Below are 72,089 nucleotides of genomic sequence, written 5' to 3'. Positions count from 1 at the left end.
GAGGCAGAAATGATTGTAGAGTGCACAGTGTGACCATATTGGAACTCATCAAATATAAATGAAACATATTAATGTTCTGTTTGCAAAAGCATATTAATTTCTCATTAAGATTTGGTCACTGAGACACTTTGAAAGTATTAAAACCAGTGTCACATATTAATTATATAAGAATAGTATCAGGGGCTCCTGGGTGGCTCAGTCAGTTAAGCATCTGACTTTGGCTCAGGTCATGATCTTGCAGTTTGGGAATTTGAGCCCCACATCTAGCTCTGTGCTTACAGCTCAGAGCCTGGAGCCTGCTTCAGATTCTATGTTTTAGTCTCTCTCTGCCCCTTCCCATCTTGCACTCTGTCTCTCTTTCTCTCTCAAAAATGAATGAAAAATTTTAAAAAATTACAAATTGTATCATCACAGGACCATAAGAATATATCAAATCATTGATAAAGGTAAATATAGAGATAAAAATAATATGTTATTACTATAATGGCGGTGGGTAAATTCTAAGTCTACTATAAAAGTCCAAAAGAAAAGAATTAAAAATAACTATAAATAATGTTAATGGATACATAATATAAATAGATGTAAATTGTGAAAACCAAAGCAAGAAACAGCCAATGAGAATATTCTCTTACATTTTCATAGCATTTTGTTCTTTTTAATGTTTATTTCGAGAGAGTGTGTGTGAAAAGGGAAAGGACAGAGTAAGAGGGAGACAGAGGATCTGAAGTGGGCTCTGTGCTAACAGCGGACAGCCAGATGCGGGGCTCAAATCCATGAACCATGAGATCATGACCTAAGCCAAAGTCAGATGCTTAGCTGACTGAGCTACCCAGGCGCCCCATATTTTGTTCTTTTTGAAGTGGTTTTACATTCACTGCCTTATTTGATGTTTACGATAAACCATACAAAGCATTCAGAATGGAAACTATTATCTTTCTTTTAAAATAGGAAGATAGGGCACCTGGGTGGCTCGGTCGGTTAAGCATCCAACTCTTGATTTTGGCTCAGTCATGATCTCAGTTGTGAGATTGAACCCCATGTCCAGCTCTATACTGACAGTGTGGAGCCTGCTTGGGATTCTCTCTCTCTCTCTCTCTCTCTCTCTCTCTCTCTCTCTGCCCATCCCCTGCTTGCACTCACTCTCTCAAAATAAATAAGTTAACATTAAAAAAATAAAAATGAGAACCAAGAAGAAGTATGGTTAATCCCAAGATCATACACATGGTTTGTGAGAGAATAGAGAAAAAAGGAAAACATAGTTATTGATATCTCTTTACAAAATTTATCCTAATTTGATCCTATACGATGTTTGTTTATAGTATCAATTATCTACATATAAATCATTGCATTGATAAATTCATTTGATGAGCTTCTCAAGGAGTTCTACTCAGTTTTTATTTCCAGTACTTAGAATAGTATCTGGCATATAGCACTACTCAATCACTATTTTTTAGTGAATTAAGATTAACTTAAAAATGTTAGAGACTGGTAATGCATCCTAATTGCAGTCATGTCCTTAAATTTTATTACCTACAATCCTAAATGCTCTTAATGTAGTAGATTATGCATTTTGATTCTTGCATTGTTCTTGAGGCTTATCTATTCAAAGGACAGGACTACTCAATTTAGTGCTACTGGTGAAAGCTGAGGTTAGACAAGGCTAATTAAAGATTCTTATGCAATATGATGATATAAAGCCATTCAAATAAAAAAAAAAGTGTGTGAATATCCTCACGTGTTCCCTCACCATTACTTTGTGTGACCGTGTTTATTCTGAGTCAGAGACCCTGCATTAGAAATCCCATTATTGACCCTTCTAGGAGTATATAGTTCTTCGGGATGAAGGATTGCTCTTTGATATTAACCTTCCTTGCAACTTTCATGGTGGTGGCGTGTAAAGCGAGGTAGTGAATGAACTAATGACAAATTGCCGTGGGGGGGTTCTGGGTTTGGTCTGTACAGGGCAGGGAAGCAAGTGTTCTACTTGGTGCAGATATAAATGGCTCATTCCTGTTACCCTCGTCACATCTTCATGTGTTCTCTTCACCCCCTGTAGCCATTTGAGCTGGTGACCCTTGGTGTAAATAATATGATTTAGAGGAAGCATTCGTAGTTGTAATTCCATTGGCCAAAAGAACCACATGAATACTTAAAATATGTTTTGAAGTTATAATGTAGAGATTCAAAATCTTAAAGGCCCAAATAACTATGTGAAAACCTAACCTATTGTCCAAGAGTTATGTCATGAAGAGGATTTGCTTTGAAAAGTTTGACTTGATAGAAATACTGTAGATACTAGAATGATCTAATCTAAATTATTCTAAAATTAATTGCTACAGAATTTAAGTGTTCCAAGTAGAAATTTTAGAAATCTTGCTAAGGGCATCAGCTGCCTGCCGTGACCACATTGTCATTGCCTGCAATTCTGAGTGCCTTTTAGGTATGTCTGTTCACATTGGTTTAGTTGATTCTATCCAAAATCTACACTAATTCCTTTAATATTTCCTTTTGTTCTCATTCACAGCTTTCTCTTGCTTTCTGAGGCATTAGAATAACTTGTATCTTAAAAACTTTTAATTTTTTAAAATTGTGTGTGTGTGTGTGTGTGTGTGTGTGTGTGTGTTTTATTTTTTGTTTTGGGTTTTTTTGGGGGGAGGTTCTTTTTTGGGTTTGTTTTGCTTACTAGTTTAATGGTGGACTTATGATGATAAATGAATAGGTCACAAACTTGTAATTGATAAGGATTTTTTTCCAGAAGCTATCAGACTATTATAGAGAAGTAGAATATTTTTCCTGTGTCGTAAGCAGTAATCGGGAATATGATCTCCTTCATTTACAGGAGAATGAAATATAGTTCCATCTACATCCTACTTATTTTGTGACTACCAAATAAAATTTGCTCATAAAGTTTTATTTTTCCTACCAGCAAAAACAATCTTTACTTCCTAAGAGATTTAGTATATCCTGGCTTTTTTTTCCTTTTTTTTGGTCCTGACTCATTGTTAACATGAACTTAAAATTTCTGTTACAAGAAATATATGCCATTCTAATAGATATTTGCATAATGTAATTTTTCTCCTGCTCACTTCTAGGTCTCTTCAAATAATGCTCATGAATATAGTAATTTTAATTTAACTTCTAGGTAGCATAAATGTTCAGTTAAAGACATATCCAATATATCTTGTCATAACATAAAATTCAAACACTGTTCATAATACATTAAAACATTTCTTACAGGAAGCATCATATGGAGTGTTTTATTTATAAACTAAGTGATATCAGAGAAAAGTATTAACTTCGATGCCAATTATAATGGTACAAGCTTATTATTATTGTCCACCTTCCTGGACTATTTCTCAATCCTCAGGTTATGCCTCAAGAGCTATTAAACACACATTTATATTTCCACTTGTATTAATCATGTTTTCTGTTTTCCATATTCTGTGATATTTTGACATCTTGAAAGTCTTGCTGCTCATGGAGCCCTTTCAGAGCTAGCCAATTCTTAAAGCTAGCAAAGGCCTCAGCTGGGAGCACACCTCTCATCTACAAACCGGCCAATCCCCAAGAGCCTATACCCCAACCAACCCCTTATCCAGCTCTTAACACACCAGCCACGGTATGCTGTGCCCTAAATCAGCCCAGGTACCGGGCAACTAGAGACGACCTTTATAGCCCAAAGTAGCTAACTCTAACCTGTTTGCCCTACCCTGCCTTGCCTTTCCCATAGAATCCCAATAATGGCTCTGGCCTAAGCTTTCTCCCTTGCTCCTGCTTCTGCCTCCTGCCCCAAATCTGGTATTTTCCATGTGGTCCTGCATAGCGTGATATGTCTCCTTCTCTTGAGAAATGTAGTAAAAATCTTTCAATGACATTAGCCTGTCCATGTCATCACTCAGTCACCTCTAGAAGTTAAAATCCTATGGGCACAATATTGGGAACACTGTTTGCTAAATAGGCTCGTTTATATTTTCTTTAGTAAAGGAATAGCGTAGTTGATTATCTGGTAAAATTTCCAAACTGGATTTCAGAATGGATTTCAAGAAAGTATAGTGTTAACAATCTCTAATGCAGCCTCTTAATTTTCTGTGAAAACACTGATGAAAGAAGGCATAACACAAAACGGGAGTGATGACTGCACAGCAATTTCACTGGATACCAGTCAACAGTAAGCATTCTGCTTTTCTTAAAGATGTTGCCTTAGTCACAGAGCTAATGGGGGTTACAATGATAAATACAACCCATGGTTTGTGCCTGCTGCACGTCTAAGCCAGAAGATACAAACAGAAGCAATAGGAGGGGGGCTTAGCCCATTCTTCTATTTTTTCTTAGTTGTTAAGGAGTTAGCTAGGTCCCTGAGCATTTAGTTGTTTGATGTCTGTACCAACTGTCAGTTATAGAAATCTGTCCCCTCTGCTGCAATGTTACTATGTTTTCTAAAGGGGTGTTTTCCTTGGGAGAGTAAGGAACCCACATATTTTCTCTCCCAATACCAGCCCTAGAGAAGGGATTAGTCTCTCCTACCTCCCTCATCTCTGATTTGAAAGGTATTTGCCTCTATTTATTTCTTCTTTAAAATTGTTAGCTTAATCCTACAATTGGTCCAGACTGTCACAAAAGATAGGGGGAAAAATGCATTGTTTTCAGGAAGCTTCTGTTTTCAGCCCTGTAGTATAAACCATACCTAAGGCAAGAGAGCACAAGGTCCTAGCTAACATCTTAGAGGAGAAGAAGGGAGAGTTAGGGGGAAAAATAACAAATAGAAAAACCACCAATAATGTACTCTGCCCCAAATGTATAATTAAAATTTGCAAATACTGGGACTTACTTTTCAGAATAACAGGAACCAGAAACTCTGGCTACTGTAAAGTCACCTAAATAATTTGGATGGCTTGTGATGAAAAATTACTCTTGAACTGGATCAAGATCTTAGATCACAGTATCTCTATCCATATCTGTATCTATATTTATCTATATAGATATACACACATACGCATTTATGTAATGTTTGTATATTATGATATCATGTGTTTCATGTGTACATGTGATTAGACACAAACTCACATAAACGCCATCCAGGAACACAAGCTGTCTTGTCCTTGGAGTACAGTTGAAATCTCCGAGGAATCTCTGAAAGGAAGAAAGGATAGAATGGGTAACGGAATCCAGAGCTCAAAATGTGCCCATCAGTGTGCTGTCGCTAAAGGAGATGGTTTAGAAGTATCCCAAAGCTGGAGCTTGCAATGAGCATAAGAAGCATGGAGCTTCGCAGCAAGCGATAGAGCCAGTGACGGAGGAACCAAGCAAGGAGCATAGGGTAAGGGCACCACCCTCTTCCTATGGAGAATTGAGTACAGGTTCTTAGGAGAGGCCAGGGGTATTAACTTAGGGACTGGGAATACCAAGCAATGATGGAGAGATCTTAGGCTCAGAAGACCTGTTCTGGTGCAACCCATCTATTACATCCTACCCCAACCTGAGCCACTGGAGAAAGTCTTCAATAAAAAAGTAAAGCACTGGGTGTTAGATGTAAGTGATAAATCACTGGATTCTACTCCTGAGGCCAAGACTACATGTATGTTAACTAACCTGAGAATAAAAATAAAATAAAAAGATAAAGCACTCAGAAACAGTCTAAACTACAATCCTGATACAACAGAGATTTAAAAGAGAGGCATCAACCTCGACCATAGAAGGAATCAAACTTAAATAAAAACACATACATTACTTGCATGGTCCAGGACTCCCTCCTGGGCACTAGGACTCTTGAATGAGGTAAAACCAATCATCTTTGGACACATGGCTCTTAATTCAGGGCACAGAGGTACTGATGGAAAGAAAGAGGCTGTTAAAATGGCCTCACAAAATTATAAGAGAAGGAAATAAGCTACCAGGAGTGAAATTCAAAAAGAACAAGTCAACAGCCTCTCAAGAAATGGAAGAGTTAGACTAAGCAACAACAACAACAAAAATCACTCTAACTCAAAAAGAATAGTTATGCACAATGAAAAGAGAAATTTTGGAAAATACAAATAATGAATTCCAAAAATAAAAATTTACTGATTAAACTGAATTTAATAAAAATTTACTGACTAAACTGAATTTTTAAAAGACAGGAAAATAGAAATAAAATCAGTTGAAATCATAATTAGTTAGCTAGAACTTCTGCTTCTGATCATAACAGAATAATAGGAACCAGATCTATTCCTGTGAATTAAACAACTAGAAAACTAGATAAAATATATAAAGCAATGATTTACAGGTATTGGAAAACAGGGAGGGTTGGTTCTCTGGTTGCCACAGCTTGCCACTTCTAAAACAGCATAGGGAGAGGAACTCCAGTAGATCCCAGTGGTCTCAAGGAGCTCAGGAGTCAGAGATCAGAATCCAAGGAGTCAGAATCCCTAAGATCTATAAAGGGTCTTTCACTGAGTTCTGATCTGCACAGGCACAACCAGAAATTCCTCAAAGCTAGGAAGAGGGGCAGAGGGGATGTGGACTGAAAAGTGATAAGCCTAATAAGTGCCTGTGCTCACAAAGAGCTGAAAGTAAGCAGTGTTCCCACCTACCAAATGGAAAGAGTTTAATACACAGTCCGTTAGGTAGAATCTTCCAAAGGGTTATGCCTTAGTAGTAGTTCTAAATTAACTTTAGATTAAATTCTGAACTTTACCCACATCAACAATCCTTAAAAGCAAACATCAAAAAGATTGAATTGATTCCAAGTAATTTACTTATATGCCACATCATCCAGGATTATTAAAGAGTATAGCCAAATCTAGCACCCAGAAGGTTCAGCATCCAATAAAAAACTAACAGGCATTCAAAGAAGCAAGTGAAAAAAATCAGTCAATAAAAACAGACCAAACTAGCAGACATAATGCAATTGGCAGATCATGATCCTAAATACTTGTTACAGGGGCGCCTGGGTGGCTCATTTGGTTAAGTGTCCAACTTCAGCTCAGGTCATGATCTCACGGTTCTCGAATTTGAGTCCTGCATCGGGCTCTGTGCTGACAGCTCAGAGCCTTGAGCCTGCTTCAAATTCTGTCTCTCTCTCTCTCTCTCTCTCTCTCTGTCCCTCACATGCTCACTCTCTGTCTCTCTCTCTCAAAAATAAATAAACATCAAAAAAAATACTCGTTACATTTCTGCATAAATTCAAGAAGATAGAGGAAAACATGAATGTGACAAGAAGAGAAATGGAATATGTATCTTTCTGTCTAACTATCTGTCTGTCTTTCGACTTCCAGTAGCATGATAAATAGTTCTCCATCCCCTCACTTTCAATCTGAAGGTGTCCTCAGGTCTAAAATGAGTCTCTTGTAGACAGCATATAGATGGGTCTTGTTTTTTTTTTTTTTTTATCCATTCTGATACCCTATGTTTTTTGGTTGGGGCATTTAGTCCATTTACGTTCAGTGTTATTATAGAAAAATATGGGTTTAGAGTCATTGTGATATCTGTAGGTTTCATGCTTGTAGCGATGTCTCTGGTACTTAATCTGTCTGTCTTTCTATCTATCTCTCCAGATGAAACATCTGGATGAAAATGACAATATCTAAAATAAAAATCTTACTGGTTGTGGTTGACTGATTAGACACTGCAGAAAATGTAGCAAAATAAAGCACATAAAAAATGAATAAAACATCTGTGACCTATGGGAAAATATAAAATATATATAAGAAAGAGGGTGCTATCCAGAAGGTGATGGGTACAGAAATTTATTTGAAGAAATAATGGCTGAAAAGTGTCCTAAACATAATGAAAATTTTAAGTCCAGGAATCCAACAAGTTCAAAAACCCGAGTAGAAGAAATAAGGAAGAAAGAAACAAAAAGCAAGGTACAGAAAAATCAAAGAGCTGCAAACCACAAATAAAGAAAATCAATGTTAAAAGCAGTCAGAGGGAAAAAAAAGGGCACATTGTATGCATAGCAACACGGATAGGAAACCCAGTCCACTTTTTGTCACAAAGTTTGAGAGCCAGAACATGATGGAGTGGCATCTTGAACGTACTGGGAAAAAACCAAAAAACAAAAAACAAACCCTGTCCATTAAAATACTGTACCCAGAAAATTCTTTCAAAAATGAAAGTGAAATGGAGATTTTTTTCAGATAAACAGAAGCTGCGAGATTTCATGCCCAATAGTCCTGCATTCCAAGAAATACTAAAGGAAGTTCTCACAGCAGAAGTAAAATAATACCAGCTATCGGAATGAAGTTTGGATCTATACAGAGCAATGAAAAATGCCAGAAATGATGGGTAGGTGGGTCAATACATGACAGTTTGTCTAACGTTTAGATATTCTTTAAAAGCTATTTGTTCAAAGGAAAAACAATAAAAACTTGTTGTGGTGTTTGTAGCATATTCAGAAACAAAGTCCTTTAGGACAATGAGCGGTGGGTAGGGAACGGAAGCATAAGGCTCTTTCAGTATAAGTGAAAGGGATATTACTTGAAGGTAGACTGTGATAAATGAAAGAAGTATGTTGCAAAAGCTACAGCAGCCACTAAAACAAAAAATAAAGAATTATAGCCAATGAGCCAATCGTGGAGATTAAATGTAATTGTAAAAATTCAGTAAACAAAGAACAGATGTGATAAACGGAAAACAAATAATAAGGTGGTAGATCGAAGCCAAACTATTGAATGTAAATGTCCTAAACATATCAATAATCATGCAGAGATTAAGATAAGCCCCCGCTGAAAATATAATGGGAAAATTTGAGATTACTATATAGCAACCTGCTGAAAAGAATTCTAAAAGAATTCTAAAGGAATTGCTAAATGTATACGAGAGACTATAAAGCCCTAATATAAGGCTATTTAGCTCATGAATGTTGTTTAAGATTCTATTTGGGAGGAATTTACACAAATGTTAGAGAATGAGAAATCTGAAAATTTGGAAGGAATGCAGTTGTTGTTTTGTTTTATTGTGATTTCCAGCATCATAATGTGTTAAGGATTGGGTGGTGATCATTTTTATAATTTTAGATTTTGCCTGTAGCTAAGCGGGAGGAAAAAAGAAATAGTTCATCTGTTCCATTGTTGGGATACTTTCCAGATATGTTGAATTTCCAAGCAAGGCTCTTGACTTAGAATAGCTTCTAAAATTGAAAGTTTTTGGACTGTTGAGAATTTCTTGACCAGCTGCTTGGCAGCTAATGGATGATAGATTCAAAGATTTTTCGAAGGATTTTTTTTTTCTTTGTAGCGAAGTAAACAGATTTAAACATTTGGCTAAATAGTATAGTTTGGACTGAATATAAATGACACAGAATGAATCTTAATTGGTTTTATATTCTGGGAGCTATGGAAGTATGGTCTAGCAGTCTGAGATTAGGAACACAAGCCAAAATTATTAAAATTCTCTGGCTACAAAGATATTAGTTACTTTGCCTTCTAACACTTTCTTACTTGCATTTCCTGAATTTTTATCTTTCCTGAACATCATACAATTTTGTTTCTTAATAGTTCATCTGCCCTGATAAAATCCAATATGGATGTATATTGCAATTCCAAATGTTCTTTTCTCAAAATTTTAAGTTTCTCTCCATTTTGGAGTCTTAAAATGAATCACAATTTTCAGAGGAATGAGACTTACACTTCATGACTTGTTCACAGCGTTTAGAAAGCTGTTATTAAGACGTGTCCTATTTACCTTTTAACTACTTTTTATTTTTTTTCATTCTTTTTTTTTTAACGTTTATTTATTTTTGAGACAGAGAGAGACAGAGCATGAACAGGGGAGGGTCAGAGAGAGAGAGGGAGACAGAGACTCGGAAATAGGCTCCAGGCTCTGAGCTGTCGGCACAGAGCCCAACGTGGGGCTCGAACTCACGAGCTGTGAGATCATGACCTGAGCCGAAGTCGGATGCTTAATCGACTGAGCCACCCAGGCACCCCTTAACTACTTTTTAAATTCCCTGCTATTTGCCAGCTATTAACTAGGTACTGGTAGTTACACCTTGAAGAATTGTTACAGCCATCAAAGATGTTACACTCCTTGCAATGACCTCTTTAGGCCATTGTAAGACATGGGACACCACTGTCATAGGCAAAACGAGTTTTGAAAATGATTTTCAATCCTTTTTTTTTTTTTACACGTAAATTCTACAAGTGAGTAGGCTTTTAATTATGTTCTTAATTTTAAGAAAATCTGCCATGTTTTCACTCATGCTTGGGCTAATTGCGGCAAGATCATAATAAATCAAGTAGTTAAAGATTTAGGGGTAAATCAGCTTTTAGTAAAAAAAACCGAACAAACAAAAAAACCATGCAGGGCGCCTAGGTGGCTCAGTTGGTTGAGCATCTGACTTGACTCAGATCATGGTCTTGCAGTTTGTGAGTTCGAGCCCCGCGTCGGGCTCTGTGCTGACAGCTCAGAGCCTGGACCTGCTTCAGATTCTGTGTCTCCTTCTCTCTCTCTCTCTCTCTCTCTGCCCCTGCTTGTGCTCTCTCTCAGAAATAAATGAATAAACATCAAAAAAAACATGTTATTTAACTTTGGGTGAACAAACTACAGTTTTCTGCAACACACATTCTAGCAAATATGATTTCCTGTAACAAATATTTTTGGCGACAAGTTTCAAGTAGCAGTTCTTGGAATCCTCATTACAAACTATGTTACAGGAAATACTTTGGCTTTGGTGGTGAGCAGACATCGACATATGGACTCAAAATGTATATTTTTAGATGTATAGTATATATAGCCACACATATTACTTTGTTAAGGGAAAATTAAAAAATAATTCTGCAAGTCTCAGTCTTTATCGCCTTGATTAAAAGGAAAGTAAAAATGAAATAAATAGCTTTGGCAACTGGTCATCATCTATGAAGTAAAGTTACCGCAAAAATCAATTTAAGTACATGTTTCTTTAGTATTTCAACTGACCAGCTTCTCTTTCCGTGCTTCTCTTTTCTTTTCACCCAGTGCAAAGTGACAACAGTGTGATAAGATGACACTTACTAAAATGCTTTCACTAAAGAGACTGTTTTTAGGTACCTGGCATGTAACTTTTTAATGTCTAAATATAGCAAACGTTTTTGCAATCGTAAAGTATGAAAAAGTAAATAATCAGTTCATAAAGCACATGCATGATTATTTTCTCTCATATTATACATGATAATGTCGATGTTGTTCTCATTGCTTTTTTTATTCTTCAAGACATTATAAGAAAGTATAAAACTAAGTTTCTTAGATGGCTTCCATGATTTGTCATCTTTCTTTTTTATTTTTTTTTATTTAAAAAAAATTTTTTTTAAATGTTTTTATTTATTTTTGCGACAGAGAGAGACAGAGCATGAGCAGGGGAGGGACAGAGAGAGAGGGAGACACAGAATCGGAAGCAGGCTCCAGGCTCTGAGCTGTCAGCACTGAGCCCGATGCGGGGCTTGAACCCACAGACTGTGAGATCATGACCTGAGCCGAAGTCGGATGCTTAACCGACTGAGCCACCCAGGCGCCCCTCATCTTTCTTTTTTAGCAATTTAATTGAGGTGTTTCTGATCGATTCAGATTAAAGAAGAAAGAAAACAGAGTTGATTATTCTTCAACTGGCAGGACATCATTGTGGAAGACAAAAGACAAAATATAAGTAGATTTAAATGTATGCTAACTAATATGTAATTATTCACTAATCTTTTTCCTAATTGCTAACAAGCCATAATGGCTAAGTTAGTGATTATTTTCTGAAAAAAACCCTTTTAATACTTCTTAGAAAATAGGGAATCATGGCTTATAGCTTCTGGCTTCAGTTTAATGTCTATCTGTGACCAAATTAGAGAATATGAAGTTCATGAATTCCTTTTCCTCACTGCTGTGACTAAGATGACAGCTTCTGGAACTAGACAACTAGCTGCAAAGTCTTGTCTCTAGCATAGTGTTTTTCTAAACCCACTAGCACTCATGTGAAACCTATCTAAGAGTAATGTTTTTAAGCATGTAAAATAAAATTTATGGGATTACAAAAGGAATCAACTATAAAGACACAGAGATACAAAAGCTTTTTCAAAATGTATTCTATTACATTGCATGTGCTTCCTGAGTACATTATGTAACAACACAGTGCACTTAAACAAATGCGGGATAAAATTAATTTTATTTATTGATGCATAATTTGCATAGAAAACGCATAGATTTTAAGTGTACAGTTCAGTTAGTTTTGATAAATATATACATTTGCGAAACCAGAACCTCATGAAGATATTGAATAGCTTAGCCTTTGCTATTGTAAATTGGAATTATATAGTATGCTCTCTTTTGTTCCTGTCTTCTTTTGTTCGGTATAATGATTAATACTTGCGATCAGCATATTGCTGGGTAGTATTCCATTGCACAGATATACATGATTTGTCTACCTATTTTCACTGTTGTTTATGAGCAATTGGGTTGCTTCTAGTTTTTTGGCTATTACAAATAAGGCTTCTGGGTGCCCGGGCGGCTCAGTCAGTTAAGCGCCTGACCCTTGATTTCAGCTCAGGTCACGATCTCCAGATTGTGAGATTGATCCCCAGGTCAGTCTGAGTGCGAAGCCTATTTAAGATTCTCTCCTTTCCTCTCTCTCTGCCCCTCCCCTGTCTGTACACTCTCTGTCTTTCTCAAAAATAAATAAATAAAAAAGAAAGAAATATAAATAAATAAAACTTAAAGTTTAAAAAACCAATCAAACAAGGCTTCTATGAACATTTTTGTATGCATCACCTTGGTCACATGTATTTTACAGATCCTGAGTAAATTTCTAGTGGTAGAATTGCTGGGTAGATATAGGGAACTTAAAGGAAACTGCTTAAGAGATTTCCAAAGTGGTATTGCCATTTTACAATCCCATCAGCAAGTATGAACTGCAAATTATTTCTTCCCCCTGTGAACACTTGACATCATCATTAAAAAAAATTATCCATTGTAGTAGTTGTAGAGTGGTAATTTATGGTGGTTTTAATTTGCATTTCCAAGATATCTCGTATTTCATGTGCTTGTTGTCCAATTGCATATCCACTTTAGTGAAATGGCTATTCAAATCTTTTGCCTATTTCCTTATTGTGTTATTAAGGTCCAATTTTTTTTTCTTATGGTTTTTTAGCTGGTTTAAAAAACCTTTGCCTAATCCAAAGTCATGAACATGTTCTCCTGTATTTCCTCTTAGGAGCCTAATAGCTTTAGCTTTTGCATTTAGGCTCAAAGCAATTTTTGTGGGTGGTTTAAAGCTAAGGTTGAGGTTAATGCTTTTTCATAGAGGTATCAAAGTGTTCTAGAACACCTGCTGAAAACAAAACAAATTAAGGGGGAAACAATAACCACCCTCTTCCCCATTCTATTACCTTGGCGACATGGCTGAAGACCAATTGAATGTGTATGTGTAGGTCTACTTAGGGACTCTCTGTCCTGTGCTTCTGTGCTCTGTGTCTATCACTTTGTCAAGTGCCACACTGCCTTTATTACTGGAGCTTTAGACTAATTCCAAAATCAGATGGTGTAAGTACTCCAGCTTTTTAAATTATTTTTCAAGATTGTGTTGGCTGGTTCAGATGTTGTGGATGTCAGTGTAAATTTTTACATTAGCTTGGAAATTTCAACAAATATCTCACTGGAATCTTAACTGGGGTTGTATAGTCTTAACAGGAGTGTGGGGAGGAATGGCACCTTGTTAATATTGAATCTTCCAATCCATGAACACAGTGTCTCTCTCCACCTTTTAAAGTTTCTCCCAAAAATATTTTAAAGTTTTCTGTATAGAGATCTTTACATTTTTGCTGCATTTATTCTCAGATATTATTTTGAAATATTTATTTTATTATTTAAATTTTAAGTGCAGTTGTTTGTTGTCAGCAAATAAATATTCAGCTGGTCTTTGAATATTGATCCCATACACTGTGATTTAGCTAAATTTACTGATTAGATCTTGTAGGATGTATTTTTGTAAATTCCTTGGGAGTTTTTATAAACACCATGTTCTTTATAAATAAACCTAGTTTTACTTCTTCCTTTATGATTTGTATGCCTTTTTTTCTTTCTTTCATTCATTTTTTTCTTTTTTCTTGTATTTTTCTTTTTTTCTATTTTTTTTTTAACATTTCTTCATTTTTGACACAGAGCGTGAGAGGGGAGGGGCAGAGAGAGAGGGAGACACAGAATCCGAAGCAGGCTCCAGGCTCTGAGCTGTCAGCACAGAGCCCCATGCAGGACTCAAACCCAGCAACCGCGAGATCATGACCTGAACCGAAGTTGGTCGCTCAACCCACTGAGTCACCCAGGTGCCCCCTTTTAACAAATTTTTAAATTGTACTTGCCAGGGTATCCCATAACATGGTAAATAAAAGTGCTGATGCTGAACATTCTCACCTTGTTCCCAATTTTAGGGGAAAAACATTCAATATTTCACCATTGATTTTGATATCAGTTATACAGATTTTGCAAATACATTTCATTAGATTGAGATCATTCCCTTCTCTTCCTATTTAAAAATAATTATATTGCTGAAGTTTCCTTCTCTTTCTAGTTTGTGGAGATTTTTTTTTTCCCTGAATGAATATTGCGTTTTCTGCCTCCATTGAGACAATCATATGGTTTTTCTCTTTTATTTTATTGATGTGGTGAATTATGCTAATTTTCTAATGTTGAATCAGCCTCTCATTCCCGGGAAAACCTCTGCTTGGTCATGGGGCTTACATTTTGTGCAATTCAATTTTCTAACATTTTGTTGATGATATTTGAGTTCTTGTTCATAAAGTAAATTGGTTAGATATTTCTTTTCTTATAAAGTACTTGTGAGGTTTTGGTGTCAGGGTTATTCTTGCACCCGTAAAACAAGTTGAGAAGTTAATATGCACTTTAAACATTGAGGTAGTTTTGACAAAGCCACATGCATGTCGTATTGGACATTCAATTCATTTTTGTTTAGTGTTTACATGGTTACATGTGATGAAAATCCCAGTTTTGGGGGCATCTGGGTGGCTCGGTCGGTTAAGCATCTGACTTCAGTTCAGGTCATGATCTCATGGCCCATGGGTTCAAGCCCACATTGGGCTCTGCACTGACAGCTCGGAGCCTGGAGCCTGCTTCAGATTCTGTGTCTCCCTCCATCTCTGCCCCTCCCCCGCTTGTACTTTGTCTCTCGTTCTCTCAAAAATTAAAAAATTTAAAACAAAAGAAAATCCCAATTTTCAAAGGCATGTAAATAAATTCTTATTTGTTCAATATAATCCAAATACCTCTTCCTGTTGAGATATGATAACCTGTCTAAAAATATGTCTTGCACTCACTGCCTTTGAATATCTGAACCATAATCTGTGAGCTTTCTAAAAAGAATAATTCTAGATTGATAAGAGACTAGCCAGTGAGAGGATCTATAACCGAGCAAATTTGGGGACCCTGCTGCCACTGGACCCAGCGCACCTTCCATTCCAGCACCTGCCTTGTTCAAGTGGGCTGGGAGCTAGCATTTTAAGTGTTCTAACTGATATAGTCCCATAGTAAATATATATTTAGACTTCTCTCATCCAAAATGGAAGTTTGGGAGCCTGGGGATCAATACAGGATGTCGGTAATAAAGGATGGATATGGCAGATATTAAATAAATACAAATATATTACATAGTATAAGGGTAGACATTATCGTAGCTGGCCCATTTGAATTTTTAAACAGAGACAGTTAGCCTTTAGAGATTTATATTACTTGATGGAAAATGTACAGTTTTCACGAGTACCCTTTGTATCAACTGTGTAGGGTTTATGCAAAAACAAAAACAAAAACAAAAACAAAAACAAAAAACACCAGAAGTTAAAATTTTTAGAAAACAGGACTAAAAGAAGGAGGGAAATGATTGTGTGACTTAATCTTTCATATGCAATCACTTTATTCTTTCATTGATACAATACACCCTCTTTGAAAACCTGCTATGTTCAGTTTCTGTGCTGGTATTATTAAAACACCCACCCCTACCTCCTCTATGCTCAAACACAAATAGAAACAAAAACAAGAATCTCTTTATTTTAGGTTCTTGTCAAAAAAAGCACTTGAGCAATCTCACTACCTCACTTCCTATACATCCAGAATAAGAGCTATGAAAGTTTTATAAAAGTTTTCTACATTACGTCAAATGTAGAAATTCTACTAACTTTTGATTTGTTAATATAACTGTATTTGATAGAGCATATATACTGATTGAAAATATTTACAGTTCTACTCTTTCAGATCCCTAAAAAATCAGGACTCTAAAAATCATGTGAAAATTAGGGGTTCCTGGGTGGCTCAGTCGCTTAGGCGTCAATCTCGGCTCAGGTCACGTTCTCATGGTTTGTGGTTCGAACCCACGTCGGGCTCTGTGCTGACAGCTCAGAGCCTGGAGCCTGCTTCCAATCTGTGTCTCCCTCTCTCTGGCCCTCCCCCGCTCATGCTCTGTCTCACTCTCTCTCTCTCAAAAATGAGTAAACATTAAAAAAAATTTAAAAACAGTATGTGAAAATTATATATTGAACATGTGTTTGCAACATTTTTCTAGAATGAAAACCATGACGTATTAGATAATATTCTTGGGCTTAAAAATTACTATTAGTTAGAGATTCAAAATATACACACTGCTTTTTAAATGATGGACTAGTTATCCTAGTCTGACATTACAAAGATTCTCTTTGTCCCTTCTTCCTGGATTGCCTCCTTCTTTTCTGCTCACATTTACTTGTGAAATTATTTCCATCAGTCAGATTGAGAAAATGACTGTCACTCCAAACAGCATTCTGGCATGTTCTATCAGAAGTTGCTGCCTCCAAAAAAGCATTTTGAGACAATATGAACATTAAGTGCTCCGTCTGCCTTTTTTTTGTGTGTACACCTTCAATCTCACTTTTTTCCAGTCCCTGATCCCAGCCCGTAAATGTTCTCAGCGCCCTTTTGTTCTTAAAAAAAAAAAACAATTATCCTTAAAATTTTCCCAGGGCATGCTGTTTTCTCCTTCTCCTCCTCTCCCACTTACTCTACAAAGTCTTTAAGGTGGGTGCCAGATACTTCTTGCTTTCATTCCCTCTACCCTCATTCATTCTTGGAAAAGTGTATGAATTTTGTTCTAGCTTTTCTGTTGGAACCCTTCTCTTGAAGTGCAACAATGATCTATGTTATTTGTGACTTCTCAGTCACACAGGCCGGAAGCTCTATTCACCTTAGAAACTATATTCACTTTATAGGTGACAGAAGCTCTATGCACCTTTCTTAAAAAATATGCTTGCAAACGTGAAGGGTCCATCAGGGTTAAAATGTGGTCCCTGTCAGGAAATCTTTCTTTATTCTGTGGCAGGGTGACCCTTGGCATATCACAATTTACAACATCTTTGCAACTTTCAAATCCCAGAGAAGGAAAAAGTCACATTCCTGACGGCAATATTTCAAACTTCTTCATTATTATATTTTTAAGGTGATCTGTGACCATTGATCTTTGACGTTACAGTTGTAATTGTTTGGGGCACCACAAACCACCCCTACATAAGACAGTGAACCTGCTCGATCAATCTATGTGTTCTGACTGCTCCACCAACCATTCCCTTATCTCTTTCCCTCTCCTCAGGCCTCTCTATTCCCTGAGACACAACAGTATTGACATTAGGCTGATGAATAACCCTACAATGACTTCAAAGTGTTCGTGTGAAAGGAAGAGTCACGTATTTCTCACTTTAACTCAAAAGCTAGACATGATTGAGCTTAGTGAGGAAGGCACGTCAAAAGCTAAGATAGGCCAAAAGCTAGGTCTCTTGTTCCAGACAGGTAGCTGAGTTGTGAATGCAGAGGCAAAGCTCTTGAAGAAAATTCCAGTCTTTTAGGGGGCCTGCGTCTCCGGTCCCTACTTCTTTCCCTGGCTCTAATGCTCCTAATCTGTTTGAACCCTGAATTTTGTTGACTTTATCATCATCCCACTCACTTGGGTGAGACAGAAAGGCTAGAGGGAGCTGAAGTGTCAAGAATTCTCTTCTGTCAACAAGAATAAGGCTGTGGCAAAGTGTTTTCCCCTAAAGAGTAGATGTTTGTTATGGAGAAGTGTCTAGGAGTATATCTCACAATGGTTTCCTTCTTCTCCCTCAGAGATAGGCAGCGACCTCTGGAGGGTAGATCTTCACCATGAATATCTGGTGAGATTTCTAAACATAAACCCCATACAAATGTAGGGGATCCCTAGGACTGTGTCCTCCAGAAGTTTCTTGCTGCCAAGCTAGTCTATACCTAGTTTCCAGCAATTCATCAAAATTACCAGTTAAGTGTATCCACCATCATTGTGTGGCTCCAGCAGCTTTTGAATTAGTAGATCTCATGTATGACTCTTGACAGACTCTTGGGATGTCTATCCCTCTAGAACTTTCTTGGGGGGGGGGGGAATTTGTCTTGCAACCTGAGTTCTCAGATGGGTCCAAAAAAATAGGTGACTTTCAGTTTGCTTAGCTTTATTTATTTATTTTTTTTATTGCAAAGATGGGAGTGAAGGTGTTTAAGTTCTTCACATGTCAGAGCAGAAACTGGAAGGCTGCAATTTACTTATGGACTTTTTCATAATCAAAGCAGGAAAAAGAAACTCAAATTCTTTTGTAGATTGTATATGTTTATGATATATCATTAATGGAGGCCTTGTCTTACATTGTTTGTATCTCCAATACCTGGAGTAGTAATTGACCCATATTTTGATGATACGTATATTAGAGTTGACTATATAATCTAGATAATGAGTTGCTTAGTTCCTGTTGACCCCTCACAGTAAGCGTTTTCTTTTATTAAGAGAGACAAACTGCTTTCCTAGAAATGAAACTAGGGAAAAGGTTGCTCATCAAAAGATAATTGAGTAACATAATGGATGGCAAGTTGAATTACCACTTTGTACCTATTTTTGAAATACACATTTAGGAGACATTTCTTAAATCCATAGAGTTTGCAAAGTAAAGCTGCATGATAAATTTTTATTCAGTCGATACTATTTCTATAGAACTGATGTAATCTGTATGTATTGCTTTCTGTAACTGCTAACATGTGTAAAAAGAAAATGCTGGAAAACTTCAAGTGGATGAACAGGTATCAGCATCACCTGGAGGTTCTTGTTCAGGAACACATTCTCAAACCTAATTTTCAGACTAGGATTCAGTGAAATTAGGAGGAGCGAGACAACCTGCTTTTTTATTTAAGAAGCACTCCATAAGGAGCTGATACAGGTCACCTACTCTTTTAATATGGTGCCCCGGAGAAAGGCATTGTTCCACGGTCGCACGTATTGCCTCATGTGGTTTTTAGACAGAAGCTGGAGTCAATTAATAATTGAATTTTGTGTGGGGCGCCTGGGTGACTCAGGTGGTTAAGCGTCCAACTTGGGCTCAGGTCATGATCTCCAGGTTTGTGAGTTCGAGCCCTGCCTTAGGCTGTGTGCTGACAGCTCCGAGCCTGGATCCTGCTTCAGATGCTGTGTCTCCCTCTCTCTCTGTGCCTCCCCTGCTCGCTCTCTCCCTCTATCTCTCAAAAATAAAAATTAAAAAAAATTGAATTTTGTGGCAGTAGTCTGAATTTCCAGTATTTTATACTGTTGATTATGTTATCATGATTCTAAGACAAGCTGCATGGGAGGCAGAACAATCATCTTATGATGAGCACAGAAGGGGCCCCATGTGTGTGGAGTTGGAATACCTTCCCTTTCTGGAGGGAGGTGGGTTACAAAGGTGCTTGACATAGTCAAGACACTTGTTTCCCTTTAAAATTTACCTTACATTTGTGCTTAAACACAAGTAAGAATTCATTTAGCATATTTAATATCTGTACTATATTATGTATTTCCTGAGAGAAATGACTTTGTCCTGAAACAACATAAGGGTAAATGTTACTCTTGCCTTTACCGGAAATTACTTTGCTTATGGGCTGAATGAAGTAAGAAAGAATGGAAATGCAGGCATATGAGGGAATTCATTACCATAAATTCAAGTCTCATAGAGAATTGATGTTATAAAGCTTGAGTGAAATAAGGAAAATTTCTTTTGTAGGGAACAGGTTTCTGGGAACTGGTGTGTTTTAGTCGGAAAGAAACCTGGGATTTAGAACCACTTGGTCACACATTTAAATCTTGGCTCCGATAATTAGGACATTAGCTGTTTACCCTCTTGTGTCTTAATATCTTTGCGTTTCATCTTTTCATTGTTAAATAGATAATAATAACATAGCTTACAGGGTCAATGTGAGGATCAATATTTTTGTTAACAAAGAAGAAAGAGGAGAAAGGGAATGGAGGGATTTATTTTCTTCTCCATCATTTATTTCTCTGCTTCTTTTCTTGTATACTAATCTTTTCTGTTTTTTATTTGAAAACAAAATTATAATTGTATAAAAAATTTAATTATTGTGTCAACTGTCTACTAATCAACTTCTACAACTGAAGTTAGAATGCTGGTTTTCTTTTCAGAAGAGAAATTCCAAATTTCAAAATCTAAGATTTTTTGGGGGGTCACCCTCCCTCTTCTCCCCAATAACCAATTATCCCCTTGGAAACAATATGGTCACCACTGAGAATGCATGGACTGGAGGGACTAGAACAGGACATTTAAAAGTCCTAAGGAACAGAACAAAGGAGTCTCTTCCTGTCTCTCTACCTGGTCTCTCATTCCTACTTTTTTTCAGCAGAAGGATTTTTCTTCCTGTCTCTGAACATGAACCTTCTCTTTTACACTGGTTCCTTGGCCCCAGTCTCAGATATACATCACTTCATAGTCCAGGTTTTTAAGAGACAGGTCCAGGTCCAAATTTCTAGGAAATAAAATTCAGAGGCCCAGGATTTGTCCAGTGTTTTTCTCTGATTCCATCAATTGTGGACACAAATGTGGATATGTTCATGTCATTCTCAGCCCAAGTGGTTAGGGGAGTGAAATCTCTCTAAAGGAGGCTTGAGTAAGTTCTGTAGGGACAAAAAAGTTTTCCCTTCTTTTCTTCTAGGTTCTTTGGCTTGTTTAATAATGAAGTTGATATAAGACATGTTAACAGGAGAAAAACAAACACAATTTAATAACATGTATACCTTTTGTATGTGGGGTGACCTGATAAGATGGGGGCTGGTGGCTTGGGCAGTGAAAGAATTCACCTAAGACAGAACAAAGGAGACAGACATTTATTGATTACACCGTAAGGGAGCAGCAGACAGGACAACAAAGGAAAGACTGTCTCTGGTAGGGGGACTGTAGTTAAGGGGGAGGGAGAGAAGGAATGAGAATGTCTGGAACTTTCCTTTTGGGTACCTTGTGCCTGGGTGTAAGTAATCCTTTGCTCAGGTACGGCTTATGGGTATTTCAAAGTGGGTTGCCTAATAGGTTTGTTTCTATTCAGCCAGGGGGTCACTGTGGGCCCTTGTACCTTACACAGGTTTCCACTGCTCAAGCTGGTTGCCTAAAAGCAGCCTCTACACTGTATACATGGGAGAGACTTAAGAAAATTGAGCATCTTCCCCAGTGTCTGAAGCTATCATCTTAATTACCATCTTCAGTGAAAGACATATTAAGACGTTAAGGGGGAGAAGTCAGTTATGGGAGGTTAACAACAAAAAAAGCATGGTTAAAAGGGTAAGGTTGTTGTGCAGATTGAAGTTGCCTTCTCCGTTGATAAGAGTTTCTGGAAATGTGTGGTCATCCCCCTCTTTCTGGTACAGCCAGGAACACACACTTGCAAATGGAGATTTCCCTTACACGTGTAAATGTCTCCTTCAAGAAGGCAACTTTGACTTGGTTTTCAGAGCTTGTTTTGTGTTTGCAGTTACTTAAAAATAATCAGCCAAAAATATTCCTTATACCAGAGAGGCATGCTTTGGGGTGGCAAATTCTGCTCCCCTATAGTTATTTAAGAAGTGAATTATGGGGGCAGAGAGGGAATGTTTTTCATTTCCAGCAAGTAGTCAAAGCATAGTACCTGAGTTCAGACTGTGGAAAGTTCGGATATGGGAGTTTTTATTTTATCTTTTGGGATTTGGACATCCATTTCAGTGTTTCAGCCCAGTGTAGGGGCAGGAAAATTTTCCTTTCTTCCCTTTTCGGTTCTTTGGTGGGTCTAATAACTAAATTGACCTAAGAGAGATTAACGGGAGAAAAACAACTTGAATTACCTATGTGCGGGCGACCTGTAAAATGTTAAGAGCATCCAAGTAACTGAAGCTTGCATGACCTTCTGAGCTAAGGAAAAGGTTGGGGATCTGGAGATACAAAGGGGAGGGGTGTTATTTGCAAGAAGGTAAGAGGAGATATTTGGAAAACAGAATTTGCCCCGTTATGCAGAAATGTTCCTTAGGTAAAAAGGAATCTCTGGTAATAACAGTCTTCCTGGTACAGGCCCCCTTTCTGATGTAAATTTAGGCAGTTGAGGGGGAGTTCAAGAGATTTTCTTGAACAAGCCGATTTTGATTACTTTTAGCTTAAAATAATCTTTATGCCAAAGTGGTGTATTTTGGGGAGACTTGCTTTGGACCCCTTCACTAGACATGATGAAAGCAGGATTTTAGTAAAATAAATCTAGTCATGACATAAACAATTAAGTGGAGATAGGAATTCTGGATAAATGTAGATGAGTAAGGAAGCTATTGGACTCGTTAGGAAGAAAGTAATCACTTTAATTAGGAAGGTGGCAAGTTATAGTAGAAATAGCTCAAGGTTTGGTGTCAGCTCTAACAATTCAACTTACTCATCTGTAAAATGAATACAATCATACCTAATTTGCAGGATTATTTTTGGAAGATTAATCATAATGTAGGAAAAATACCTGGGCTATGTGGAGAACAGACTAGGAATTCATTCTATACATAGAATATTTCTCTTGCCCTCTCCCTCATGCTCACTCTGTCTTACTTTGTCACTATCTCTGTTTCTAAAAAAAATTTTTAACATTTATTTATTTTTGAGAGATGGGGAGAGACAGAGCATGAATGGGGGAGAAGCAGAAAGAAAGGGAGACACCGAATCGGAAGTAGGCTCCTGGCTCTGAGCTGTCAGCACACAGCCTATCACTATCTCTGTTTCTAAGCATCGTTTTCTCTTTCCTTAGCATACAATTTGGGCTGAACATAATAACTCTTTATAATTTGAGAAAGGTCTGTATTTCTCTAAGACAAACTGACATGTCCTTCCCAGCTGTCACTTTTCCCTTTTCATTGCATGCATTCATGTTTAGGTGCAGGAAGAAAAGTCCTTGATTAGTCCTACTGCTTTAGAAGACCAGGCACCATGGTTTCCATCAATAATAAGGAGAGAGATCATCACTTGGCTTCATTGCTGTCTCTAAAACTCAAATGAATACACCTGGGAAGATTCGGGAAGTCGCTGATTGGATAGTTACACCAAAATCAAAGATCCAAGTCTATATGTGCTACAGGTACACATGTCACTGTCTATAGGACTGCCCTATTCAGGTCTCAGCTTGCATTTGGGAAAAATGTGTCAAACTTCATGAAGATGTTTGTTTGGTCCTCCGCTTAATCCCCAGAGGCCACATCCTGGCACTTTCAAAAAATCTCTAGCCTTATAACCACATTAACACATTAAAAGTGTTTTGTTTTAATGTTGCAGGAGAGGATACTGCTAGCTCAAACAATGATTTGTGGGAGATTCATAACTAAGCAGCTGGCTAGTCATAAAAAAAGTAGCACCAGTCCCAAGGAATAATAATAATATAATACAATGGCCTTAATAAGTAATATCGTTATCATAATATGGCCTTTATAAAGAGGCCTGTCATGTATGCCATGCACTTTTGAATGAACAACTGTGCAAAGTTGTATACTTTCATCCTGAGGAGAACATTTCATTATAAACAGGCCACAAATGTTGCTGCCTGATGGGCTCAGATTCTAACTGCAAGTGAAATACTAGAATAGCTGTAGATTTTTTTTCATGAATCATTTTTCAAGATGTCACATGCGGAGTATGCCTGCTACAGACTGAATGTCTGTGTCCCCTTCCAAATGTATATGTTGAAACCTAATATGCGTGACGGTATTTGAAGGTGGGGCCTTTGGGAGATGGTGAGGTCATGAGCGTGAAGCCCTCACGAACAGGATTCGTGTCCTCGTAAAAGAGACCTCGGAGAGTTCTCTAGCACCTTCTGCCATGTGAGGACACGCTGAGAAGTTGACCACCTATGGCCGGGAAGCGGCCTCTCTACAGACACTGAATCTGTCAGGGCCGTGATCTTCGACTTCCCAGACTCCAAAACTGTGGACTAACATAATGCCATTCTGAAATGCCACCCCCTACCAATCAATGACTGTCAGGAACAATTCCAGTGTGATGGTTTGAGCAGTTGGCAGGACACGTAAATGACTGCAGCAACACTATTTGCTCTCTACACTTGAAACGCAAGCTTTGAGGGCATTTTTGAGAAAAAAAAAATCACACTGGAGGTTCATTCTGCCAACGTTCTTATGTACTAGCTCCCAGGAAACATACTGAAATATGGTAATGACTGCCAGTGTTTTAAGTGAATAAGTAGACTTTTAACTTCTGGGTTAGATTTTTAAAGAATGACCACAAAGTATTTACTACTTCTCCTATTCAACGAGTGGAATCTGTTTCCTCAACTCTTAGATCGAGAATGACCCCATAGTTTCTTTTTATATTCTTATAACTTTTATTTTCATTTTTCCTGTTGTTTGGGTTGCTGCATCTTTCCCTAAAAAAGTAAACAAAACAACTAGATGTTATCCTTTTTATGATTTTTTTTTGAATTTTGTGGAAGAGAAGAGTAAGGCCTGTTTCCTTTCTATTTCTAAAATCTTCCCCATCACTTATGAGATGCTTGTAGAATTTTCCCATCACCTTTGATGTTAAAAATCTGCTTCCACCGTGAGTTTTAATTCATCTATTCCATTCTTAATTTTTATTGATATTTCTTTTACTCATCAAGCACATTTTCTTTTTTTCCAGCTGTTATCCAATTCCCTTTTGATTCTGTTCTTGTCTTCCTATTTCATCCATAAGTTGTCTCATAGATTTAGTTTTCTTCCATTTAAAACAAATAATAATTAGAGACTTTGAAAAATATCATGTATTTTCCGCACTGAATTTGGACATTTTATTTGCAAAGTTCCAACCTCTTATGTAACAAAATATTTTTTAAGTCTCATAGTATGCTTTATTCTTTCAACAATTAGTTCAAAAGTTCAGTAGTTATTTTGTAACACTGTGCTAATTGGTTGTGATAAATTGGTGAAAGCAACATAATCTATTTACTAAAACTTGTATAGGGAGTGGACTCTCCAACACACTCTTTACCAGTAGATAAAGTGAATATTTTTACTGTGATTGTCATAGGTAATAGAGATTGTCTCTCTCTCATAGAGAGAGAGAGAGTATTACTTGATTTCTGTTTGAATATTTTTCTTAGATCTGAAATCAGAAGGATTATTATGTGCCCATCCTTTAAAAAACATTGTGGTGTCCAGTATTACTCTATTTAGCTAGCACTGTTCACCAAGTCTGTTTCTAAGAAAGAACCACATCTATATCTGGTCAGGTATTCCAGGCGTCAGACACCAGGACAGAGTTGCAAGTTCAAGAGATTTATTAGGGTTAATCACTGTGTAAGACAATGGGAAGAGGAAGCAGAAGTTGGCAATGAAAGCCTTCGGAAGGCAATGCAAGTTGAACACCTGTGAAAATAAGGGAGCAGGAGGAAGGACAGGGTAAAGAGGACCTCGCACTGCAGTGTAGCTCTGAGAAAGTCTCAACTAATCCAGTGGGAACCCAGATGAAAAGACTCTCTTCCTGCCTGAGGCAGAAAGGCTAAATCTAGAACCTCCTCTGCTGTATCATTGTCTAAGAGCTTCCCAGGAAGACCATAGCCCCTGCTCAAATGCTATGATGGATCTCAAAGTCACTGCAGCTGAAGATGGTTAGTTAAATGCACTCCTTCTGGTAGGTTCCCTCTTGAATAAAGATCTGAGGTGTGCATTTACATGGCTGCATTTACAGTTTACTCCTTGCACTATGCAGATCTACTTCTCCATATGTGGAAACAACTCTTCCATGGTTTCTGTCAGCTTCTCTTTCTGAAGAAATACTTGAAAGAGGGAAGTTTGTGGGATTAACAGTAGTCCCTACTGCTTTGGTTAGTCTGGTAGCTTACAACTGGTACTTACTATCTCCTTCCTCCTCTATCCTTTTGTTATCTTAAACCATGTCCTTTATAGGCCTTGATGGCTTATCCAGTGGTATGACCCAAGCTTTCTTTCTCAAGAGGCTAATATACTGGTAACCACACCACTCTCAGGTCAGTATAGTTGCATTTGTCCATTGAAAGTCACATGTAGGCACGGGATTACCAAAGAACCACGTTGCTCCCTTCTGTTTTGTGACAGTAGTCTTGCTGATCAGCATCAATTATCCCTGCCAGATGGTGACTGTTATTCTAGTCTACTGTTTCCTAGACCCAAGAAGATCAAAATGACCAGGGCCTACAGTATAGTCTCAGCTGAGTACTTCCTACCACTTTTGGGGAGCAAGACCTCTAACCCTGCAAAGTCCAGTGTTGGAAAAATAGAAAACTCAATGTCTCTTGGGTCATGACGAGAAGTGGATAAAGGGCCACTATTACATTCATCGTTGGTTCCTACATTCATGTGTTCTTCTTAATGGGGGCATAGTGCCTTACAGAGGTTACTGATTCATGATTATACTGCAGCCTGGAGTATAACACCTAAATTTTTTCCATATGGTCTCTCCAAGCTGTAACTTCATCTATATTTTAGCAAACCATTCTTATGCTAACAGTCTGGAATCTTCTTAACGTGCTGGTGTTGTATATAATATCATTCTTATACCCTCTTCACAGTGAAGTAGGTCCTCTGGTTAGATGCTCTATTGAGTCAGCTTTTATGCCAATGTATCAGGCACTGAATAAGACTCTGGGTAGTTATGTTTGCTTTCTATAATCATACTTGGAATATATTTTCCCTTCTTGTTTGAATGAACCAAGGGCCCTTCCAGTCTGGAAGGGATGTAATGTATTTAGCTTGTCATTAAGTAACTGGTTGGTCTCTTGAGGACCAGTGGTCTATCACTGGTATATTGCACATTCAGAGGCAAGAATAACTAGAATGGGCTTAGGAAATCTATTCTGCTTGGCCTATGTATAGCCTCCAACTCTCATCAAGACCACTTCAATCATGTGTCCTTTATACCCATTGTAGTGTGGCTGATGATGAAGGCCGAGTGATGTCAACTTACAAAAGCACTTTGTCTATTTGGTGGTTTAGTGCCTCTATAATGGTAGATACTTTGTGGTAGACATTAACATGTGATAGAAAAATATTCACAGTTGATGCCCACCTCCGTTAATCTGAACGGATGCCTCTACTTCAGATCTTCTTGTCTCTCATTCTCCAGTCATTTTCCTTTTAGGTCTCTGACCAGCTGTCACTGTCCATGAGTCTGTATAGATTATCACCTCAGGCCACTTCTCTCTCCACCCAATGTGATCAAAACAAAATGGACTAGATGCCTTACTTGAAGTCCCATCCACTGGGAAGATTTTCCCTCACTACTCTCGTTCAAAGCCACCCCTACATGTAATTGTAGTGCAGTCACTATCCATTTTCAGCTGTGTCTACATACCAAGCTCATTCATTGTAAAGCAAGATTGGCATGATTATTTATCTTCAAGGAAAAATTAGGGTGAGCTTGTCTAACTATGGTCGGTGATATGTGGGTCTGGGCTACCTACTCATATATCTTAGTCATGTACTCTGATGCGGCTTGGATTCGATCACATATGTGCCATTTCCATCTTATGATGGACTACTGCCAGGTGTGCCCAACTTTATGACTTATTGGTCTGATAGAACTCAGTCCAAAATGTGATACATTGTCACCTGCTGCCTCTTAGTTAAGGGTCACACCCATACTAGAGCCTAATAGCATGTCAGGATCTGTTTCTTGAATAGTGCATACATTTCTGCTATAGAAGGTATGTCCTTGCTTCAGAACATCAAGGATCTTGTGATGATTCTTCTACTAGGGCTTGAAATGACTCCATACTGCGTGTTTTCTCCAATATAACCTTTATAATGTTAGAGGGACTATGGTTTGTATGGTCAGAGATAGAGACAGACAGCTTGTATCACAGCTTGGACCTGCTTCTGGGCCATTTCTTGCTCTAGGTCCCACTCAAAGCCAATAGTCTTTCATGCTCCTGGTATATGGGCTGGAATAAGCCCATATTCATATCACAGAATGTGTAACTTCCAAAACCCATGAAACCCAAACAGATTTAGCAGTATTGGTCTTGCTTCTCTTTTTCTTTCTTTTTTTTTGGGGGGGGGCGGGGGTGGGTAGGGTGGGATATTCAATAAAAGATACGAGGTGCAACAATATGTCTTTCACTTTGTGATTAACATAATCCCAGAACATATTTTCTGGGATTGCCCCTGACCACTGGACACCCAAAAGCTTTACCAAATGGCAGGTTCTGGAATCTTCATGGAGTTTATTTCTCACTCTTTGGAGTACATGTGTCTTATTAAGGCCTCCAATTATGCCTTTGCTTCTCTATCAAGATGTCATTGATGCAGTGCATCAAGCCCAATGTTCTTTGGGCTTGTCCAGACCACCAAGTTCCCTTTAGACTGTGTTATGACAGAGGACAACACAGTTAACATATATAAAGCAAATAAATATTGCTATCAGTTTCATAAAGCAAAGTATTTGTCTTTCCTGATGGGGATAGAAAAGGACACATTTACCAAATCAGGAGCTACATGCCATGTGTCTGCTATTCTAAGTAATCTGTTGTAGTATACTCTTCATATCAGAATATTATATCAGATCTCTTATTAGGATAGTCTCATGACCTACCTGAGACCATACAATTTGGCAGCTTTAATCAAGGCTGCTACTTGGTTGAGCTTGTGTTAATCTTACAACCACTCTCAGGGACCCCCTTGGTTTCTTTAGGGGCCAGGCTGGCAGATTAAATGAAGATATGCAAGGGATCTTCCTCCTCGCAAACTTTAGATCTCTAAGGGTAACCCTAATCTCCACTAACTTTCCTTGAATGTGTTATTGGGAGAGGTCACTGAGAGAACTTGACCACTAGTTGACCAACAAGTTGGACCTGGCAACTGGAGGTTCCTCACCACCTTTCCTGTCCTTGGAAGGTGCATTCTGCTTGACTTACTTATTCCCAAAAGCTGCACCAAAGACAGCCTTGAGATAGTGATGTGGTGTTGAAACCATCTGGCTAGTGTAGAGATCTACTTATCTTGCAGCTGCCTAAGACAATCCTCACAGGTAAATTCCCTTGCTTATTAAAACTGCTACTTACCAGTCTGGAATGACTGGTGTCTTTCTTGAGTCTCTTCCTGCCCTCTGCATGGGAACTGGTTTCAAATAACACCCAGGATCTTCATGAGATTACAAACTAATAGTGATATCTTGGCTAAGGTGGAGGGAATAGTGATTTATTTTCAGAAGTTTTAGTTTGGCCTTCCCCAAAGTGATAGTTCTTTTTATTTTATTTTATTTTTTAAATTTTTTTAATGTTTATTTCTGAGACAGAGAGAGACAGAGCGTGAGTGGGGGAGGGACAGAGAGAGGGGGAGACACAGAATCAGAAGCAGGCTCCAGGCTCTGAGCTGTCAGCACAGAGCCCGACGTGGGGCTTGAACTCACAAACTGTGAGATCATGACCTGAGCCGAAGTCGGTCGCTCAACCGACGGAGCCACCCAGGTGCCCCTTATTTTATTGTTTTTAAGTTTACTTATTTATTTTGAGAAAGATAAAGACAGTGCAAGTAGGGGGAGGGGCAGAGAGAGAGGGAGAGAGAGAGAATCCTAAGAAGGCTCCACACTGCCATTGGAGACCCTGACGCAGGGCTCGATCCCATGAAACCGTGAGATCATGACCTGAGCCAAAACCAAGAGTTGGATGCTTCACCGCCTGAGCCGCTCAGGCACCCCCTCCACCCCAAGTGTGATTGTTCTTAAAACACAGGCCAAAGCCCTAATGAAGGTGTTACTCTAGGTAGAGTGGCTTCTCCGACTGAGTAGGCTCAGGATTCCACTTATTTTTTTATTTTTTAAAAAGAATTTTTTTTATTTTAAGTAATCCCTACAGCCAACATAGGGCTCAAGCTTTCAACCCTGAGATCAAGAGTTGCGTGCTCTACTGCCTGAGCCAGCCAGGTGTCCCAGGACGCCGTTTATTATCTGCCCCTCAAATGCTTCCACTTAACAGGGGTGTCATCATGATATTTGATATCTTTCATTATCAACTTAAATAACGTGTCCAACAACAGTGGAAATATCTGGGTTAGTAATTTTCCAAGTGTATTCCGCAGTTTGTGAAAACCTTATGCTCCTAGTAATATAAAAATGTTACTTGCCTAGACGATGGTTGGGTTTCTGAATGCTGGCTTCTTTTAGAATGGAATGCAAGAGTAATGGACACTGAGTAAGTAAACAAGAACATATGCTTTGCTTTCTGTCCTTTATGTACATGTACAGGGATGATATTGGCAATTTCTGGGGAGTAATATTTAAATTTTTTCTATGTATGTTGCAAAAATTTTTAAGCTTCTGTTGATATACTCACACATAAAAAACGGTGTTGTATCTGAAGATTTTGTTAAGAAGAACACTGATTTTTGTGTACCTGAAATTCCAGAAAGCATTAGAGCTGTATGATGAGAGTACCAGTCAAAAACAATCTCTTCTTCCCCTTACCAGTAGATCATTTCAACCTCTAAACCCAAAGGACCCAGAAGGCAGCCTGGGATGGGAGACAGAAGACCTATGTGTAAAGGGAAAAGAGAAAAGCTTACCATATGCTTCTTCCCAATGCAGCTTCCAGCTTCCAATTGAAATAAAATCTGACGAGAAGGAAGGGGAAATTTAATCTCGATAAAATATCTAGTTTGACTATTTCATTAGACTCGATGTACAGTTGCTAAAGTGAGACTTTTATGAGATTAAGTGATTAGGAGAGATTTATTAAGCAAAAGTGGCCTAAATAGCCATGTGATCCACCTGAGAAGTCAACCAAAGGGTGTGGAAGAAATGCCAGATTTAATCAGGCACCAGAGAGAAAAGAGTAGAGTTTAGTTTTTTGCTGCCACACTATGAAGTCACACTCTTTTAGCACAATAGATTTGTGGAAGTGTAAGAATCACAAATGAACCTAGATAGTGAAGCAATTTACAAAGAATAAAGAAAAAGCTTACTTCTAAATATGTCAAGTTTGAGATACACGTAAGTCATTTAAATGAAGGTATAACACAGTGAATTAATTACGTGGGGTTAGAGCTCCGAAAAGAGGTCACTGTTGGAGATCTTAATTTGAAAGTCAGCACGAGTAGTATTAAAGTCATGGAGGTGGATAAGTGCAGTTAGGCCAAGAGTGAAGACCTGAGACAAGCGGACTTGGAACAAGGCAATGAAACTTCTTACATTTGGAGATCAGAGAGAAGAAAGGAAGCTAACTTGAGTTACTGAGCGGAGGTATTCAGAGAAGTAATGGGAGAATGACCAAAGAAGTCAAGAGAAGGCAGGAAAATATTGACAAACATGTCAAATGTTGCTAAGAAGTTGAGAAGGGAGGGGCACCTGGGTGGCTCAGTCAGTTAAGTGTCCAACTCTTGATTTGGGCTCAGGTTATGATCTCAAGATTTGTGAGTTTGAGCCCTGAGTCAGGCTTTGCACTGGCCATGCGGAGACTGGCCGGTGTCCCTCTGTCTTTGTCCCTCTCCTACTCACGCACCCACAGGCACGTTCTCTCTCTCTCTCTCTCACACACACAATAAATAAATAAACATTAAAAAAAAAAAAGAGGTCAGGAAAGGATTTGTAAGTGACTTGCTGAAGAGCATGATGAAGGTCATCGGTGAAGCTAATCAGGGATGTTTAAGTAGAATGGCGGGATCAGGATTTGTATCACAGACCATCAAAAAACAAGCGCTATGTGGGAAAAGGAAGAGAAAAGAACACAGTGTGCAGCCGATTCAAAAAGTTCTCCTGTGAAGAGGGGTGGAGAGATTTGGAAATAACTACAAAGGTATATGGGCTTGTGAAATTTGCTTAAGGAAGGGATATCTTGTAGCGTGTTTGAATGATGATGCAAGGGACCAAGTAAAGAGGGACGGTTTAAAGAAGCAAGACAAGAAGGTTCAGCTCTCAGTAGATCTGGAGAGGGCATGTGTTTATGGGATCAAGGATACATGCGGGGAGAATTCCTTTTGATAGAAGGAATACAAAGGCAAATATAATTAATGAAACGAAAGTGATCCCGGTTTGCAGGATCCAGCATATAGACAAATAATTTGTTCAAAAAATAGTTTTAGTGTTATATTCCTTCGGTTGGATGGGGACTCAATTGTTGTAAAGACACCAATAACATAACAGTCACATAAAAAAGTTGAGATGGATGTGCTCATGAACTAGAAATGAAGAAATCGAAAAATCTATCATTACACTGTGACTTCAATGTTTTATGTCTCTACTTCTTCATCTAAACAGCAGGTGTCCTTCAGTATTTTCTGAGCATCTGCTGTAAGCCCAGTCCTGGGTTATAGCTAGATATTTATTTTGGTTAACCTACAACTGACAGAATTCATAAAGCAGAGCTATTAATCTATTTTATAGATGAAAAAAATGAAGTAAAGAGACAATAAGTTACCTGAGGTTCTGGGGCTAAAAAGAAGGCCAACAGGGACTAAAAATTTATGTTTTCATGATTGTAATTCCCCTTATACATTACAGGAATGTTGAAAAATATAAATATATCGTAATCAGTAAAATACCTTGTACTATTCTCAGTATAAAGTCCCAGTATGTGTTTAGAATGGTTTTTTAAAATATGCCAATAGCAGAGCTATCGTGTATGTCTTGAAAATTTATGTAATGAGTCGGGAGTAAAAAAAAAATCATCTGCAAATATTCGGTATTTTTCACAGAATTTGCATTGATTTTTCCTTATTTTCCAGAGCCATCCCTCGCCCTAGTCACAGCCATCTGGTTTCCTTCTACATCTTGCTATCTCAGTAAAGCTAAAGGAACAAGCTGATCTGCTGGGAGCAAATCAATTTCTCATTATCCTTAATGTGTGAAGATGAGACTACTGACAGTGATCACAGTCTTTGTCTACGGATAGGGTTGAAAACTTGTGTTTACATAACAGAAAATGTTTTCATATAGAAGAGCCGGAATAGGCATACATGGCTGTGGGATGCTGTGTCTTAACGTGGAAGCTAATTCCTCTCAACAAATAAACTTAGCATTTCTCAACGTCGAGGGCTAAGAGGCCTCTTTCTGAGAATGTGGAAGAATTTGAAAGAGGTGTGCATCTATCAAGTACTTCAGAGTGCTTGAAAGAATCTGTCTGGCAGAATTTAGAGGTAAGAAGATCAAAGCGAGGAGGGCCAGTGAAAACATGAGATAAGGTTCCTATTCTCATGAAATACACATTCTAGTAGAGGAATACATAATGCAAACAAATAAAAACATGAAAAGACTCCAGTGGTAAGTCCCATGTGAAGAGTTAACATAGGGTACTGTGTTGAATATGACTGGTGACTACCTTATTTCGGTGGTTGAGAAAGGCTTCTCTGAGGAGGTAACATTTAGGAAAGAACGCACTTGCAGGGATACCCCACATGCATACAAAATAGGTAGAAGGATGCTTCTGGAAGAGGAAAGAACCAATACAAAATCCTATTTTTTTCTTTTTTAAAAAAATTTTTTTAATGTTTTTGTTTATTTTTGAGACAGGGAGAGACAGAGCATGAACAGGGGAGGGTCAGAGAGAGGGAGACACAGAATCTGAAACAGACTCCAGGCTCTGAGCTGTCAGCAGAGAGCTCCATGCGGGGCTCGAACTCACGGACCGTGAGATCATGACCTGAGCCGAAGTCAGCCGCTTAACCGACTGAGCCACCCAGGCGCCCCAAACCAATACAAAATCCTGAACGCATTTTGGAACTGGCAGTGATAGCAGAGCTAAGTGAAAGTGCCCATAGCTTGCAGATCCTGGGTAGCTGCCGTGAGATGAAGTTAGAAAGGTTGGCAGAGACCAGATCTCATGGGGCTCTGAAGGCCAGAGTAAGTCGTCCAGTTTTTACTCTCATGTGTATAACAAGCCTATTGGACAGTTCTGAGTAGGGGAAGAAAGTAATCCGATTTAATCTGGGAGATACACGGAGGACGGGTTACTGCGAAGTTGAAATATAAGCAAAAAAGAATCTATAGTAGCCTTGTACGCTCACCCGTCATATAGCGGAGCTTTATGTAAATATGTACATAATTTTTTAAGGTTATACTGCTAAGGAAAAAACATGGTTGAAAAATCATAATTTTGTTCTATATCACCATCATAAAAATAATTGCAAAAATATTTCTTACTCCACCCAAATACATCCTGCTATGTAGTCTCATCAGTTTCTAAGTGGTTCCCCTGCATCAGATACGTGAATATTTGCTGAGTTGGTCTGTGGTACTCATACTTTTATTATTATTACTCTTAATGTCTCCAATTCACTCTATTTCTTAGATGCATTATAAATTTCCATGTGTCCCTTTGCCGGAGGCTGTTAATGTTTTTAGTGATATAATTTTAAGAATGTTGGCTTTATTTCTATTCGTCTCTGTGCAGTGCATACTCCATAGCCTCAGGAACTTGTGCCCAGCTGTAAAAAGGTGTAGGTTATTACATTTTTGTAATTCACAGTGAGACACTTCTATTTTATAAGCATGTCTACCAGAAATGTCTTTGTTTAAGACACATGGACACCTGGAGACTTGAAAACCATAACAAATCTGGAAACAGGAGCCAGAAAAAATTATGCTGGGGATATTGTCTGAGTTACATAATAATGGTAAGAAATGAAAGATATTCTAAGACTGTTCTTTTCTGTTTGTCCTTGGCAATCAGCACACTATTATTGTCGATCATAATAACAAGCTAATATTTCCTGCGTGCTCATTCCTATATACTGGCTGAATATACTGGATACTGGTTTTACAATCATCTTATTTAATTTTTCCAATGATGAGCTTCTAACCACTACTCTAATCCCTATGCGCCAAACATGTGCTGCGTACGTTAGGATATTGAGTTAATACAGGAAGTCGTTAGTCTTCATCAGCTCATACTCCGTGAAGCAGGTAATTCCATTGCAGTATGCAAATATTCTAACAGCTCTCCATAGCAGGAACCTGGGTTTGAATTTAGCGTGTTGCCGCTGTAGAGTGAGGTGGTCTAGTGTGTGTTCGCCATCCAGCCTCGTGAGTTAGATGTGAGCCTTATAGAGAGATAGTTGTAGGAAGAAGGAAAAACCTCTGCATTAACAAGGGACTTAATGAGACACGGGAAACAAGAAGAGAGGCTTTTGAGGTCAAAGGAGAAGGATCACTGAATACACAAAAGCCCTTGGCAGCCACCAAGCTACAGGCTGCTACTGAGAATTGGAGGAGATATCTCTCGAAAGGCTTAGTATGAGGCAGCAGAACTGTCCTTGTGACACCTTTTCCCCATTTTTCAATAGCAAATTGGGGAAGAGAGGGAGCACAGTGAGTCATCCATTGATTTTATGGGGAAGGCAGTGTTTGTGGTTAGAATGGTCAGAAACTTTCTCTTTGCTTTGCTCCCTTTGGAAAGGCGAAAGGAGGGCAAAAAGAAAAGGGATGTTTAGCATCCTCACAGTAATTCCCCTCCCCCTCCCAAGCCAAGTGAACACAGGAAGATTCCAGTTAATCATTTATAGATCTGGGAGGTCTCTCTGAAAATCTGCAGGTTAACTCTGGAACAGAGGTCCTTATAGGAGTGACAACAAATCCAGGAAGATGATGGAGGTGAAAGCAGAAAATCCAGTAAGATTTAATTGGAGAATGTGATGTCTAAGGTGTCTTTAACATGGAAAGGTTGGGGCGCCTGGGTGGCTCAGTCGGTTGGGCGGCCGACTTCGGCTCAGGTCATGATCTCACGGTCCGTGAGTTCGAGCCCCGCGTCAGGCTCTGTGCTGACAGCTCAGAGCCTGGAGCCTGTTTCGGATTCTGTGCCTCCCTCTCTCTGACCCTCCCCCATTCATGCTCTGTCTCTATCTCAAAAATAAATAAACGTTAAAAAAAAAAAATAATAACATGGAAAGGTGTCCAGGTGATAAAAGTAGAGGTCATTTCTGGCAGCAAGAACAACTTAACTTCACGTAGTCCAGAATAGGAAAGAGGATACGCAGCAAGTTAGAGGTGAGGTATGGAAAGTGTTAACATTATGACAAGACTTACATGCCATGCCCCAAATTTTGAATTTTATCATGTAGAATAGTGTCACTACAGATTTACTTCTTTGTGATCCTTCTGGCAGAAGTTTATAGTAGAAACTATTAACCTGGGTGTGAGAACTGCTAGGAGGATGAAGGATGGAATTCATGGATATATGATTATTTAAAGTTGTATGTGAAATGTCCTGCGTACATGTCTATCTTCATACTGTAGACAAAATGTTCTTTATTCTCATTGGAGAAAAAGCTCTGGGTTTCCAATAAATGTCAAGACCCAATGGATTAAGGGAAATACATTAGGAGTCAAGGAGAGCACTTAGGTGGTTGTCACTGTAATGCAAGAAACAAATGATCAGGATCTAAACCAAACAAATGACAACATGATAACACTTTTTTGGGGGCAGGGAGACAGACTTGGGAAGGAAGCAGGTAAAGGATATCAATGTTGACATGCTGAATTTGAGATTACTGTGAGCCTTGCAATCAGATTTGCAGTAAGCACTTGGATATATCCCTTGGGAGTCTTTTAGAGGGAACTGGGTTGGAAAAAATATATTTTGGATTCATGGGAATACAGTTGCATTTGAATTGAAGTTGAATCCATGAAATTGGTGTGCAAAAGCTAAGTGGTATAAGTTATCTGGTATTATATCCTGAGGTGTTTTGTTTCCCCAAGTCCATTTGTCCTTCTACTTCCCCCTTAACTGTGGGTCATACTCCAGGGCCGCATTCTTTCTCTTCTTTTCCTTCTCTGTCCCGAAGATTCTTGTTTTTGTTTTAGGTGTCAACGTAAGACTTATTTCCTTTATTAATGTTCCATTCTCTCAAAGTAGCCTGAAGAAAGCGAGTTGTATTTTTTAGAGTGCCTTGGGATTTATTTCTCAACTTCTTACTTTGACAATGGCTTTAAGATTTTTACTTGCTTTTACGGTTGGCATGTGAAATTGAGCATGAATTTCTCTAAATACCCATCCTTCAGAGATGTGGGAGATGGTTTAGTTACCTCAGAGAGCTAATCTGCAGGAAATTGTTTGCCACAGTTTTGAACATCCATGAATAAGTTCTGTTAGCACACATAGTACAGATTTCTTATTTCTTGTTTATTATTGCACACTGAGAACATCAAACTCCTACCGAGGATGGATTTAAACAAAGGACGTGAAGGAAAAGCATATGCATGTTTCCTTAGACTATTGAAACGAGAAGTTCCAAGACAAAATAAATACGGATAACATTGAAATTTGACAGTAATGACTTGGGAAAATATTTTGAACATTTAAAAGGATATATAAACTTGATTTTTACCACTCTTTCATCCTTTGGCAGCAAAATTGGGTGGTCTATAAAATGTTTGCTTGGGGCAATAGCTTGAAACATCAATTTCTAGATCCCACTTTTCCTCCCTTGGGACCATTTCCCACCCAGATCACATAGGACAAAGACACAAGTATTACCAGTGAGGAGTCTGATTGGGGATCTTCCTAAGAGTGATGAAATTCGAGTTGGTAGATCTAGGATGTCTCTTTCTACCCTCAAGCTATTAGCAAAAGTCCTTTTCTTCTTTCTTAATTGTCCTTCTTTGTATCTCTTTCTTTTTTTAATGTTTATTTCTGAGAGAGAAAGAGAGAGAGAGAGACAGAGCAGGAGCAGGAGCAGGAGCAGGAGCAGGAGCAGGAGCAGGCGAGGGGCAGAGAGAGAGGGAGACACAGAATCTGAAGCAGGTTCCAGGCTCTGAGCTGTCAGCACAGAGCCCGATGCAGGGCTTGAACTCATGAACAGTGAGATCATGACCTGCGCCCAAGTCGGATGCTTAACCAACTGAACCACCCAGGTGCCCCCTTTTCTTTGTATTTCTTATATTTATGTAAATGAGGGACGTTTTCCAATGAAGGGAAGCCCCCAGTATAATCCATAATAAAAGTAGGTGGTATATTCCCTTCTCATCTCTATTGTGCTAACTGGCAGAACTGAGAAATACATTTGGAATTCTTAAGTCTTGGCAATATAGTGGGAAAAATATGGCAACGTAGCATTGAGAATCAGGAAAAGATATAGATTATTTTCATTTTTAATTGTTATTTGGGAATTTCGGTTTCTTCTGACCTTAGGAAAAATACCGAAAGTTACATGAAGCATGGATGGGCTCATCAGCTCCCCAAAGGCTACACAGTAAAACCATAAAGGCTTCCCATAGAGACTGTAAGTGGATTTCTGGCTAAGGGTAGGAAGGAGGAATGTGTTATTTCCAACTTCAGGAAGCATTGGAGAATGTGTCCAATTTAGTGCTTGTAGACTATTCAATATGTACAACTATAGAGCCAGGGGTTACAGAATTTCAGAAGCAAACTTTAGATGGGGTAAGAACATAAGCTACAGTAGAAAGGAACCAGTGGAGGGGCGCCTGGGTGGCGCAGTCGGTTAAGCGTCCGACTTCAGCCAGGTCACGATCTCGCGGTCCGTGAGTTCGAGCCCCGCGTCAGGCTCTGGGCTGATGGCTCGGAGCCTGGAGCCTGTTTCCGATTCTGTGTCTCCCTCTCTCTCTGCCCCTCCCCCGTTCATGCTCTGTCTCTCTCTGTCCCAAAAATAAATAAAAAACGTTGAAAAAAAAAATTAAAAAAAAAATAAATAAAAAAAAAGAAAGGAACCAGTGGAAAAATGAACACAAACCAGCATTCAACCTCGTGCTTCTCACCTGCTACCTATTTAAGTAGATTTTTCTTCCTTCTCAGTTGCTGTCACTGGAAGGAAAAAACAAATGTTAAGCCTCTTCTGTGATCCCCTGGGTTTACATAGTAATCACAAGGAAGGGGAACTCAGAAATATTTTTTTTTGATTGAGGTATATTTTATCTAGCATATTAGTTTCAGATGTATGATTTGATATTGTATCTATTATGAAATGATTACCCCAATAAGACCAGATAGCATGTTACATACATAGTTACAAAATTTTTTTCTTGAAATGAGGACTTTTAAGATCTACTCTCTTAGCAAGTTTCAAATATGCAATACAGTGTCATTAACTATAGTCACAATGTCGTACACTATATCCTCATGACTGATTGATTTCATACTCCCCTTTATCTATTTCAACCTCACCCCACCCCCACCTCTGAAAACCACCAATCTGTTCTCTGTATCTATAAGCTTTTTTTTTTTTAGGTTCTACATGTAAGAGAGATCATATGGTATTTGTTTTTGTCTGACTTACTTCACTTAGTATGATGCCCTCAAGGTTTGTTGGCCAAATCGTCCATTTGTTTGCCAAATGGCAAGATTTCATTATTTTTAATGGCTAAATAATATTCCACTATAGATATATAGATTTAGATGTAGATATAGATATAGATATAGGTAGATATATAGATGATATAGATATATTTGCCTTTGCAAAAGCAGTCTGTTCCTCAGGTTGGATAATCTCAATTGACCTGTCTTCAAGTTCACGGATTCTTTTACCAGCTCAAATCTGCAGTTGAACCAGTCTGAATTTTTTCTTGCAGTTGCTGCCTCTTTCGAGTCTAGAATTTCTATTTGTTTCTTTCTCTCTTTTGATATTTTCTATTTGCTGAGCCATCTTTCTAATACTTGCCTTTAGTTCTTTAGATACCTTTTTAAATTAATTGAACACATTTAAAATAAATTATTTCAAGTCTTTGTTTAAAGCTTTTTTTCAAAATTTAATGTCTGGCCATTTTCAGGGACCATTTCTATTAGCTATTTTTTTTTCTGGTGCCCAGGCTGTATTTCCATGTTTCTTTTAATATCTCATAAATTTTGGTTGAAACCTGGACATTTTGAATAATAAATTTGGCATCACTGGAAGCCAGATTTCTATTTTTCCCATGGTTTGTTGTTGCTGTTTGTTGTGGTGGTTATTATGCTTGTTCTTGCTGTGTGTGTTTAGTGACTCTTCTAGATTCATTCCATATAGTTTATTTTCTTTGTCATTTTGTGACCACTGAAATCTCGGTTTATGTAGGTTATTGGTCAGCCAATGATCTGATAGAGATTTCCTTAAATGGCCGTAACCGTTAAGTCTCTCAGTTTCTGCGGAGGGGCTTGTGTGTGTTTAAAACCTGCCTTGTTCTTTAATTTCTGCTTGTGTGGAGGCTTGAGGTCAGTCAAGGGTGAGCCTTTAGTGAATTCTCGGGTCTTCCCCAGAGCCAGGAACATGTACACAACCTTTCATGTGTGTGGCATTCTAGATTTTCCAGGAATGTGTCAGAGCTTCTCAGACTATCCTACGGACATCTCATTACCTCAACTATGTTAGTAAGCTTGTCATTTGTTCTCACTGTTGCTGCTGCCCCAGGAAGCTGCAGTGTTAAACAATCGTCACTGATTTTTTGCAACAAATTCCCCATGGAAGGACCTGCCATGGGGCGCCTGGGTGGCTCAGTTGGTTAAGCGTCCAACTTTGGCTCAGATCATGATCTCATGGCTTTTGAGTTTGAGCCCCGCGTCGGGCTCTGTGCTGACAGCTCGGAGCCTGGAGCCTGCTTTGGATTCCGTGTCTCCCTCTTTCTCTGTCCTTCTCCCGCTCATGCTCTAAGTCTCTCTCTCAAAAATAAATAAACATTAGAAAAAGTTAAAAGAAAAAAAGAGAAACTGCCACACTGAACAAACTCCAAATCAGGTAAAAAACAAAACAAAACAAAAATCAAGCCTGTGAGTGGGATTTTCCAGACAGAGAAAACAGACAGTTATTTAAGATTGGGGCTTTGGAAGAGCTCCAACCCCAGTCATCCTCCAGTGGCTTCTAGGTTACTGGTTTAAATGTAATTATAAAGCTGTTGGTTTTGAAGGATACCACAGAGCTGGGAAGGATGTATGGGAGTTGGACGAATTAAAATGCCATAATACTATTCTTACCAAGGTTCAGCCTTTTTTTTTCTTGGACAAATGTTTTCTTGATTGTTGTATGCTTCAAGTTAATTTCCAGAGTTCTACAAAGGTTTATTTGGAAAGATTTTACCAATGGTTTCATAGATTTTATGGTGGAGAGAATTTTTTAGGTTTTTTGCTCTGCCATTCTTGCTGATGTCATTACTGGGAACTGTCATTTTTTACTGGGATATTAAGAAGTCCAGCTACTAATAAGTCCAGACCATGGAAAAAGGGGAAAACGCCTATTGGAGAACAAATGGCCACCTATGTGATAGCAATCCTTCAACAAAATGCCTGCCTGTTTTACCCAAGAGAACAAATACTAAATTAGGAGCAGCCTAAGCTGACTCTATCAGATCGAGATAAAACATGTTGCATGTTCTAGGCAGATTAGAATTTGTAAATCAAGAGGAGTTCCAAATGCAAGTTTTAGGTTTGCATGTATATAATTTGTAACCATGTAATCATATTCACTTGAATCTACTTAGAGATAAAACGTGCAAAATATAGGTTGTGTCTTAGTGTGACTAACCAGGCAATAATTAGACAGGATAGGATTTTAAAACACAGAGGGCTTGGAGGTAAGCCTCAGTATAGGGATATTTAATACATCAGTGTTCTTCTTTTCTCTGTCTTGTAGGAAAAAAGAAACATATGTTGAAAAATAAAGCAGGAAAAGACTGAGGTGAAGTTATATGTTATTCCTATAGAGATTTTCTAGAAAATCTTTTCTATCTGAAACTATAAGGACAAAATACGAAGCCCTTTCACAGACCAGAGGGGTTACTTGGAAACAAAGTTGAAGAGCTATCAGAGAAATCATTGAAATCTGAGGATCAGTGAAGAGAGGAACAAGAGTCTATAAGGACTGACCAAGAAGTCAGGCTTGTCAATGTATCAGTGGATTGGTTAAAGAAGGGAACGCGATGTGAACAAAATGATCAGGCCTATAGCCAGAGGTCAGGTGTGAATTTCCTAACAGCAATCGTCTTCAAATATTCATGTACCCGCTACGATAATTTTGATCAAATAGGTATTCCCTACAGATTTTCAAGTTAATATCAAAACAATTTTTAATAGGCTTTTAAGTTTAAATAGTTGCAAAAGATATAGTTTCCATCCAATTGGAAATATTATTACTTAAAAAATAACCCATTTGCATAACTTTTTTTCAATGTATGCAATGAAATCTAAACACCGTGGTGTTTTGAAGTAAACCATTACCTATTTTTAAAGTACTTGACCAAGTTCTTCTTCAGCCATTGGAAAATAAAAAAATTTTTTTTTTCCTGTTGGCGATCTTGCTTTCACTTCACTTATGTTAAAGAATGTTATCCAGTGTAATAAAAGTTTGTGCTGGAAAGTCTTTTATTGATCATTTTTTCGTATTTCTATACAACACAAACATACATCTATATTCCTAAATTTCTCTGCAGTCATAATGCTCTCCATTAATTTTTTTCTTCTGAATTGGTACAAGTAATAAACCATGAATGGGAATGATAAAAATATATATCAAAAACTTTAATAAATACAAATTAAGTAAAAGTTTTACTGGATATTTGCTTTTTAATGAGATGCATGAAGCTTGCTTTTCCATTTGTTCACATATTCATGGGTAAACATTATGACTCCATCACAAATAAACATGTTCAAACAATTTCAGTAAATATTATAGAAACACTGAAAATTAAATTATGGTAAGTATCTTGTTAGAGAGACAACTGAAAGCCGTTGGGATTAAAATCTTTACATTTAATGTGATCTATTACCAGTTGTGTAAGTCATACAAATGTAAGTTCATATTTTTTCATTATTTAATTTTTTTTAACGTTTATTTATTTTTGACAGAGAGAGAGACAGAGCATGAGCAGGGGAGGGGCAGAGAGAGAGGGAGACACAGAATCCAAAGCAGGCTCCAGGCTCTGAACTGACAGCACAAAGCCCGATGCGGGGCTTGAACTCACAGACCGTGAGATCATGACCTGAGCTGAAGTCAGATGCTCAACCAACTGAGCCACCCAGATGCCCCTCATTACTTAATTTTTAATAACACCATATGTGTGTCTAAACATTATTAGTTATGATAAAGCAAATGGCATGATAAAAGGCCTCTTTCAGTAAGTGTGTATGAGCATTGCGTGTGTTTATTGAATTATGTTGTTCTTCATTTGGGAATAATGGGAAGAAAGTATTATGTATTAAAATTAGGAGTAGCTATAATATTTTTATTAAACATCATAATAAAATTTTCCTATGTGTTCAATGAGAGGTATGTATGTCTCTCTCTATATATATGCATATGGATATATTGCTGCTAAAACCAATCGATCCAGAAACTACAATGTAACTTTATCTTTATTTTAAATTTGTAGAAAACATTAAACATTTATAAGAAATGAGATTAGGCTTGGCTGCAATTGGAATGAATACTTCATAGTATGATTTTTTAAAGTAGGTTTTAACTACTCATTGAATAATGCATATCAAATATGAAGAGCAATCAGAAGAGCTGAAGCCAATTGCTTATATTTAAAAGTATTTTTGAAAAAATCAGTTTAGTGTTCAATAATTTTACCCATGCTCCCTTTGTTTTGCCCTCATGGGACTTTCCTTTCCTTGCGTGTTGATACACACACTCTGATCGGGCAGCTGAACAGTCTATGTCACTAAATCAGTAGTGCCCGTTGACATTCCTTCCATCTTCCCACTCCCTACTCTGTCTGAATTTATAACAGCCCAACCATAGTCAAAATATACTCTTTCCTGTGATATGCTTTCATCTTTAACAGAATAGGTATAAAAGCGATTTCTTTTTTTTAATGGCTCACCATCTCAACATGATTTATCTTAATTTCCAATGACCTCAATAAATATATGGAGGGTGAATTAGAGACAAAAATGCTATAAATCAATTCCTTGAACTCCTCCCTTCCGATTACTGTGCCCTCTTCCACCCTGCCTCAACCGTTCACTCCCATTCCCTGAATTCTTGCATAGACCTTGTCATTACCAGTAACCGCAACTGCTTTAGAATCTCAGTTCCACTCATATCATTCTCTGAACAGCTCCTCTCCCCCCCCCCCTTTTTTTTTCTGGCATATTTCTCCCCAGTCTCTCAAGTGCTACAGTCCTTTAACCCAAAGGGGCCATTCATCGATCTCATTACCTTTCACTCTTTTTCACTTCTTCGGTACCTACTTTGTCTTCCTGTCTGACTTAAGTCCTCATTAAGTCGATCATTAGAGTCATTCCGTTGCATTTATGCTTTATATCCTTGTCCTTCTCTCCTTTCATTAGACTTGCTCATCAAAACCACAACCGTCGTTAAAAGCAAATGTCTGTCCATCATGCATTTGCATCCGTGCGACTGAATGTGACTGGAGACAATGACGCGAACACCATGCACATTCTCATTTTAAATTCATCACTATAGACCTCGAATGGTTTAAGTCCCAGGCAATTGCTCCATATTCTCTAGGTCATAGACTCCTTTTCCTAGAAGACTATATTACAACCACCTCTCCCATGTCATTTACAACACCTCCTCCCCAGTCCGCACACCCAGCCGATGATCTTGTTTTCTACTTTACTCAGAACATACAAGCACTCAGAAGAGAACACCTACCTATTAGCATTTGCACAAACCTTCCTGCCTACCGTACCATAAGTGAAAATATTCATGAGCTGGTTTCAAATCAATCCTCACATTGTGCACTGAGCCCCCCTCCCCTATTGCATCCAAGGATAGCAGCCCAGCATTTCTCCTTCCTCCCAGTGTTAGATCTGCAGTGAGACTTAAGTCCCATTAGTGTAAGCGGATGCTGTTATCTCCCCAAGTTAAAAAGAACCGCCTTACGACTTTACTCCCATGCCCACTATTGCCTCATAAGCACGAGTTTTCTGCCCCTCAAATATAACAAGCCAATCTTTAACTTAGGGCCTTTATACTGTTTTCTCTGCCTTGAATTCCCTTCCCCTACACTTTAGAATGTTCGGCTCTTTATAAATTTAGATACAACTCATTTTAAAGTTTCTGTCATCAGAGAGGCCAATCTTAACCTTCCAATTTAAAGCAACCTCTCTGTTCATCTATCTCAAAACCCTGTTTATTCACCCTGATTTAATTAGGGCATTGTTCACCATCTCACATATTGCTTCCATACTCGTCTCTTGGTCTGTATTTTCTTTCTACAACATGACCTCCACTGGAGTAGGCATATTACCTGTCTGTTCTCTACTATGTCCTTAGGAAAATATTTCTCAACCTTTAAAAAAATTGCACTCCATATACAGTCTTTTAAGGTATTTTTTCATTATCATTTCCAGCCTGTGAAATTTTTAATACCATAGTGTGTTCTGGCCCTTTGGAGGCTTAAAAATTATATAATATTTAAGTTTTTTGTTTGTTTGTTTGTTTCCCAACTCCCTCCAGACCAAAGTTTGCCTCCTTGGGGGGCAGTATTGCCTTCCTTTAGCTTGTATGGTCTGAAAGAATGTCTGATATGTGCCTAGTGTATATTATAAATATAACCCATTTTAGCAATCTTTAAAAACATTCCCTTGAGAGGAAAACCCTTATTTCCCAGGCTAACCTATAGAGGTTTGTTCATTACAAAATTATTGAACAATCATAATGTATAAGGTAGCAGAGGGGGTGACAGTGTTTCATAGAGTAATGCCAAAATCTCATGAGAAAGACTAGAGTGTAAGCAACTGAGTACAATGTAGGATAGAATAAAGCAAGCGCATAATAGAGGTTTAAACATAGTTTTCAGGGACTGAAGGGGAAGAAGAGATTAACTCACGCAAAGAAAGAAATAGCTAATGGAGGGAAAGGCAGAGGAGAGAAATTTCACTAGACAAGAAAATTGACTTCTCTTGGACAAGAACAAGAGTCTTGAGGTCCTTAGACTCTGAGTTGAGAAACTGCACCAGCAAATGATCGTGGTAAAGAGGATGAAGGACTTGATGTTGGCAATGATCTTCTTTTGAATGTTATTCTGTTGGCACTAGTGAGTCTTTGAAAGTTAAACTACACAGAGATTCAAAAAATATAAGAAGAAATTATCACTCTAGTTTTTGTAGCCTCTTTTAGAATGAGAAAATCTGTTGCTATTTAGCATTTCATATTTAGGCTTCCACATTGCCACCAGATTAATTTACCTAAAGTGCACATCCAACCATGGGTGTTCTCTGTTGAAAAGGATTCAGTGATGGGGCGCCTGGGTGGCTCTGTCAGCTAAGTGTCCGACTCTTGATTTCAGCTCAGGTCATGATCCCGCCGACAGCGCGGGGCTTGCCTGGAATTCTCTCTCTCCCTTTCTCTCTGCCCCTCCCCAATCACGCTCTCTCTGTCTCTCTCTGTCTCTCTCTCAAAATAAATACATTTTTTTAAAAGGATTCAGTGATTTCCCAGCACACGGCGGATAAAGTATTAGTTCCTGAGATGGGACAAGGTTCTTGTTCTCCATAATCAATCTTTTCTTTACTTGTTGAATTTCATCTCTTACCATTCTATGCCTCAAACTCTGTTAACCAGGAAATTGTAAGTTCTTATAGTTTGCAACACTGCACCTCGCTAATTCCCATGTAATTTTCCAGGTATTGCAGTTTTGGTAAGTTCTATTTAATATAGAAAATCCATATTCGCTTCTCGTGAAAACTTCAATACAGTCCTCGAAAGAGTAACCCTGGTAGCAAGTTTTATGGTGATATTGTTTTATATCAATGAGCTTGGAAGTATAGACTGATGTCTGCTCTCTGATTCAGACTGGAGTAACTTTAAAAAGTATTTACACTTTTCTTTCATATAGCACTAAGATACCATTTTCAATTTGAAGATGTATAAAGCATGCCTATTTTTATAAGAGATCGCTCAGTTAGCATTTTTAAAAATGGCATACCATACTTGTTGAAGAGTAAGTAGTGTGAGCACCTGAGTCTCTTTCCTTGGACAGTCTTGGATTTTGCAATATTTCTCCTCAGTTTCTTTAAAATTTTAGTTCCCATATACGAACTTGTAAATATACAGTCTTCAGTTTTGCTAGATTTTGCAATCCGTGTAAATGCAGCCCTGTAACAAGTACTCCCTTATGTCGGGCTCCTCTTGAACAATATGCACGTTTGTGAGGTTCGTCCATCTCTTCCGTGTAACGGTCTTCATTCGTTCTCATTGCTCTGGGGCATCCGGTTGTGCGAATGCGGCATGATGTATTTATGCCTACTATTTTTGATCGATTTTTTGGCTACTTTCTAGTTTTTGGCTATGCTGCAGAGTGCTGTAATGAACATCTGTACATGTCTTTGTAGAGGAATGTAAATACTCAACTTGGAGTGGCATTTTCTAGATCATTGGGCATACACATGGTTAGCCTTAGTAGGTACTGGTAATTTCCCGAAGCAGTGTGAGAGAATTTCTGTAGTCCACATCCTCAGAGTTATGTGCTATTGTCTGCATTTTTAATTTTCGTCATTCTGGTCATTGTGTAGTTTTAATTGGGGTTCACTGTGGTTTTAATTGAATTATTTCACTCTTGACTAAAGAAGTTGAGGAACTGTTCATATTTATAGGCTATTTAGATATCTTTTTCTGTGGAGTTCCGGCTCAAGTCTTTTTCCATTTTTTTCGTATTGAGTATATGCCTTATCCTTATTGATTTTCTGTAATGTAAGTTTGTTTTTATTTTTATTGATTTGTTCTGCTGTTCACTATATTATTTCCTTGTTTTTAATTTCTTTGAGTTGAATTTGCTGTTCTTTTACTGTGCTTCTTGAAATGGAAGCTTATATCACTAATTTTCAATATTTCCTCTTTATACTATATCCATTTATTTTGAGTCCTTTAGACACATTTTGCGATGTTTCCTTTGCTATCATTTTATTATTATGAAATTAAAATATTTCTTATATCTTCTGAGATTATTCTTTTGACCCATAATTATTTAGAAGTATCTTATTTAACTTATAAATGTTTAGGGATTTTCCCATTGCTTTTCTATTATCATTATTATTCTTTTTTTTTATTTTAGAGAGAGTGTGAGCAGGGAAGAGGTTCAGAGGGAGAGAAAGAATCTTTTTAAAAATTTTTTATTGTTTCTATTATTTATTTTTGAGAGAGAGAGAGAGAGCAAGCAGAGGAGGGGCAGAGAGAGAGGGAGACAGAATCCAAAGCAGGTTCCAGGCTCTGAGCTGTCAGCACAAAGCCCAAAAGGGGGCTCAAACCCACAAACTGCAAGATCATGACCTGAGCTGAAGTCGGACTCTTAACCAATTGAGCCACCCCGGTACCCCGAGAAACAGAATCTTGAGTGGGCCCTGTTAAGGGCTCAATCTCACGACTCTGGGATCATAACCTGAGATGAAATGAAGAGTTGGATGCTCAACCAACTGAGCTACCCATGTGCCCCTCTATTCTTTACTTGTAGATTAATTCCATTGTAAATCAGAGACTTCAATTGTTTGAAATTTATTGAGTCTTGCTTTATTCCCCAACCTGTCACCCATTTTGGTCTGTGCCTTATACACACTTGAAAATGTGTATGTGTGAGATTGTTACTTTCTTGAAGATGAAGGTTGTAAGTAGAATTTTCTCTGTGTCTTTGGTATTAAGTGGTTTGCTATGATGAACCTCATTGTTGCCTTCTTTCGATTCATAAAGATTTTCAATCTGGTCATTGACTCTTTAATCAGCTGTGGGAAATTATTGCCCATTATGTATTCAATATTGCTTCTCTACCATTCTGTCTTGGTTTTCCTTCTGGGACTCCAGTTATACACATATTAGACTTTTTGACTATATTGTATAAATCTCTTAGGCTACATTCTGTCTTATAATTTTTTAGTTTTCTCTATTTTCAGTCTTTATATCTTCTCTTAACTGGAATCCAATGTCACGTATTCTGTTTTCTGCCATGTCTAGTCTGCTGTTTTTAATTTCATGTACTGTTTATAGTTTCAGATTGCCAACTGTTTTAGAGAGTCTTACTTTTTGTTTATTCTCATTTTTTCCCATTATTTTCACCTACCTCTTCCTCTATTTACTTTAAATTAATAATCATAGTTATTTTTAAAGTCCTATTCCACAGGCTTCCAGTTATGGAATGAGTAAATCTCGGGAATAAAAGGCACAACATAAGGAATATAGTCAACGATATTATAATGACAATGTAATTGGACAGATGGTAGTTACACCATGGTGAACACAGCATGATGTATAAACTTGCCAAATAACTAAGTCATACGCTTGAAACCAATGTATCATTGTGTGTCAACTAAACTTAAAAAGTAAGTAAATGAATAAATAGTATATATAGTATCCATAGAGGTTTTTTAACTCCATGCCATGTACATTGTTTAAGGAATTATAGAGACAACAATCAGTGTTATTTTTTCCTAGGTATAGTTCACACTTTCCTCTGTTGGCAGATATGATAATATTGTGATTATATAAGTGTTATTATAATTGAGCTGAGTCAGGGCAAGGTGGCAGTTTTACTTAGACTCAAGTGACATCTATCTCTATTTGCCTCATCTTTCCTTCTAGCAAGACTTTGTCTTCTTAGAACTGTAAATCCGTGAGAAATTTCCTTCTGCTTTTACTTTTCCAGTTTGGGTATGGCCCACATGGGCTTCATAGAAAAACCAGTAGTTCCTTCCTCTTCTGCCATGGAAGTTGTGGTCTTTGGATATTTTAAGTTAGTTTTTAAGCCAGTCATACATATGGACTCAACATGTGACAAATATCTTGAGGAAGAGAATGCTCACGGATTTGTTGCAATCCCCTCTGGTATGACTTTGTGTCAGTTGCATGTTCAGACCATCTCTAGAGGACTTAATTATTTTGCCCATAATACTTGTAATATTTCTTACTTTTAGAGAGATCTGTGGCCTATAAAGAAAGGGGCTGCTGGGTGACTCAGTCAGTTAAGCCTCCAACTCTAATTTCAGGTCAGGTTGTGATCTCACAGTTCTTGAGTTCAAGCCCTGCATCCTGCTTGGGATTCTCTCTCCTTCTATTTCTGCCCCTCCCCTGTGCTCTCTCTCTCAAAATAATTAAATAAACTTAAAAAAAAAGAAAAAGAAAAAGTATAGGATCTCTGGAAATATCTAGAGGATGGTTATAACAACAGACACCTAGAATCCTGAAAATGGTCATGCCTCAAGACTGTGGGAGATTTGACCCTACCTAGTAGGTTTATACTCCCAGTCTCCTGTGACACTTCAGAGTCGCAAATGTCCTAGTTGGTAAAATAGGCAATTTATTTGAGCATCCTCTAGATTTCAACCCAAATAACCATCAAAATCTCAGTTGCTTTGTCTTCTTTTTAGAATATTTCTCTGTCAGTAAAAAGCTTGATGCTCAGTTCATGCCTAGGCATGGCAGATTTGGATAGGAAATAAGAGGGCCAGCAGTGATTATGTAGGGAGGTATTTTCCTTGCTTGGTATTTAAGGTCATCTAGTGCTTTTTGATTCCACAGCTCTATGATGCTTTTAAAATGTCATTTAAAAACTTGTAAAGTTTTATACAAACCTGTTGTTACTAATGGGAAGGCTACCACCATCTAATACATTCGACGAAGAAAGTGAAATTCTGGCCCATTTATATTTTTAAACTTTGTTATTTAAAAAAAGGGGCACCTGTTGGGTGGCTCAGTCGGTTGAGCATCAACTTCAGCTCAGGTCATGATCTCACAGTTCATGGGTTCGAGCACTTCATAGGTCTCTGTGCTGACAACTCAGAATCTGGAGCCTGCTTTGGAACATGAATACAATATTATTAACTACTTACAGACCTTCAAATTTGCCAGTTGTCCTACTAATACATTTTCTTGTCCAGCAGCCAGAACTTGAAATTTCATTTCATTGTCAGATCTCCTTAGTCTCTTCAAGTCTGTAAAAATTCTTGAGCGTTTCTCTGACTCTCACGGCTTTCATAGTTTTGAGGCTCACTGCCCAGTTGTTTTGTGGAATGCCCCCCCCCCAATCTCATTTTGTCTTCTCATGACTAGATTGAGGTAATACATTTTTGGTACAAAAACTACAGATGTGATATTGTAACCTTCTTAGAGCATCATGCATGATTATAAAATAAAGGTTTTTAATTTTTTTTAGTGAGATTTATAGAAGTATACCTCACACAAATCAAAACACACCCTCTCCAACATACAATTCTATGAGCTTTGACAAATGCTCGGCTGGGCAACCAGCACAACTATGTAGACGTGGAAGAGCTTTTTTTTTTTTTTAAGATTTGTTTATTTATGTATTGAGAGAGAAAGAGAGAGAGTGTGCGGGAGAGGGGCAGAGAGAGAATCTCAAGCAGGCTCCCCACTGCCAGTGCAGAGCTCAAGGCAGGGCTTGATCTCACAAACCTTGAGACCATGACCTGAGCTGAAATCAAAAGTCAGAGGCTTAACCAACTATCCAGGCACCCTAAACGTAGAGCAGTGCTAGCACCTTTCAAAAGTTCTCCTCTCAAATACTCTACCTCTCATTCTCTAGCAACCATTGATATGTTTTCTATACCTATGTCTTGCCTTTGCTAAGTGTAGTATATAAATGGAATCATGCAGCATGTAGTCTTTTCGGGTTTTCTTCTTTAACTTAGCATATTGTATTTTAGAGTTATTCACGTTGTGTGTGCCAACTATTCTATTATGTATTGTGACCATAGTTTGTTCCTTCATTGACTAGTTTTTGACTAGTTGCAAAACCTCTGGGTTGTTTCTAGCTTTTGGTGGTTCTGAATAAAGCTGCTGTAAACCTTTGCATATATCGCATTTGACTTTAAAATATAAACATTTCATATTTTTCTCATTTTGAATGATTTCATTTCACTTATTAGTAGTTTTAATAAAGTACATTTTCCTCTAGTGGCCTTAGAGATCTAATGCATGAATGCATAATAGATACTATCCCTCTTATCTGTATACTCGTGCAGGTGAAACCCCCTTCAGAGCATAATTAGTTAATCATATCTATAACTTGTAACAAAGAACCCATTTAATGATGTCGCTAGGATTCAAGACATAGCATGCAAATTTATCATTCTCCGATGTGTGTGCTAATATTGCTCTCAGGGACCCCACTGAATAATCTAAGAAATACTGCCAGAGAAAGAGAAGTAAAAAAATAAGACTAAGATTGATGAACCGAAAGTCAGCAATTTAAAGAACTATTTATTGGTTCGGTGGGATGAGACTGATATCCAGGACGTGACATTTAAATTGTTATTCTAGTTAAGAAAAGCGTATGTCTACTCTTTTGTAAAGTGGATAAGAACTTCATCCTAAATTAAGAAAAAATTCATTCTTTGGGTAATTTGCATTTATAAAACATTTCTAGGTAATGAAGAGAAACTAGAATTAAAGATGAAAAATAACAATATGCATATGCATTGGATCAGATCCCTGAAATAGACATTGTGTTTGAAATATGCAGGACTTCTGATAAAATTGAATAAAAGGCATCCGCAGAGTGGTAGAATATTTATGCCTGTGATGCTCAAAGTTCAAACTTGGAATTCTGTCACCCTTAATGCCACTTTACTAATTTAAAACAGTGATTTCATATTTATCTAAACATAAGATGGCTTTATAATGAATTGTCAAGGCTATATTTTTCACAACATTGGTGCTGTGGAATGAAATTTTTTTAATTAAAAAAAAAGCCACAAAACTGACTTCAAAAATTCTTTCTTGATCTAATCAGCTCCTTCCTCTACATTTCAGCCACCTTATATTTGGTCAAAATAATGCATGTATTACCATTTGAAGGTGTTTCACGTATGGGATGCCAATCTCTGACCACAGATCTTTAGGTTTTCCACTTTCCAGATCCAGCTTTACCATGACTCTCCTCTTGCAGTCTTCTTATTTCCCAGGTTGGCTTTATCGTGTTCTCAGCCCAGCTAGCACTTTCTGAAATTCCAAATTGATTTCCAAATGTACCATATGATATAACCATTTTTACTAGGCAATAATGAGAGTGCAGTTTGCTATTTACTGAAGTCTCAGAATTTCTTATTCCCTTGACGCTATAAAGTACTACGCCTACATTATCTGTTGTCTACTCTATTTGTGCTTTCTTAGATATAATGCCAATGCCCATGAGATTCATTCCATGCTATCAAACCTAAGGTAAACTCTTAATGCGCCTCAATAATCCTTAAAATCAAATCATATTGTTGATCCTTCTCCTACTGCAGTTATTGCACATTTTTCTCCTTGTTCTCAAACAGCCAGTTCTATCCCCAACCCCTTTTGCGCTCAGTATATGATTCCATGTACTGCTAAAAAGAACTTCCTCAAAGTCCCTTTAACTGTCTACCTTCCTCAAAGTCTTTAACTGCTCCTGTCTTCCTTCGTTTCTATCCCCAAGGAAGAAGTTTCACTCCCTTTTGGCAAGGCTAACTCTCTTCCTTTCTTGGTTTTTGCCTCAACATATTCCATGCTATTTCCCTTGGGACTTTGTTCCATCGATATTTTATACCCATACCCCACATCTTTATCTTATCAATTCCTTCTTTGATATTTCATTTAGTCCTGATGATGTAGTGTTCAGATTCATCAGTAGGCCCTGCCTGCATCATCTTAAGAACACATAAGACTGAGCAAAAATTTAGGCCAACTCATAACGGAGATGCATCATGTTAGGTAAAAATACCAAATGAGTGTTTGTAACCAGATCTGAATGGGATTTTACACTCTGACCATCATTTCCTATGTGACATGTCAGGTTGTTTAAGCTACAATAATTATGCTGTTCCAGTAACAAATCAAAATTTAAGCATTGATAATGACAGAGAAACTCACACTGTACTATCTTTTCTGTTAAAATAATGATCAAAGCTGGACAAAATGTAGTTTTTAAAAACAACCACGTGAGCACAAAGGAGAGCAAGAAATACAAGTAGGATGTGAGCAATTTCAAGTCTGTGAGGGAAGGAAGCATAGTCTGTGACTCCCCCATTCATCTCAGCGTCTTCTTTAAGGAAATTTTCAGTTTACCTCTTGAGAGCAGAAGCCCCAAGCAGCAGTCAGCAGTCCTGCTTAGCTGCGAGAAACAAAGTTGCAGCTTGGGGTTTCCAGATGGGCTGTATGTAAACAACAGAGTCTTGGAGAGAAGGGGATAGCAGAGAGATGAACTCCCAAATCTACGTATAAATTGTTCTTAAATCCAAGGTTAGTCCTCAACTGTGCTTGCCTAGGGGAAAACCGCTAGGAAATTCAGCAGAGAAAAATAGCTAAGAGGCGATAGCTCTGGACTGAGACTTTAGCGATTGTGTGGCCCAGATTTGACTTTAGATGCCAGTGGGGTCTTAAAGTAAGTACCATGCTCTGGAAGTAAGTAGGAGAGAGTAGGGTTAAATATAAACCTGAAATACAACAGCTAGTACAAATCCCAAACTGATGCTTGGAAATATCAAGATAAATCACGGTCCATCTGCCTACCAAAAGAAAAATTTAAGTTCCTTAGTAGATAACATCACCCAGAAGCTCTACAATATTGTACACAAAATTTTCAGCATCTTATCCAAAATTACAAAGCATGGTTAAAGCAAAACAAGCAAACACATAAGGTCGCTCACTGAAAATGAAGAGAAAAAATAGGTAAAAGAAACCACTTTGTGATTGAGATTTGGGGTTATGAAACAGGGGCATCAAAATAATTGTGATTAACATGTATAAGATCGTAGGGCAAGTTACAGAGAATTTCAATAGAGGGCCAAAATTCATACACACACAAAAAGAACAACATGGTTGAAATTTAAAAAAATGTAATAACCCAAGTTAAGAATTCAATAGTTGTAACGGAAGGTTAAAAACATCAGAAGACAGAATCAGTGATCTGGAAGATAGGTCAGTAAAAAAAGTATCAGGAAGATGCCCAGAGAGGAGAAAAAAGGATAATAAAATATACAAAAGACATACAGGCCATGGTGGAAAGTTTTAACATAGGAACAGTGAGTCCCAGAAGAAGAGAGATTGAGTGGAAACCATATTTGAAAATACACTGGATGAGAATTTCCACAAGCTAATGAACACTATCACATATATTTAAGAAGCTTTATAATTGTATGTTTTGAAAATGTAAAAGACGTTACAAATAAATTATTAGCATTATTAAGTGAATTAGGTAGAGTTATTACATCCAAATCAATATATAGAAATCAACTATATTTCTTGATGTCCTATTAATGGAATTTATACCTAAGTAATTTCCCTAAAACTCTATTTGACTTTTTTATTTCCAACACCCACTTACCCCTGCAACTGCTCTCTTTCCTTTCTTCCCTCTCTTTTTTCTTTCATGTCTTTACATCTTTATGTCTTTCTTCCTCCCTCCCTTCCTTCCTTCCTTCCTTCCTTCCTTCCTTCCTCTCTGTTTTCATTTTCAACCTTCATCACTTGACACATGTTGAAAATGCTAAAGTTCAGGGGCGCCTGGGTGGCTCAGTCGGTTGAGTGGCCGACTTCGGCTCAGGTCATGATCTCGTGGTCCGTGAGTTCGAGCCCGACCCCCGCGTCAGGCTCTGTGCTGACAGCTCAGAGCCTGGAGCCTGTTTCAGATACTGTGTCTCCCTCTCTCTGACCCTCCCCCGTTCATGCTCTGTCTCTCTCTGTCTCAAAAATAAATAAACATTAAAAAAAAAAAAGAAAATGCTAAAGTTCTATTTATGTATTATTAGTCATATAGTATATATTGGTTGGATAATTGCTAACATACTATCTTAATTGAATGCCGATGGCCACTTTTAGTTTTAGAGATTATTTTTAATTCTACTGAATTCTTACAATACTTAATTGAAAGAAACTTACATAATTTTAAATGAATATTATTTACAACAATCTGTTTAGTAATCCATAAGAATATTAGAGATATGATCCTTCCACTCTTCCTCAATAAGGTGAACACTGGGACTCAAAAAAAAAAAAAAGAAAAGAAAAGGAAAAGGAAAGAAAGAGAGAGAGAGAAAAAAAGAAAGAAAGACAGAAACACATAAACTGGATGGTACCAGAGGAAAGCAATATCAGGTCTGTGTATAGTCTTAAGCACTAAATTTGGAAACAGGACTATAAAAAATCAAATATGAGTGAAATTGTCAGAGGCGCTGAGTGGCTCAGTTGGTTGAGTAACAGATTCTTGATTTCAGCGCAGGTCACGATTCTAGGGTTGTGGGATAGAGCCCCGCATCATGCACAGCATGGAGCCTGCCTGAGATTCTCTCTCTGTACCCCTCTCCCCTGCTCTGTCTCCTCTCTCTCTCAAATTAAAAAAGAATGAGTGAAATGGTCAGTTAATAAGAATTAACTGAGAGGGGAGCACACTCTCTTACTTTTTTTTTAAGAAAAGCCCTCAGCCTTTCAAGAACATTCCTTATTTTCATTATAAGATTAAATTATACATTACTCTCTTTTCCAATTCTCATAGTTCTTCTTGTGCTGCAAAAATTCAGATCATCTATAGATGGTTAATTACTCCATATATAAAAATGTTTTGCATAAGGTGATATTAGGAAAACTGTAGAAGGTTTGAACAACAATGAATGTGGTATAATGCTGCCATAGCAGAATTTTACTTTTGCAAATGTTAATAACTTTGCCATTAAAAAAATGCTGGAGTGCTGGTCTTGGGTTCCATATGCTGTTAGAAGTTTTCCAGATGTCTGAGAAATATAATACCATTCATTTGAATCTCTCTATAGTTAAGCCATCTGGTACAGTTAAGTACCAGAAGCTTTACAATTATTCACAATTCTGTTACATAGAATGCCATTTTTACTATTGGGGAATAAACTGATATCACAGATATGCTGTTAGTAAATCTGAAAAAGTTCTCCCGTAATGGAGACAGACGTTGATGTTCCTATGAAGATGTTGTGTCACTTATTACTGCCTACGCTCATCAACACAATGATGGTACAAACGGTTTGCTATCCTAAACATCCATAATTTCACTGGATTTTGGATTCTTCATACTTTGTAATATGGTCACTTTATTGTAATATGACATATAAAGTTATATCCTTTGGTAGAAATCATGGCCTTGCCTATACTCTGGTGGTGTCACCAGAGAAGATTCAGGGTTGGAGTGGCTCTTCAAAAACTTTGATGCATGTTACATCCTAATAGCTTTAGCATTGTGGAAGGGACAAGAGCATCAGAAATTCAACGCAGCTGGAATAAATGATACAAATATACCCTCCTTAATGTCTGGCACGTTGTCACAGGTTAGGGAGTACCCTATATTTGATCCTAGTTCTTCTTCCCTTCTGGAATTATCACGGACAGAGTAGGATTTAAACATTGAGTAAATCTTTACTGAGCATGCAAAATGTTCCAGGAGCTCTTTCAGCCATGGTGAGGTTACAAAGTCGAATAAAGTGTAATTCTGCCTTTAAGGAACTCACTCGAGTCTCTATGCCATGACTGATCACTTTATTTGTTGGGTGTGGACTCTGTTTGCTTCCAGCTTGACAGGTGCCTCTGAGGGAATGAATCCCCAGAATCAGGTGGTAAAATTTTAAACTTCCGTAAGTTCTTAAAATACACACATTTAATAAACATTTATGAAATATTTTTAACGTGCAAGCTTTCCAGCATTGAAAACAATAAAGGAATAAAAAAATGAAACAAAAGAGGAAAAATACCCTTAAGAAACTTGGGGGCTAGTCAAAATTACGGAAATGTAACAAACTGTAAAGTAAAATGATAATAAGGGTTATAAAAGGGAAGGGTAGCTTGGCTCTTGGGGAGCACGTTAGCAGGAATGCCTAAATTCTGAAATTGTTGGGAGAGACTTCCTAGAGAAAAATATTTGAGCCAGTTCTTGCAAAGCGATTTCATACCTGTTCTCAGCTGAGATGAGAGTACTTTCCAGGTTTACAGGAAACTAGAACCCGCACAAAAAGGCATTGTATGTCCTGAACCGTGTGATCACTTTTGGTGATACAAGAACTACGGTAACCATGGCATACCAGAGCTTTTGAATCTTTGCATCAAAGTGGAAGGTTGTTGGCCTGTCCCCAAGAATGTTATCTAGAAGTTGCCTAAAACCTCTTCAGTTGGAAAGAGTTTTAACAAACCTAACGATATTTGGAAGACTCAGAGTTACTACTTATCCTGTCCTTGTGCTGCCACTTGATATGAGCTCAGTTTAGAGCTTTGATCTGCAGTTTAGAAATGATGACTTTTATCTTGGTATTGAGAAGCCCTCAATGTCAGGGCTTCTACACTATTTAATATCTCCTTCCAGATCTCCATCATGTACTTCTAGTGAGAACCATGTATGAGTAAGGCTACGTGCAAAGGACTGAAAATGCCAAAAGTGTAAGGATATGGTTCCTATTCCTGAGGGATTTAGAAGGTAGTTGGGGAGACGGGATATTTATTTTAAGAATAGCAACCTGGGGTGCCTGAGGCTCAGCCAGTTAAGCCTCTGACTCTTTGCTTCAGGCCAGGTCATGATCTCACGTTTGTGGGATGGAGTCCCACATTGGGCTCTGCATTGACAGTGTGGAGCCTGTGTAGGATTCTCTTTCCCTCTATCTATGACTCTCTCTCCCTCTCTCTCTCTCTCAAAATAAATAAATAAACTTTAAAAAATGAACAGCAACCTACATTTAAAATGGCAAATCCGTGGTTAGCTCTGTGACAAAGGAAGAGGATAGACTATAAGTGCCACAGATTTTCACAGAGGTATTAAACCATGAAAGCCAAAGAAATAAGAAAAGCTCCTGAGGTAGCGGTTGAAAGATGGTTTAGAAAGAAGAGAAATTCTAAGCTTACTTTAAGTCAAAATTCTGAGAGAGAGAGAGAGAGAGAGAGAGAAGAAGAAGAAGAAGAAGAAGAAACAGAAGAAGAAGAAGAAGAAGAAGAAGAAGAAGAATAGAAGGAGGAGGAGGAGGGCGAGGAAGAAGAAGAAACGGGTATTTATGTTTACACTCAAGGAAATGATGAGTAGACATTTTGGCAACAGTGGACACTCGGTTAAAAAGTGCAGTAACATTAAATAGGTAGATACAGGCCATGCTGTGCAAGACTTTGAACTTTGTCCCACACATGAGAGACACAAATTGGAGCTTGAGAGCAGGGTGATGGCATATCTAAAGTAGTATGTGGGGGAGATTAAAAGAGGGTTTTTGATGTAGGAGCCTAGGTACCATATAGGAATAAAGACCCAACTAGGATACTGACTAGAGAAGAAAAAGGATGTCAGTGGGAGCCATTAGAGAGATTCGGCAGTATCCTGTACCTGGGTTTTTCGATTTCTACTTCATCTCTACCCAAAATGTACATGTTCTTTGACCTGTTTACTTGGGCCTGTTCTCTACTCTTTACTAATATATTTATGATGATATCAAGTCAGCATACTTCTTTTTTTTTTAATTTTTTTTTAACATTTATTTATTTTTGAGACAGAGAGAAACAGAGCATGAACAGGGGAGGGGCAGAGAGAGAGGGAGACACAGAATCTGAAACAGGCTCCAGGCTCTGAGCTGTCAGCACAGAGCCCGACGCGGGGCTCGAACTCACGGACCGCGAGATCGTGACCTGAGCCGAAGTCGGCCGCTTAACCAACTGAGCCACCCAGGCGCCCCAAGTCAGCATACTTCTGTCAGGGCAAACTGATTGCCTTTTAATAAGGGCTTATGAAATATATATATATTTTAATCCAAAAAAGTAATATAAACAGCAGAACTGCAAGTCTTGAGGCAAGCCTGGAGGAGATTTTGAATTTAGATGACTGAGCCTGTTTGCTTTGGTGCAGTAGATTCTGGCATGGAAATCTTTTTTTATGTGAAAAAATGGTACAACATAAGGGGACTAGCACAACTCTCAGAAAGATGACAAATGACAGTAGAAAATACTAATACGTAGAAACAATGCATAATGTATTTTCCCCTTTTCTTTGTTTTGATAAAACTAAAATGTTGGAAAGAATACATTTTAGGAAGAATTTAATTAAATAAAAAACTTATGAAAGACTAAATAAAATATCCACGAAATAAAAGATTGTTGAACAAGAAAGAATAGCAAATACACAAAATAACTTTCCGTTATGTTGCAGAGTGAACAGGCTGAAAATAAAAATGCATGGCCGTATGGAAAAAGAAATGTAAGGCTTTTTCTTTTTATTTCTGTTTTGTAATGTATTTTTTATTTTTTCAATGTTTACTTATTTTTGAGAGAGAGAGAGCGAGCTTAGTGAGGGAGGGGCAGAGAGAGAGGGAGGCACAGAATCTGAAGCAGGCTCCAGGCTCTGAGCTGTCAGCACAGAGCCTGATGCAGGGCTTGAACTCGTGAACCATGAGATCATGACCTGAGTGAAAGTCTGATGCTTAACCGACTGAGCCACCCAGGAGCCCCAGAAATGTAAGGCTTTGATTAAGCGAAACACAAGATACGTAATAGATATCTCATGCTTGAACACCTCCAAGCACCCTCTGGAGGCATGATAAACATTGTTTGAACTTAACCAATTTGCCTTTTAAAATACACTCATTTACATATCATTCAAAATGTATATATGTATGCAAATGATTGGGGAAAGAAACTACGGAGATCCCGTTGTCCAATAACCTCATTTCACAGATGTCAAAGTAGAGACCCCGGAAGGTCAAGAGACTTGACTGAACACAGGACTAGATAGGGAATGACACAGTAGTCCCAGCTTCACATGCAACCACTGCAATGTCTCTCCTTGTATCCTGGTTTTTATTGTTGCTTTTGATGATAGTGTCTTGACCTTAACTCTTTAACATTCAAAGCAAAGCTCTATGTTTTGTTTTCTTCCAGAAAGCCTTTCCTGACTGTAACAGTCAGGATAATGGACCCCACAGATGTTTGCATCAAAATCTCTAGAATCAGAGCACCTGGGTGGCTCAGTTCCCTTGAGCAACCGACTTTGGCTCAGGTCATGGTCTTGTGGCTTGTGAGTTGAGGCCCTACATCGGGCTCACTGCTTTCAGCCTGCTTCAGATCCTCTGTTCCACTCTCTCTGCCCCTCCCCAACTTGTGCTCTCCCCAAAATAAATAAATATTTTTAAAAAAATCTCCAGAATCTGTGAATATGTTACCTTACGTGGCAAAAGGCATTTTGAAGATGCGATGCAATCAAGGGTCTTGAGATAAGATTATCCTGAGTTATGCTGAGTGGGCCCCAAATAATCATCGAGTCCTTTAAATGTTGAAGATGAGACCAAAGAAGGAGCGTCAGAACGATACAGCGCAGGAAAGACCTGGCCAGCCATTGTTGTCTTTCAAGATGGAAGGGGGCCATCTTGAAAGGAATGGAAAGGAACGTGAGAAGCTGCAAGATGCTGGAAGAGGAAAGGTGATGGATGATCCCTTCAACCTACAGAAGGAACAGAGCCCTACTAACACCTTGATTTTACCCCCAATAAATCCCATTTTGAACTTCTGACTTCAGGAACATAAGATAATACATGTGTGTTATTTTAAGCCACCAAATCTGTGGTAATTTGTTAAAGCAGCAATAGGAAACTAATACAGTGACTGTTCTAGCTTTCAGATCATTTACTCCAACATAAGCTTTTCATTGTCTGTTATCATTAGTTTTTAATTTAAATATCTTTCCACAAATAAGTAACGGGCTCTTTAAAGCTGATGCCCTATAATAGAGACTTGGACACTTTGCTATTTCTAAAATTAGCAATTTGTACCCTCGGGAAAGTTACTCAACCTTTTACAGTTTTAATTTTCTAACTGTCAAATGGTTATTACAAAACCTTATCTTGAGGAATTTTGTGAGGATTAGCTATAATGAATTCATTCCAAGTTAAACTCTATGACTGGCAAAATGAAAATATTTAAACACATCCTTTAATGTAAAATTAATTGCACTAATAATGCACATATTTTTAAACGAATAAATTAACAAAAATCATGCTAAATGATTTATGAAACATAATAAATCCTAAGTAGCTATAAATAACATAGCATTAGTCTTCAGTATGACCATTATTTTTCTTCTATGTATTCCCTGTAAACTTTATTATGGTTTTATTCTACAGACCCATCCCTGGGGTGGCAGTGAATTTTGGAACAGAGGTGGAAATTATAATGGGCTGTGAATGGGAGAGAGTATGTTACATATATCTCAACATTTATAGGAGCTACATTTTGGCAGTTATTTCCTATATCACTATTCCGTTAGTCTTTAACAATTGCGGCCATGTGTTGCTACTAATTTTTACATGTAAATATCCTAATAGATGTAACATATGTATAGATGGTATGCTATGTATGCTAATATATGTATAGAAAGAGTTTTAGGTTGGTGATTAAAACTGGGTTTGAATCTGACTCTTACTAAGTAGATAAACCAAGGTCCTTTAATTAACATATGAATTAAAATGAGGATTTTTACTGAATATGCAGCATCGATGAGATGTTGTATATGAAAGCATCTCTTTAGTACAACCTGTTACCCAGAATGTTCCCATAAATATTATTTTATTTTCTCTTCAAAGATGGGCATCATGCTTTTGATTCCTTAAGTGTCTCTCCTTATGATAAGCTAAGAAGCTCCAAATAAAAATTTGTTGCAACTGAGAATTGTGATCTATCTAATTAAGATAATAAAATAAATCAGAGAAATCACCATCGAATGTATATTTAATAGTAGCAAGGAAATAGTGGAACGCCTACATTTTGTGGACTTATTTTGTCAACAGTCAATTATTATATATTAGGGGTCAGATATACTTTGGAATTCTGATATATTGTGCCTTTTCTCAAAATGTGCTTCAACACAGGGAATTTACATATGGTCTGGAAATATGGTGTTTAGAAAATCTGCTTTTTCATTTAATCTTTAAAATAAAATTATATGTAATAAAAATTTGTTAAAATGTAGCTTAAAAATGAAGACACAGAGAGATTAAGGCATTTAATTTTAATGTTTATTTATTTTTGAGAGACAGAGTGAGAGAGAGGAGGGGAGGGGCAGAGAGAGAGGGAGACACAGAATCCAAAGCAGGCTCCAGGCTCTGAGCTGTCAGCAGAGTCCAAAGCGGGGCTTGAACTTGTGAATCATGAGATCACGACCTGAGCCGAAGTCAGATGTTTAACCGACTGAGGCACCCAGGTGCCCCAAAGGCATTTAATTTTAAAACATTGTCTAAGGTTGCTTTACAAACAGTTTCTACTTCTAGTTCCTTCTCAACCTAAACTAATCTTGCTAGGTTAAAACTAAGGCCCTTTTCTTTCACTTCCAGGTTGAAAAATCTCTAATGACTTCCCATTATCTGGACAGTTAAACCCAAACTTCTCTGCTTAGCACTTAGACTCCTACACATTTATACCCCCAATTCATTTTCTGGCCATCTTTACTACTTAGCTAGCCTGTGGTCTAAGCAGCGGTCAAGTGACCTCTTCTCTTTCCTTAATTCAGACATTTTCTGCCTGAATTGTCTGCCCAAATGCCAGACATTTGGGTTTTTGTTTTTAAGTTTTATTAATTTATTTTGAAAGAGAGAGAGCATGAGCAGGGGAGGAGCAGAGAGAGGGAGAGAGAAAATCCCAAGCAGACTCCTCACTGCCAGCACAGAGCCCGACGTGGGGCTCAGACTCATGATCTGTGAGATCATGACCTGAGCCGAAGCCAAGAGTTGGTTGCTTAACCATCCGAGCCATAGAGCAGGTGCCCCCTGCCTCAATGACATTTGTAACAGAGTTCTCCCCGGTTGCAGTTTAACCTCTTTTTCCCCCTGAGAATCAATGTGTTCGTTAAGATTACAAATTCCATGTCTTCCCTGAAGTCTCTCGATTCCTATGAGATGACATTCACACCTCAGTTGCAGTTCCATAAAATCCATATATCTGTCTTGTAGACATTATATCTTGCCTTGTATTCTAGGTGTTAGTGATTTTATCTCACCACCCCCCACCTCACTGGACGTTCGCCACAAATGACTGAGGTGAAGAACTCATCATTGTGTCTCATTGTGTCTCATCATTGTGACGCCGTATAGAACCTTGCTCAGAGTTGTAATCCAATAATTCATTTAATGGTATAATAAATCTTTTTGAGTGTCCACTATATGATAAATGAGAAAGTAGATGTTAGAACACAGAGATTAATAAAGTGTTTGCTGCTCTGGCAGGATCTCTCTCATCAGGCCAGAACATTCATCCTTCATCACTGCATGAAGGTCACCAAGGACTCCCAGCTACTGTCTCCTCTGGAGAAATTCCCTGGCTTGAACAGGAATGCCTAGCCTAACAGGCAATGACTGACTGACCCAGATGCCGGTGACTCAAAATGAGTCGAGTTCTGTGGTATGATTCATGCCCTGGAGTCCTCGGTGGGTTCAGCCTGCAGGATGACTCCCCACTCAGAGGACATCCTTACTTAGCTCTTTTTCCTGTCCTATCCTACTTCCTTCACATCCTTTGTTCTGAGAGTGTTTCCTTAATAAACCATGTGTATCTGCATTCCTACTCAGGCTCTCAGATGACCCAAACTGAAACAAAGCTGCACTAGTGTTATTCCAATAACCAAGAAACCAAAACCACCCATGTCCATCAATGGATGAATGCGTAAAGAAGATATATAGAAGATATACGCAATGGGATATTATTCAGCCACGAGAAAGCAGGAAGTCCTGCTGTTTGCCCCAAGTTGGGTGAACCCTGAGGGCATGATGCTAAGTGAGACAAGCCAGACAGAGAAACATAGATACTATATGGTATCATTTATATATGGGATCTAAAAGAGACAAACTCGGGGAAACAGAGCAGAGTGATGGTTCCAAAGAGTTGAGGGATGAGTTGAGGGGAGAAAATGGCGAAAGGCTACAAACTTGGAGTTATAAGAGTATCAAGTTCTGGGATTTAATGTAGAGCATGGTCATTATCGCTGATAATGCTATATTATGTCCTTAAAATTGCTAAGAGAATAAATCTTAAATATTCTAACCACAAATAGAAACAATAATCATGTGGCAGGATGAAGGTGCTACTAACACTATGATGTTAATCATTTTGTAATATATAAATATAAATTGAGTAAACATACTGTACCCCTTAAACTTACACAATATTTATGCCAGTTATTGTACCATAAAGATTTGATAGCTTTTTTTCAGAAAAGATGGCACCTTCCTTTAGCAGGCCATATGCCAGTAAAAGATACAGCTGTGCAGAATTATTCATATCTCCAAACGAGGAGCTCCCATGAACTCGTTTATGTGGTTGCACCAGAAGAGAGCAACCATGTGGCTATATACCTGGGGGTGTCACAGAAGGCTTCACTGAACAGTGACTTTAAGGATAGCCTTGAAGAAGTTCCAAGAGTATGACAGGTAAAGCAATGGGAAAGGAAATAAATGCCCTGAATGGGGAACACTTGGTTTCTGATACGAGTTGACTCATTTTATTTTCTGGTCTCCTATGCGGAAATTTCTCTCTAGGTAACAGTCAGTTCTCTCAACAGTTTTGCTGCAATAGTCAGTTTTCTCTCAGACACTAGATTTTTAAAAACTCGGGCCAGGAAATAATCGATTTCCTCTTGCAACTGTTTCCCCAAGGTCCATCTCCCACCAGTCAGCATGGCAGAAACAGAATGTTTAGGACTTGGGAGCATTGACCTTTGTATCTTCAGGTCCAAGTGCTCTTCCTGGTACATAAATAGTTGATCAATAAATGAGTAATAGGGAATGAAGCTAAAAATATAGGTCAGAGCCAGATCGAAGGACTATGTGTTTGAGGCCATAAGTGATGAATTGATCCTATGAGCACCCTGAAGTTTGTAGGCAGTTTTGTCTTCCTGTGAATGATGGACTGCGGACAGGGAAATCTTGTGCTAAAGAAACTAACTAATAATAATTACCTACTTCCCTTGACTATTTCTATGTGCCAGAAACTATACAAAGCGCTTTATGGAGATGGTATTGAATCTTCTTAGCAACACCATGACATAAACACTGGTATTCTTCCTCATTTTACAGGAAACCACTAGAAGGATTTAGAATAGGGATGTAGTTGATACATTCTGATTCGTGAGCATATTTCTGCCTACTGCATGGAGAATAGCTCACAGGAGGCAAGAGTGAAAGCAAGAACATCCATAAGGAGGCCTTTGCAACAGATCAGGGGAGAGATGATGTTGGCTTGGGCTACCGTTATAGTGGTGAGAATGACTAGATTCCAGATATACAGAATTTTGAACTTAGAGTCAACAGAGTTGCTGGTGTTTTGGGCAGCAGGTGTGAGAATGAGAAAGGGATGACACCACCGGTTTGTTTATTTATTTATATTTTTTCCCCCTGAGCCATGAGGTGAATAGTACTGCCATTTACTGAGCTAGCGATAACTGAATGAGAAGCAGATTTGCTGGGAGTGGAGATTGAAAGTTCTATTTTTAACATGTGAATTTTGAGATGCCTTTTAGATTCAAATGGAGATGATGAATAGGCAGTTGGATATCCGGGTATGACATTCAGAAGAGAGGGAAGGCAGGAGATATACATTTGAGAGTTAACATAAGGTGGGTATTTAAAGATATGGCTCTAGATGGGACCACTTAGGGAGTGAGTGTCGAGAAGGAAGAAGAAAGTAATGAAGGCTGAGTGCTGTGACATTCCAACATTGAAATGTCAGGAAGAGAAGACACCAGATATTGAGACTGTGAAGGAATGATCGCAGGTGAGCTGTGTAGTCCTAGAAACATTTTGAAAAGAAAAAAAAAGGACCAATTCTTTTAACAAAATTAAGTAAGATATTTGTACATAAAATCATATACATTTCCTCTTTCTTCAGGACACTGTTTCAGACATGGGTAATTTTACAGCAGGATATCTTTATTTTTTTTTTAAGTTTATTCATTTTTGAGACAGAGAGTGTGAGGTGGGGGTAGAGAGAAAGAGAGAGGGAGAGAGAGAATCTCAGCACAGAGTCCAACATGGGGCTTGAGCTCACAAACCGTGAAATCATGATCTGAGCCAAAATCAATAGTCAGATGCTTAACCGACTGAGCCACCCAGGTGCCCCAGGATATCTTTAAATAGAACATGCCCAGAACTTTGGCTCTCTCTTTAAATTGATACAAATTTTGTGTTGTAACCTAGTTTCTGGTGAGCAGAACGCACCCTGAAAAATTCTAAGCAGCACCAAAGAAGTTAATTGTGTCAATAGGAAGGATGAAAGGATCCCAATTCTCTCCCCAATAATACACTTCTACATGTGAGGTTACTCAGATAAATATTTCCACAGGATAAGAGTGAGAAAAATAATGCTTTACATAAACACTCACCTTTACTGACAAAACCTTATATAGAACTCTCATGAATTTGGCTAGATAAAATCGATTTCTTTGTTGTAGGTGACAGGCAATCCAGAATCGAGAAGTGAAGCACATACCTGAGACTTGAGTCGTATGACCCAAAGCAAGGATGGTCTATTTTGAACAATGCCGGCTGCTGAGGAAGTCCAGATTTCCTCAGCTACATTGAGGCAGATTAGTCCAGAGGTAGAGAGAGAGTTTTCTGGTCTTCCCTCAAGAAGAATGAGATTCTAAAACATAGCTTATTTTTTTATGATTCTTTGGAGGAAGCCCACCCAAATGGAGACAGAGCAGGAAAAAAAAAAAAAGAGATGTGCATGAACTTGTCTTTGCTGGAAAGAGCAGTTCTTTTCCCCTTATGACTCTGGATCCAGGGTTCTTTTTCCTTCCCAACTGGACACTAAAGCATCTCTCCTCCTTGTACAACATAGGTAAGCTGTGGAGAATGGAGAAGGGGATATGTTAGAATAATCGTGTATACATTTCTTTCGCCCATATCTAGCCTTCCACCCAGGGCTTAGTGTGTGAGTATGATACACATTATACTGTTGATACACATATACGGTTGTGTACCCAGTGTCCAACACTCAGCAGTGTTTGTAATTTTCCCGGGGTGCTCTGCTCAGTGAATAGCAAGCCAGCAGCTTTAGGAGGCTTACCTCCCCACATTTCTGAGTGTGTATCCTATTAACTTTAACTTTCCTATGCCCTGAAGTAAGGATTGAGGGAAGGGGATTTAAGAACACTCACTATTATCCACTTCTCCCCTTTCTTGTTTTCTCCTCTTTCTGCTCCAACTATACCATAAGGGCTTTCTAATTCTCTGCTAATTCTAATTATGAAACACACTTGCTTCATAGCCTCCTTCTTTCCTGCTCTATAGACTTCCTATCTCCAGAATGATCCATTTTCTCCTTACTGTAAATCTCATGGCTTGGCTTAATAATAATAAGCCTACAAGATAGAAAAACATTTCATTAATGAAATATATATATATCTATATATATCACATGATTTTTTAAAATATGGTTTTGTTTTCTACCTTCTTTAAAAGGTAAAATTTCAAAGAGGGAAAAGAAACCTGTCTGGGCCTCAACTTTTTCATCTATAAAATGAAAGAATTAGAATAGATGATTTCTAAGTTATTTTTTAAATCAAAATTTTATAAATCAATTTCATCATCTGAGTGAAAAGAGAAAGTAAATTTAGTCTAGTGAATATACTAGAAAGGATGAAATTAGACCTAGTATTTTAAGCAAAACAAAGGTCATTGAAGTATTCATTGTTAAGTCATAAATATTTGTATGTAACTGTGAGAAATTAACAATCTGCCCTCAAGAGTTAAAGAGAGATTGATGGAGCACTTTATACAATTTTAATAGCAAATTTGGGGGAACAAAAAATCTGCTAAACTGTATCTCAGAGCCCTGCAGAATTTACTTACTGTAAAAGTTTCCAATCTAATGTGGTTGCCTTTCTTAGAGCAGGAAATAAGTATCCGTACTTTTCCGCTGTTTTACGGTATTGTTCTTTTCCCATCTGTACACCTATGGGACTATTCACAATGCTTGCACCCTCCCATTATGTCTTCATAAATCAACTGAATTTCAGTGAAAAATCATCAAAGACTGCATTATTTTTCCCAATTGTTAAGCTATCTATGTTTCAAAGCACAAAGAAATGGACACGAGGGCAAAGTAACCAGAAACGAATAATGAAATAAATGAATAAAGCTGAGCTTGGCTAATCTTTAACATAGGCTACACATCAGTGAACTAATGTTTTACTACAGCATAGGTGCCTTTTTCAGAAAAGCATAGTTTTAACTATCATCAGTTAAGTTGAGATGCATTGACCCCTGTCGGAGAGGAAATAGTTTTTTTAGTGAAGGACGTCAGGATAGATGCCACAGAATAAGAGGGTCCAGGGATAAGCAAAGAAAGAGCTTTTTAAGGGAAAGGCAGCAGGTATAAAAAGTCCCCTCACTTACTTTACAAGTTGCCATGAGAACTCTCATGGTATTGCTGACTGGGGCACCTCTGGGCCCTACCGGGGTCTTCAGAGCAGCTCTGCATTTCTGTTGAGTGAAAAGGGATTAGGTTGTATTTAAAGGATCCTAAATCACCTTGAAGTATTTACTCTGAATCTGGGCAGTCTCTTGTTCCATATGCTTTCAAACGAGAAGGTGAAGGAGCGGAGGGCAGCTTCTAAGAACATTGCTTTATTTTAAATATAAATGATCTTTTCCCCTTTTGGAAGCATGCTCTAAAAATACTAAGAGGAGTCTGATCCCCTGATCCTAAGTCTACCACATAGCTAATGCAGATCTGAGTTAAGCTCCAACCTCATCTAAGTGCAAACATTTATAAGAAAAGTTTGGGGTATTAAAAAAACACTGAAAAAAAAAAAACCCACCTTGTGATCTGAAATGCTGTAAGGAGTCCAATATCCCTCTATGGCCATTATGACCCAATGTGCTCTCTGCTCTCCAGGGATAATTCCTGGTCTCGAAATGTGACTTCAAGCTGTTGAAAACTTCACCATATCAAACATGAAGAATTCTTAGAAATGAAGGTAGAAAATAATGAAAAAAATTTTTAAAAAGAGGACATTTACTTTCCCCCTTTCTCACTAGCTGATAGAATCCTATTAATTATCACAAATCAACACTCAGATGAGGTTTTCACAGTTCTTCACATAGATAGGATTAGCTACTTTATTCGTGTTCTGTACTTATAAATCAGTGTTTATGACTCTATAATAGGATGTTCCTCAATGCATTGTAACTATTTGGATACATACCACTGTTTGTAAGCCTATCTGTGCATGTGCTCAATATTTATGACTATTGAAATGATTTGTGTCTGCAGGGTGTTTTCCACCAGATTGTGATGTGCTGAGCCACAAGAAAGAGGCGGTGTAGCATTATTCATTTTGGTATCTTCATGCACATGTTTAAACAGATGATTCTATGACGGGATTTGCAATACCCTTTTCTCAATACTATTTTTAATACTATTTATTTATTGAAAAAAAGTTATTGGTGTCCAGATTTTCAACAGAATGAAGTCTGCTATTCAAGCATTCAAGATATCCAAAGTTATTCTAGAGTCAGACGTGTGGTTCTAGTAGTCTCGTTTACTGTTTTAGAAACAATGTGATCCTACCTGGACACTTTCCCCAAAATAAACACTATGCTGTAGCAAGAATGGCTTTCTCTGTGTCCCTAAACACAACATGTCTGAACTCAAGTTCTAATAACCAGGTGGAGTAGCCTCACCATTTTAATTACATAGAGCTTAGTATTGAAAGAGCACACTTCGATTCTTTATCACAGTTGTTCAGTTAGGATCATTTCTATTTTTTTTTAATTTTTTTTTTAATGTTTATTTATTTTTGAGACAGAGAGAGACAGAGCATGAATGGGGGAGGGTCAGAGAGAGGGAGACACAGAAACTGAAACAGGCTCCAGGCTCTGAGCTGTCAGCACAGAGCCCGACGTGGGGCAGGAACCCACGGACCGTGAGATCATGACCTGAGCCGAAGTCGGACACTTAACCGACTGAGCCACCCAGGCGCCCCAGGATCATTTCTTCCCATAGATGATAAATTTCTGTAAGTCTTTGCTAATAACCTGTATTTCAATGTTAACTCCTTCAGACTAAATGGGACCCAAAAAAGTCATTAATTACATAACGCATTGTGTTGGGAACAAGAGATATTTGACATCTGAATAAATTACAATTTTTCTTCTTGTTTTTTTGAAGTTTATTTATTTTGAAAGAGAGAGAGCAAGCAGGGGAGGGCCAGAAAGAGAGGGAGGGAGGGAGAGAGGGAGAGAATCTCAAGCAGACTCCACACTGTCAGCATGGAGCCCGACACAGAACTCGATCCCACAAACCAACTGTGAGATCATGACCTGAGCCAAAATCAAGAGTCAGACATTTAATTGACTGAGCCACCCAAGCACCCCCAATTTTCCTTCTTAATAGATGTGTGCGTAACAATAAACAAGTTACTTAATATAAGATACAATCTCATTATCTGTAAAATGATGATAGTAATACCTACCTTGAGGAGCTGCAGGAAAATAAGATAATACACGTAACAACACTGCATTTAATATGTACTTAATAAATGCTAAATCTTACTATCATCACACACTTGTTATATTCAATCCCTCCTTTGATCTTCAAAGACATAAGAATTGCATGCATGTTTTTTTGAAAAACAGTAAATTCAAGACTCAGAAGAAAACATTTCTTCCAAAAGTAATTCTCTGCAAAATAAAAATTTAGAAAAATTGTACTCTTTTTGAAATAAGAATTGAAATATATAAGAAGGGAATTAGTTGATATAAGAAGGCAATTAGAAAGTTAGGATAGTAAGGATACTATGAATTCAGTAGCAGAATTGAAATTAATATTTCAGGAAGCAAAAGTAGAAATGACACCAGTGATGATCAAATTACTGAATTAAACATTCAGTACAAAATAAGAACCAATTCCAAGTTAAAAAAAAAAAAAAGAAAATACAATCTTAAAACATGTGCAAGAAGTTTATGAGAATACGAATTTTATTCATTTACATTTTTGAAAAAATTGTACAAAGTGGAAAGAAATTTCAGAACCTAGAGAA

The 72,089-nt window shown here is 38.0% G+C and overlaps 2 long non-coding RNA genes across 2 annotated transcripts in view; one reads left to right on the top strand and one right to left on the bottom strand.

Annotated features, from left to right (window-relative positions):
* The first annotated feature begins 13,296 nt into the window (after positions 1–13,296).
* LOC125933729 (uncharacterized) lies at positions 13,297–33,257 on the top strand. The gene is made up of 2 exons (XR_007461085.1): positions 13,297–13,476; positions 32,957–33,257. It is a non-coding gene; the product is annotated as an uncharacterized LOC125933729 (long non-coding RNA).
* A 34,430-nt stretch (positions 33,258–67,687) lies between these two features.
* LOC125933728 (uncharacterized) overlaps positions 67,688–72,089 on the bottom strand; it is a 5,848-nt gene continuing 1,446 nt past the window's right edge. Inside the window, exons 2-4 of the long non-coding RNA XR_007461084.1 lie at positions 69,867–70,012; positions 69,442–69,528; positions 67,688–67,887 (exon numbers count right to left, since the gene is read on the bottom strand). This is a non-coding gene — a long non-coding RNA (uncharacterized LOC125933728). The remainder of the gene's footprint in view (positions 67,888–69,441; positions 69,529–69,866; positions 70,013–72,089) is intronic.

Source organism: Panthera uncia, assembly GCF_023721935.1.
Source record: "Panthera uncia isolate 11264 chromosome A1 unlocalized genomic scaffold, Puncia_PCG_1.0 HiC_scaffold_16, whole genome shotgun sequence".
Classification (NCBI taxonomy): Eukaryota; Metazoa; Chordata; class Mammalia; order Carnivora; family Felidae; genus Panthera; species Panthera uncia.
This window is presented reverse-complemented; position numbering and strand designations above follow the sequence as displayed.